General features: G+C 35.9%; 1 protein-coding gene and 1 pseudogene across 5 annotated transcripts; one reads left to right on the top strand and one right to left on the bottom strand.

Annotated features, from left to right (window-relative positions):
* Positions 1–395: 395 nt before the first annotated feature.
* On the bottom strand, positions 396–2,385 carry LOC118843184 (annotated as a pseudogene).
* Positions 432–56,305, top strand: CSNK1A1 (casein kinase 1 alpha 1). 5 transcript variants are annotated; one of them, XM_036750666.1, is made up of 11 exons: positions 3,087–3,722; positions 4,461–4,567; positions 22,520–22,646; positions 25,806–25,904; positions 28,288–28,371; positions 33,437–33,576; positions 37,120–37,198; positions 39,327–39,401; positions 40,889–40,995; positions 43,819–43,931; positions 53,758–56,305. In XM_036750666.1, the coding sequence occupies exons 1-11, from the start codon at positions 3,600–3,602 to the stop codon at positions 53,763–53,765; spliced, it is 1,062 nt and encodes a 353-aa protein (XP_036606561.1). In that variant the 5' UTR covers positions 3,087–3,599; the 3' UTR covers positions 53,766–56,305. The 5 variants fall into 5 exon arrangements, with proteins under 5 accessions (XP_036606562.1, XP_036606563.1, XP_036606561.1 ...); XM_036750664.1 differs by having other exon boundaries at positions 3,088–3,722; positions 43,819–43,967; XM_036750667.1 differs by lacking the exon at positions 28,288–28,371 and having other exon boundaries at positions 432–3,722; positions 43,819–43,967.
* The last annotated feature ends 4,643 nt before the right edge of the window (positions 56,306–60,948 follow it).

Here is a 60,948-nt window from a genome sequence, read left to right as displayed (position 1 = left end):
TGAGGTGACAGTTAAAGTCATGAGAATGTGTCTACTCTGGAGAGAATATAAGGAAAGAAGGGTAGAAGAGTCACCATGGCATCTTAGAAAGGATGTTGAAGTCAAGAAGACCTAGGTTCAAATCTGCCTCTGGCATTGACAAGGTGTGTGACTTTGGACAAATCATTTAACCCCATGAAGCTTCAGTTGCTTCCCATGTAAAAAGAGGAAGTTGGATTAGACTGCTTTAAAGGTACCTTCTGGCTCTAATCTAAGATTTGGGATCCTTGGGGAGTACCTTGTTAGGATTTGGAAGAGCCATTAATGAGATACAAAGAACCAGGACACTTCCATGTTCTAGAAATTAAAGGGAGACTTTTTTTTTCTTAGTCCAATAAATTTATTTTTGAAAATGTACACAAAAATGTTGAACCATTTTATGCATCTTCCGCAGCTGGAGCATCTCCACCCTTGGTGTTCCTGGTATATATCACTTGTGCTCTGTGTTTGGAAACCAGCTTAATCAGACCCTTACTAAGCAGTTCCTGGAGGGCTGCTCAGGCTAGAGAACCCCGGATCTTCAGTCCCTCTGAGACTACTGCAGGAGTGATAAGTTTATAGTTGGGGACCTCCTTGCAGAGTTTGTTGTAGGTTGCTTTGTCAAACAGAACCAGATTGTTGAGCTTGTCTCGAACTTTACCCTTGGACCACTTCTTCTTCTCAGCTTTGCCCCCAGACTTGTTCACGGGATCTTTGTCCTTCTTGGCCGACTTGCCTGCATCTTTCTTCTTCTTATCATCCCTGGGCAGCATGATGAGGCTTCAGGAACTCCTGGTGCTGCCGCCTCCAAGCTAAGATGTCCAACAGAAAGGAAATGGGTGGTAAGGGTGATGGCTGAAACTTCGTCTCTAAAGGGAGACTTTCAAGATGAAGGTGAATAACGTAGCCTTGGGAAACTTTATTTTCTGAGGAAGGGACCATTATCATTAACAGGTTGGCATGGATGGATTTCTGCTCTACTTTGCTATTCATTGTAATATCTTGCATTTATATAACACCTTACAGCTTATTCAAGAGCACATTTTTCACAATAGTTCTGTTGGAAGTAGGATATTATTTATTTTAAAGATGAGAAATCTGAGGTTAAGTAATTTTTTCATACTTTGTGTGTGTTAGAGATTTAAACTAAGATGTGTGCTCTTTTTCATTGCTTGGTTAAGTACCATACAGTAGCGTGTTGGTACCTTGCTAGACTTTTTTTTTAAACACAAAAAATACCTCTGAAGCAGAACAGGTATCAAATTAAAATGTTTATTGGCTTTGTTATATCCTTATAACATCTTTGATTCTATCTCTTCAGAGCTACTTTGGAAGAAATGTATTGTGAAAATACACTTAGATTTGAACAGATTAAAATTCTAGTTCTGTCACTCTTCAGATCCTATAATAGCTAGCATTTACATAGTACTTTGCATAAAGTGCTTTATATCGAATTAACTCATGTAATTCTTAAAACCCTTCTGTGAGGTAGGTGCTATTAAAGATTAGGAAACAGAAATCACAAAGCTAATAAATGTGTGAGCCAGGATTCCTGAAGCCAAAGGCCAGTACTAGATCCACTGAGCCACTGTGTGAGCAGGGGACAATCTCTCTAAGACACTTGTTTCCTCAACTGTAAAAAGCGATTGTCTATCTCACAGATTTGTTGCAGGGAGATTGCTTTGTAAAATTCAAAGTGTCATATAAATGAGTTTTTATTTCAAGTAATGTTATGCGTTCTATCAATTCTTTGAATTTTCAGTTAGGCTTTCAAATTGCCTTTCCCTATCTTCCCATCACTCGGCCCATATGTTTTTTATCCTAAAGAGTTGTACCACTTCCCTAGCAGAATCATTTATTTTCTAAAATGTTTACATTTCTAAAAATTTTACATTTCTTTTGCTGTTAAGGGCAAGTAGGAAGATAAAACCCTTGTAACCCAGAACTACGCCTGGCTGTAACTTGATGTGGTGAGGCCACAAACACTGCAGAAAGGTCATTTTGGATAGTCAATAGGCCATTGATGTGGGAACAATGAACACAGCCAGGTTGTGAAGCAGAGAGCCAAGCAATGATCAAAGGGATAACCTTTGTAAAGCGCTTACAAAGCACTGTACAAAGCAAGGCATTGTTGGTATTATCAGGCTGGAGGCAAAACCTGGGCAGGAACAAAGGATTATAAAGAGAGTCAGAGAGAGGCTTGGGCTGGGCTTTACGGCCCCGAAGGTAGCTCCCTGGGAAAGGCCACTACAGTCTACACTTCATCAGCTAGTTTCTTTCCCGAACGTATTGGAGATCCACAAAAAGCCGCGTGGCTCCAGGGGCAGCTGTCACTGACTCACTGTTCGACCTTGGGAAAGTCAGTTGCTCTCTGAGGGCCTCAGTTTCCCCATTTGGAAAATGAGAGGGCTGGGGCTCAATGACGTAGGCCAAGGTCCTTTCCAGCTCGCAGGACTAACTCTATGATTCACCGCCTCCTCCTCGCAGCTCCCCACCCAGACCGAGCGCCCGGCGGACAGCTTTCTCCCCATCTCCGCCCCGAGTCGGCGTCGCTTTACCCCCGGGGTGGGGCGGGGCGGGGCTCTAGGGAGACCGCAGACCGAGGGGTCCCCACGGCCGGGCCAGGCCAGGCCAGGCCTGGGGTCCGAGATCCTCGCCAGCCTCACAAGGCGCTGTGGGCCTTCTACTAGTCGCTACTAAGGAAGCCTGTGTGGGCCATGCCCATCCTTTGGGGCTCGAGCCTAGGAAAAGCAGGCTGCCGAGAAAGGGAAGCAGGGAGGCCGGTCCGGGCCCGTTGATGATTAACGCCACAAACCCTCCCTGGCGGCGGCGGTGGTAGCCGCTGCAGCAACTACAACTCCCTAGGCCGGGGGCAAACGCCCAAGCACTAGCCGAGGACGCAGCGCGCATGCGCCCTCAGCTTTCTCCGGCCCCTCCCCTCTGCCTGAGTAACGCCCATGCGCAAAACCCTCTGGCGACGGGCTGACGCTACCAGCGTGAGACGAAGCTCACACCAATCTAGTTCCTTCCTCTCATCACCCACGGTGTCTCGCGCCTGACGATCCCTTTCCCAGGGTCCTTTGCGCCGTGAAGAAGCGGCTTCTGTGGGCTGGGGGCATTTTGTGTCGGCTGTATCCAAAGGAACAAGATGGCGGCCTTGGCCGAGTGACCGTGGTCCTAGCGGGCGGGACCCGGCGGCGGCGCTGGCAGAAGGTGGGCTACGCCCACTTACTGCGCCTTTTTCTGATCAGGACGTCGCCCTGAACCCGCAGGGGACCTTCTAACGGGGGGTGGGGGGACACCCAGGAGAAGCTGCCCGGCCTGGAACCACGACCCTCCCGGGAGCCTGAGGAGGGAGAAGCCGGAGTTCCGCGCAGCGGCGGCAGCAGCGACAAGGCTCCCTAGGGACGCCTCAGCGTCGTCTTAATCCGGGGAAGCAACCTCTTTTCTTTACTTATTGGGGAAAAAAATTTATTGAGTGCCACCATCTTCGGTCCCTGGAAACTTGCGCCTGGTGGGTGAGACCCGCCTGGTCCCCGTCCCTTTCCCCTAGGTCTCCGTCTCTTCACCGCGCTGCCAGGATGGCGAGCAGCAGCGGCTCCAAGGCCGAATTTATCGTCGGAGGGAAATATAAACTTGTGCGGAAGATCGGGTCCGGCTCCTTTGGGGACATCTATCTGGCCATTAATATCACCAACGGAGAGGTAACCAACTGAGGCTAGCGGCGGGGGTCGGCCGCCTTCGGCCCGGGGCGGGGCGGGGGGGGGGGGGGAACGGGGACGCTTCTCTACAGAACAATCCCTGCCTTTTTTCCCAGCTACGTGGGCGCCTCTTCCGAGTCCCTCGGGAGGAGGCTAGGCCCGGGCTAAGTTTTCGCTTTGCCTTGTGAACCTTTCCGTAAAAGGGTTAAAAAAAAAAAGAAAAAGAAGAAACGCTTGCGTTGGAGCTGGGGGACAACTACGACGGTTAAGTTGCCCAGCCTTTTAAAATCTCTTCAACCTTTTAAAAAATACGCACCGAAAAAAAATTACACATTAATGTATAACCCAGGGTTTTTGGCTTCAAGGTAGTCATTCTCCGGAAACTTTCCCCCTTCTCCCTCTTTTCTGAATGGGGTCGCTTTCGGGCTCCCCTCCCCCCATTAGGTCATTTTATTATGTAGGCTCCAGTGCGTTCAGGCGAAAACATTTTCCGTGTTTGCCTCCTTGTTGTTATTATTTTATCATGCATCCGAGGACGATTTTGTTAGCTGCCTGAGGAGGCTCTATTGAGGCCAGTTGCCTCGTTTTACGGATGCAAGAAAAGATGTTTTTTTCCCCAAATCCCCCATCTCCCTCGATAGTTCTAATCGGAAGTTACCGCGTTGTCCCTCTGAGGCCCTGACCGCCCCCTCCCCGACTTGCACCGTTGGGGTGTTGATGCCGACCCCTCTCTTCCCACAGGAAGTGGCGGTGAAGCTAGAGTCCCAGAAGGCCAGGCATCCCCAGCTGCTGTACGAGAGCAAGCTCTATAAGATCCTCCAAGGTGGGGTCGGCATTCCCCACATACGGTAAGAACCGGGACTCGGATGAGCCGCCGAGGGGAAGGTGTGGGCAAGTGGGCAGGCGGATCTAACGGGAACACCCGAACCGGGCTCCTTTCAGGGACCCTCTGAGTCATAGCCTCTAAGCGTCTCTGTGTCTGCGCACTCCGGTTACATACTGTGAGGAGTTTCCTTTGATTCCCCATTCGGCCCCGTGAGAAAACAACGTTCGGTGTGTGAATTTAAGGCTCCCTGCGCTCCTTCGGCTTCTGACAGCCTTCCTGAGGCGTTTTTGGTGCTGTTTATAAGGAGCAATGGCTTTGATTCCTGTTTTTGTGAGCTGTGCCCTCTTTTCTTAGAACCTTGGCCTGCGCGGTGAATGGGAAGGTTCAGGGACCAGGCTCATCCGGTCAGGGTTGCTATTGGATCTGGATTGGGAAATGGCTGCTCTTTTGTTGTGTTTTTGTTCCAACATGTCTTCCTCCTCCGCTTAGAAAATGGCGGATCTACGTGACTCACCCCCACTTTCCTGCCCTTTTCTCTTACTGGGTTAACAAGTTTACCTCCTTCATCTCTTTGAAGTGGATGGTACCTGTGAAAGGAGGAGGACAGAGCCTTGGAGGCCCAGGGGTGACAGAAGGTAGTCTCTGAACTAGATGCGGTGTGAAATTGTCACGTTGGACCATGGCTGCTATGGCCACATTGAATTAATAGTTTTCATTTCATCAGTTAACTGGAAAATGTCTGTTAGGGTTGGAAAGATTATCGTTTTTCTCTCTGATGAAATGCAAATTGGACATCTGCAGCTGAGTTTACTTCCATTTCCTGAAGAGAAAAACGTAATCATCATTCTACACCTTGATAAATTAACCTGTTGAATTATCTTTATGGTAAAACTACAAGTCAGGGAAAATTAAGGTCAGCTCCAGATGGGAATGCTTGTAAAACAGATGTGATTATTAGTCATTTGTTAAACTTGATGGATTTTACAAAATTTGGATTTGGAGTTCATCAGATGATCCTTTTGACCATGATCCAAAGAATGAAATGACAACTGTCACATGCAGGTTTTGTTAGTCATGATTGAGAGTCCCTAGATTTCTCACCCAAAATATGTTGCAGAATTTCCACATTGGGCACAAAATTAAAACACTCTTGGTTTGCTTTTTGCTTTCCTTTGTCAATTGATTTAAAACTTAAAACTTCTCTCTACCTCTTGCCTCTCCTCCCCTAAAAACAACCCCAAAACATCAAAACTCTGTGCTCTCATATTTTTCTTGTTTCCCTCAAGGATGAGAAATGGCAAAACATTTTTCAAACAATTGTTGAAGTTCTCCAGGGGATGCCCCCAGTATTAAGGGGACCTTCTTTATTTTCTCCTGAAGTCGACCCGGTATTGTGGGGTATTGGACAAGCATTGGACCTGGAATTACATTTTAGTTCATTACCTAGCTTTGCTTTTCTCAGATGATGAGATTCTTGAAATTGGATGTATTATCCTAGATCGGTTTTATCTTAATGAATTGAATTTTGGGGATATGACATTGTTTCAGAGAGGCCTAGGATGAAGGAAATAGGACAATACTATCTGTCCTATCTGTTTTATCTTAATATAAGTTTCAGAGGTTATGGGCTAATAGCTAACTGATTTAAATATCTGTAAATGGTTTATTTCGTGATTTCAAGATTAATAATCTCAAGTTAAAATACACTTGTAAAGTTCATGGGATCATAGATTTCGAGTCAAGTTCCTTCATTTTACTGAGGTTAGCAGTATGTGGTTGTTACTTGCCAAAGTTCACACATTGTAATGTTAGTAGATCTGGATTCAAACTCAGGCCTTCCAACAGACTAAATGCTTTGCTCTTTTTACAGTGCTATGCTGCTTCAACTGAACTTTTGGTGTCAGTTTTAAAAAACATTTAAGTGGTCTGTTAGTGGTATACAGACTTTGAGCCATCTATGGTCCTTGCCATCTAGTTTCTGTTAAGGTACTAAACTAGTAATTGAGTAAGGTGGAGTCATGGCAGTTAAGTTGGGTGGGGCTTGGGGAAATTACCTCCTGGGATTCTTAGGTAAGGAAAGCTTTATGGTTTTTAGGAACTGTTTAGGAGGGAGAAATATTTCTGGCTCCAAGAGATAGACAGTCCTGAGACTATAACAGATAGGAATCCAAGAGAAGAAGAAATGGGGCTTAGTAAAACAAAATCGTAGTGTAATGGTTATGAAATAAAAATATTTGCGGTTCAGTGGAAGGTTTTACAAGAAAGGTTGGTCTTAATCTTGATGTATTGTGTTGGAACACCTTTTCCTTTCTGTGGTTCTGAGATACTTTGTTTTTTACAACTGCCCAGGTTGTGCCCAATTTAAAAAGATAGTGAATTCCAAATTTTTGAAAGGTTTAACACTTCGTTTTATTAGTGTTTTATGCTGTCCCCTCCCTCAAAAGCACAAAAGTCATGAGTGTTGTGTATTTTATAAATTAATTTAACTTTAAAAATTTCTAGCATCCCTTAGGAGACAATTTGAGCTGGCCTTGAGTGACCTAAACATTGGCTGTAAGTCACTGACCTACATTACACTCTGCTCTGTTAGAGTCATTATTGTGTAATTTGAGGGAACCGTTTATAGAATCAAAAACATACTTCCATTTTAGAGAGCAGAAGCAAGATGCTATCTCTTGAGATTTTGGGGGCACTAACAATCTGTAGGCTTCCTCACTTGAAATTTGGTATTGATCAAGTATTGATCTGGCACTGTCAAGCTTTCAAATTTGGGGGAAGGGAAGCTGTAATAAAATTAAGACTGAAAGTTCCTTTATCTATAATGTTCTGTTTCTACTTACAGTCCTATAGGAACAAAATCTAATAATCCATCTGTAGTTAGATGAATCTCAAACTGGCTAGAGGGAAATTGAAATGTTTAATGATGTCTTCAATGGAAATTAATAGAAGGTATCTAGGTTAGTGCAGTGAAAAGAGCACTGGACCTGGGGTCAGGAAGATTTAAAGCTCAAATATGTCATATTACCTAGTATGAGGCAGGGTGAGTCACTTAACCTTCCTTAGCTTCAGTTTCCTCATCTGTAAAATGGGGATAATGACAGCACCCATCTCCCTGGATTGTTGTGAGGATGAAATGAGATGTTTGTAAAGTGCTTTGGAAACCTTAAAACACCATGTAAATGATAACTATCATTATTTTTATTAGCTGCTATTAACAGATTGAATTTTGAGGATATGACATTATTTGAGAGGCCAACGATGAAGGAAGTAGTACAATACTGTAGTCCTAGCTGTTTTATCTTAATCTACGTTTCAGAGGTTATGACCTAATAGCTAACTGATTTAAATGTCTGTAAAGTACTTGTTACTCTTTGATGAAACCTGATATGAGGAATAATTCATTTTTTAAAAAATTTCAAATTCCTTTTGCACTCCAGATACATAATTTAGAAACCTTTTGTGAGAATTTAGAAGTCTAAAGTACTTTGAGAATTTTGAATTCAAAGTCTTCCCCTTGAAAGTTTAAACCAATTTTTGTTAAAATGTTATATTCTGTGACAGAAAAATTGTCAATCTAACGAGTAGATAATTCCATAATCCCCCTTACACTTGCATGGTGACACTCATTATGGTGGTCCCTGTTAACAGGAAATCACATAGAGAACTAGATGCCTTATGGTGAATTTCCACTTGTGGATTAGAATGGAATGATTTAATTATAAAAATAAAGAATTTTAGGGCTGGAAAGGAGATAATGTAGTCAAATCCTTTAGAGATGTAAAAAATCCTGGGTCCCGGAAGGACTGATTAGTGAGCCAGTGACTATAGAGACCCCCAGATCACTCACTTTGTTCCCACTACCACTTGCTATCAGTCAAATTATGAATGGCCAAGATGGAATAATTTCTGCTTTTAAACCCTGCTTTTGCATTTCATTCTTAAACTCTTATTTGGTGTATAGGCTAAAGCTTTGGCCTACCTCATTTTATGAGGGTTGAGAATGGGAAGTTAAGTTCAAATAGGATTGGATTTGTTTAATTTGGGGTCTAAATTGAAAGGAAGTATTGTGAGCCATTGTAAAGTGAATGGAAGAGCCTCCTTATACTAAATGGCTTTTTTTGCTTCTTTGTGTAGAGGTGACCCTGGATTGTTGATTGCTGTGCCTTTGGAGCATGAGCTCTGGTAAACTGGATGAAGAAGTTTCCAGTGTGGCTTGGTGATGGACTATGTATGTCTCTCTGAGGACCAGCTTAGCTAGGTTTAGAGTAGTTAGTTCTCTTCCATCTCGGCTTAAGGAGGAATTTTTTGGCCACAGCAGTTACTAAAGACCACGTACTAAATTGTAGTGTGGTTATAATCTATATTGATGGGAGGTAGTAACCATGCTGATGAAATCTTGGGTCATTTCAGTATAGATTAATTGTACAATATGATTTATGTGTAAGTTTTCATTTTCTCTCAAAGTTTTAGTATGAATTTGGACATTGAGTTATGGAAGAATGATTTGACTTCTGAATAGGAAACTTAGAAGGGGAGGCAAGTCCACCCTTAGTGGAAAGAGCATTAGGTTTTGAGTTGGAGGACCTGGATTCTGGTTTTGGCTCTGCTACTTAGTTGCTTATGTGACTGTATGCAACTACTTAACCCTCTAGGCCATACTTATACTAATCTGTAAAATGAAGGGTTGCAGCTCAAACCAATGCTCTATGTGTATGAACTATATGAACTAATTCATGAACTAAATAATTAGTAAGATTGTAAAAGGTTCTGAGACCAAAATGTTTGAGAACTGTTAGGACTAGAATCAGGGTTGGGCAACCTGGGGCCTCAAGGCCACATGTTGGCCTTGAGGCTGCAGGTTCCTCACCCCTGGACAGGTGATCCTTAAGCCCCCTTTTGCAGTTCTTTGAAAAAAAAAATTATTGATCCTCAAATCAGGTTATGTGAAAGGTTGTGCATCATTGGGCTTTAATGGCTCGAAATTTGAACTTTCCTCTTCTACAGACTCTAATCACCTTTGACCTATACTATTCTTTATAACCTCCTACTTGGTTTCCCCTACTATAATCATTTCCCTCTCCAAATCCCTACAGCTGCCAAATTGATGTTTCTAAGGCATAGCTCCCTCAGATAAAAACCTTATGCCCTCTAGGATAAAACACAAAGACCTCAGCCTGACATTTAAAGCTTTCGACATACTTTTCTAGTCTTATTTAATATAACTTTCTATCATGTACTCCCCATTCCATTCTAACTGGCATATACATTTTATGTCTTGTGTCTGGAATTCTCTCATTCCTTAGAGAATCCTGAACTCAACCTTCAAAGACTATTTTGCATGCTACTGCTTACACACTTCCTGAGTCATCTCCAGGCCTCATCACTTATATTAGCACTTTACTGTGTTGGTTACTTTATATTTATTGTGTCCATACTATATTTCCCTCAGTAGAATGTAGGTTCCTTGAGGGCAGAGACTAGTTTCTGTATCCATAGCTTTTTCCACATAGTGACTGAAAATGATATGTGCTTTATGAAGACTTTATTTGAAGCTTGTACAATATTACTAAGTGATTACCTAAATAAAGGTGATACAGGTTATTTCAAAACTTATTGCAGTTTTAAGCTTTAAAAATTTATGCTTTTAAAAATTTTTTGAAAATCTTAATTATTTAAATTTCTTTCATATTTATGTGAATTTTGAATAAAATTTTTTAAAATACTATTTTTTTAAAGTTTTGGGTTACACATCTCTACTTCCCTCTTGCTCCTCCCCTACCCAGTAAGACAAGCAATATATCAGTTACACATGTGAAATCATTAAAACATATTTTTATATTAGCTATATCTTGTTTTATAAAAATGAAAAAGTGAGAAAAGTATACTTCAATTTGCATTCACAGTTCATCAGTTCTTTCTCTGGAGATGGATGGCATTGTTAGAATTTTCTTGGATTATTGTGTTGATCAGAGAGTAACTGAGTCTTTCACAGTTAATCATCATTGCAATATTGCTGTTATTGTGTACAATGATCTGGTTCTGCTCATTTCACTCTGTATCAGTTCATATAGGTCTTCCCATGTTTTTCTGAAACCTTCCCTGTCATCATTTTTTAATAGCACATTAGTACTACTCATAATCATATGCCACAACTTGTTCAGCTATTCCCTAATTGATGGGCATTCCCTCATTTTTTAATTCTTTGCCACCACAAAAAGAGCTGCTATAGATATTTTTGTACATAAGGGGCCTTTTCCTTTTCCCTTTTTTAAAAAAAATTTCTTTGGGACACAGACCCAGAAGTGGTATTGCTAGATCAAAGGTTATTCACACAGTTTTATAGCTCTTTGGGAATAGTTTTCAGCTGATTTTGTTTTTTGAGGTGTTATTTTCTTCAGTATTTTTTGGTACCTCTTTTACCAAGCTGTTAATTCTGTTTTCATAATTTTCTTGTATGACTCATTTCCCAAATTTTCTGCCACCACTTTTAGCTCTTTATTTTACTTTTCAAAAAATTCTCATTGGGCTTGGGTCCAACTAGCATATTTGAGGCTTTGCTTGTAGCTGTTTTCATATTGTTGTCATCTGAGTTTTTGGCTCGGTGTTCCCTGCAATGTAGTAGCTTTTTATGATCATGTTCTTTTTTTTTTTTTGTTTACTCATTTTTCTAGCCTGTATTTTGACTTTGAACTTATGTTGGCCTCTGCTCTCCTGGGGTGAGGAGGCAGTGTCCCAGGCTTCGAGCTTTTTTATGCTGCAGTTTTGCATTGCCGTTTTGGGGGCCTGCGAGTTTTCAGTGCTTACAAGGTGGTGTGGTCACTGCTTTCCTTATTTGTGCTTTGTACTTAATTGAGGGAGGGAGGGCCCTTTCTCCCCTGCATCCAAAAGTTCTAGAGCTCCTTTGGCCTCTGGAACTGACCAGAGCCCCTGATTTTTTGTGACTGACCATAAGCATTCCTCTCCAGCTGTGAATTGTGATCCAGAACCGAGGATGGTAAATAGAGTTGGTATCTGCTCACAGTGCCAGCAGTGGGTCAGGTGTCATCTCTTCCTCATCAGTTGACAGACTCCTTTGCCATCTTTGGGCCGAGAGCTTCTAAAGCTGCTGCTGCTTGTTGCAGTTACCTCCAGAGCCTGTACCAGCTGCATTGAATGTGCTATTGGCTAGTGCCCATTCCAGTGTCCCAGACCTTCTGCTGTCTTACTTAGTCTGGTGAAATGTCTTATCCTGACCTTTTGTTGGTTCTGCTGCTCCAAAATTCAATTTGAGGCTTTATTGTAAAGTTGTTAGGAGAAGAATGTTACCCTGGCTCCCCTACCCCCCAGTCAACCTTAATAAAGTTTTAATTCAGTTTTCTATATGATGCTTTCTTAGATGCATCAGTAGAGGGGATCCTCTTGCTTGGTCACCTTGGTTATGTGATCTCTATTAGATTTTCTGTGGGATTATGTCAAAATTGTGTACTGCATCCAACCTTTGGTTGATGTTAAGGCAGGGATTACAAATGAAATCTTTTCGGTTACTGAGGAGTAGCTGATGAAAGTAATAGCTTGGTTAGTTGAATTTTAATAAGGAACATATCAGTACTTTAAAATTTTAAATAATTAACCTTCTAATGTTATTTTTGCATATTTATATAAAGCATTTATACTTTTGAAGTTATTAAAGTTTAAAACTGCACTAAGACATTTCAGATACCTTGTATTTGCTTGTTGTGTGCCGGTGAATAGCACTATGAAAGGGCCGTATAATGGAATGGAACAAATGTTTGGAAGTCAAAAACAAGTTGTGATTTATGATTGTGATGGAATATTACTGTGCTATGAGAAATGATGAGCTGATTAATTTTAGGAGAACAAGGAAAGACTTGCATGAAATTATGAAGAGTGAAATGAGCAGAAAGAACCAAGAGAATGGTATATACAGTAACAACAATAATGTTCTAAGAACAACTTTGAATGACTAAGTTATTTTGAGTACTGTAAATACTCAGCTTACAAAGGACTGATGAAGGAAGATCCTATCCACACCCAGAGAAAATAGAAGAATGTGTAGTGTGGTTTTACATACAAATATATATGCGTATATTTATATAGCCTTCTTAGAGCTGGGTAGGGAGGGAGAGAGAAAAAAATAAAAGATGCACATCAGAGAACAAAAGAAAACTTAGAAGGAAGCACAGAAAAGCAGGGCAGCTTTGAAAATAATGTGTAGTTTTCAAAAAAAAAGTAAAGAGTGAAATGGAAATTCATGGTTTTATATTGAATCCTCTTGTGTTGTGCTGTTGTACGTGGAAATGTTCTTTGATTTTGTTTGGTCTTTGTATTTGTGTTCTAAATGAATAAGAAAAATAAGGTGCAAAAAAAAAAAGGAAATCAGAAAATTTCTTCCTTGACTCTATCCTTGTTGTTAAACTTTGGATGATATCCCTGGTATTTGTGCTGCCTGTTCTGTAGTAGATTATGGGTCATTTACCTCAGAGGAGGGACATACTAAAAGATTGAATGGCAAGATATTTTGTTGAACATAAACATTCATTGAATACATAAATAGGACCATAGGATTTTCAACTCTTATAACTTAGGGACACATTGGGGTAATCATTTCATATGAGTTGGGGACTGAAACCTTACTCAAAGAACAGGATTTTCTGCCGTTCATCTCCAGAGAATTTATGATAGAGCCTGAATGTATGGAGTGAAGCATATTTTTTTCTTTACTTTCTTTTTCTTGTGTTTTTTTTTTGTCTGTGTTTTCTTCCAGATGTCTAACATGGAAATGTGTTTTGCATGACTGCTCATGTATAACCTATGTCAAATTACTTGCTTTCTCAATGGGAGGGGGAGTGGAGGGAGGGAGAGAATTTGGAACTCAAATTTTTCAAAATTAATGTTAAAAATAGTTTTCACATGTAATTGGGGAAAAGTATTAAATTAAAAATTGTAAATAAAGTGGAAAAAAAAGGAATAGCATTTTACCATAGGTAGAGGTACTGTGTTCCTGACTCAGTTGTGAAGGAGGGGATGAAGTTCCTGAGTACTTCTTCCTGGAAGAACCACAGGTTAAAATCCCAGATGAATTTAGGAATGCTACAACTGCCAACAGTTGTGTTAGAAAACTTGAATGTTTGCATTCTAGTACAGGTAGAACCTGCCTTACACATCCCTGAAATTTAAGGTGCAAACAAGCTATTTGTATATTAATCATAACTGTTAATTTTAATTGTGAAAAGAAAAAAACTTTATCCCATAATTGATAATATTTAAGAATCCTAGTTATTATTTAGGAAAGATCTTTTCATTCTCTTTTAATTTTGCCAGGGAACAGTTGGAAGAAAAGTTAATCAAATAATAGTTAATCTATATGATCTTTGAATGCCAATTAAAAGTACATTATAATTCAGTGGAATTGTGTGTTAAAAGTGTATATTCAATTTTTGCTTGCTTGGAGGAGTGAATACATGTGACTCCTGGGATTTAGGGTGATCATAAGTATTTTGCAGATAGAAAGGCCTTTCAATATTTGTCTAGCTCTGAGTCCCTCAACTCCTCCCCCTTTCCGTATTTGGAAGTTGAGGCCCAATGAGGATAACCAACTTGTCTAAGGTTACATTGGTTGTAAATAGAACAAGGGTTCAAAACTGCTTTTCTCCTACTCTTTCCTTGAAATCCATGTCTTCTGACTGGAATACCTGCCAAGATAATTTAGTTTAAACCCTTGGAATTTAGACTGCTCAGTTCTACAGTTTAAATTTTACAGTAAAATGTTGCTAATTAAAGGCTAATGTCCATTAATGTAATAAGGACTCAGTGGTGTTGACTGGCTGGGTTTCATGAGCAATATCTGTACCTTTATTAACAAAAGTACTTTTGACCCGAAGTTTGATTCTTACTTGGCAGAATTGGGGAATTAAGAGCTTCCTGATAATTTTGTAGTTTATTTGAAGGTGATTTTTTTGGATGTCTTTGTGGAGAATATTTCAGAAACTAAAATAGGCATAATTTAGACTAGACGTCAGCAAACTACAGCAAAGGACCAAATCCAGACAATAAAACTTCATTTTAAAAATGTAAAAACCATCATAGCTCATTCATTGGCTGTACAAAAAACAGGTGCTCTGTAGTTTTCTGGCTTTTAATTTTAGAGTGACCTTATATGTGTCTAATAACTGGTATTTATGAGGTTTGAGGTTTGTAAATCAAGTTTTTAAATTAATTTTCTCACAAGGCACTATCTAGTCCATTTTCCTCTTTGCAGATAGAATGTTACCAGAGATAGGCTTAATTGGAAAGGAAGCAAATATGACATTATTCTGTGCATGTACATTTTTTGCATGTCAGAAACCACTGGCTTTTATTTTTTGGAGAAGCCCGTATGATTCTGTCTTGAAGGTTTTTTGGTCATTTTTAAAAGTAGACAAAATAATTTTAGAAATAGTTGAAAAGGCTGAAAGTTACCTCCTTGTAATCTTGTAGTGTTTCCTGTTAGACGTTGAGGGGAGTACAGCTAAATCTTGTTGCTTGAGGTGGTATCTATCTGTGGTCACCTCCTAAATGATGAAGATAGTATAATTTTTCCTTTAACAATCTCAGAATATCTGTCTAGGTATTGAAAATAAGGCTTCAGTCATCTGAATTTTGCTTTGTGAAGGCTGGGTCTTGACATGAATATCACTGGATCTGTTTTAGTTTTTGTTGGTATTGGTCATTTGTGTGTATTTTAAATACTGTAGATCAGCTGTATCAAACTGGCAAGCCACAAAACTGAGGGGCTAAACCAGATTAAAATGTAATTGGAAGACATTTAACAAAATAGATAATAATACAATGAAACATAGATAATGTTTATTTGTAGCATTCTAAGTCAATATGCAGCTTGTGGAGATCTGTTTATATTTGAACTTGACATCACTGCTGTTGATGAAGGAGTGTTATTTCTTTTTTGTAAATATTTTATTTTTTTCAATTACATGTAAAGATAGTTTTCAGCATTCTTTTTTTATGAGATCTTGAGTTCCCCACCCTTCCCTCATTCCCCTCCTTCCTCACTAAGATTGCAAGCAATGTGATATGGTTATACACGTGCAATCATGTTAAATATATTTCCACATTAGTCATATTGTGAAAGAAGAAACAGGACTAAAGAAAAAAACCATGGGGGGAAAAAAAACCAAAGAAAGTGAAAATAGTATGCTTTGATCTGCATTCAGACTCCAATTCTTTCTCTGAAGTTGGATAGCATTTTCCTTCATGAATCTTTTGGAATTGTCTTGGATCACCGTTTTTGCTGAGAAGAGCTAAGTCTGTCGTAGTTGATCATCACACAATGTTGCCTGTTGGTGTGTACAATGTTCTTCTGTTTCTGCTCAAAGAAGTGTTATTTCTCTAGTTTTCAGTATTTACAAAATTGTTGGTCTTTTTAGTACTGTTTACATTATGGTATATATACCCTAGCCACCTTTATCCTTACCCCCTCAGCCAAATGCCAGGATCTCTTTGTAGATGTTGAAAGGATTGTTTCTGTTTGGGGTTAACACAGAGTACTCTAGACTTTACCCAGTATTTCTTTCTTGGAGCATTTATTTGCCTTTGCCCAATTAAAAAAAGTTGCCAAACAAATTAATAGTAAAAATGAGATTGAAAGAAGAAGGGGTGGTATTATAAATATTTGACCTACCTGGAAGGATTTATACTCTTGATAGGGATGTATGTACATTATAAACTGTGCTAACTATAAATAATCTTTACCTGAACATAAGAATTGCCATTGGTGCTAGTTTTTTAAAAAATTACTATAGGATTCAGAATAATTTTTCCAGTTCAACGATCTGTTTTACTGTAGGAGATACCTATAGACGTTTGGAGGACTGTTTGATTATCCACGAAGTCATTCTTAAAAGACTGGGGATAGGTGGGCTAACTCAGGTTTTAGTAGTTTTCCTTAGTAAGACTGTTACAATATGTCGAATATTGATTACTCAGTCCAAACCCTTCTTGGGCTTATTTATATTTTCAATATGCAAATGTCTTTCGGGATAGTAATGAGCTGCAGAAATTTATTATCTATTTTTTAAAGTACTTTATTATGCATGCTAGAAAATAAAACAGCATTTATGGGATATTATTCAAACCAGTTTTCCACTTAACATTTAGTTCATACCAATGAAGTTTTTACTGTGTTTATGTTATGTGTATCACATGCCAATCTTCTACCTGTTTGCTTTTTATTTAAAATTCTGTACTTAAATATGAAATATTTGTATTTCATATATCACTTCAGTATATCACTTTTGTATACATTAGTATAGAAAAAGAGGATTGTACTGAAATTGTAGCTCTGATATGTACCAGCTTACTTATTTTTTAAGTATGTAAATATTCAGCCTGTAGATTGCAGAGCTGTCTTGTCTGTGCTTCTTTTTGTTCTCTGCATTAAAACAAAAACAAACCAGCTCTCCCCCCCCCCCACCCCCAACCACGTGGAGGGGCTAAAAAAGAAAAATGAAGCTAACCAGGCCCTCTTTGGGATAATCCAATTTTATCATTTGAAATAACACAAAAATATTCCATTATGATTGTGACATAATATCTTCAGCCAGTCCCTATCAGATGGACACTCTCTTAGTTTCTGGATCTTTGCTACTATAAAAGAGTTGCTTTTTAATTTTAGGGCGTTTATCCCTTTCTTTGGTCTCCTCGGCCTGGTAGGGGCATTGATAGATCAATGGGTATTTCTACATGCAGAATATTGTGTTCCTTGGCTGGTAAAAGAAAGGAAAAGTAAAAGACAGGTAGAAGTAGCTTTTCTGGCTCCTTTTTCTTATGGAAAAAAGTTGGGAATTTTTTTGTTAAATTTCACACCTTGATTGGTGAGAAATTTGGCCACTAACCAGCTTTTTCAGTTTTGTACAAGCAAGCACACTTCCTTGTAAATTGTTAATTTTTTCATCATCATATAGAAACAATTAAAAAGAGTTGTTCATTTTGGGGAAAGGATACCTTGGCCAATCTGTCAGCGTTTTAGAGCTTTTTGTCAGCTCTGTCGTAAGTGGCAGTCACAGATAAAAAGAAATGGAAGATGTGGCTCCTGTTACTGTCTAATAATAGCATTTACATAGCTCTTGACAAATATGTCATTTGATCTTAACAATTCTGGAAGATAGATACTATTATTATCCCTATTTTGAAGAGTAGTAAACTGAGTCAGATTAAGTAACTTGTCCAAACACACACAGGTTTTCTTGACTCCACATCTTGCACTTTATCCACCTAGCTGCCTCTGTCTAGTTGTAGATATAACACATACATTCAAAAATTACTAAGGACTTCTTTGTAAGGAATTAAAAAATCTGTGGTCCACACTCTAAATATTAATTTTATAAATAAGGCTGTGATGCAGAGTATTGTGACTATTTTTTATAGATGAAATAGAAATTGAGAAATACATCTTAAAGGCAATATAGGAATTGCATTAGTAAGAAAGGAAGGGAAAAGTTATCATTATAATACCTTACAGATCATCCAATCTAAACCCCTTTATTTTACTAGAAGGAAACTGTCAAGAAATTAGTGCAATGCCTAGAACATAAATGCTTGCATGTTTGACAGTGCAGTGATCCTTTTGTTATAAGGTCAGAAGGGTCAATGACTGGATCACTATCTTGGAATCTTAGATGTAGGACTTCGAAGGGACTATAGGCATCTAATACAACTCCCTAATTTTTACATATAAGTAGTAAGTGGCTTCGGAATGAGTTTTGTGGGTAAAAGGAACAGAAGAGAGACCATCATCATTAAAGTTGAAAGTTTCTGTGTTTGGGCATTGTGGAGAAATAAAGATGGATAGATTAGACTAATGTAGTCATAGTAGGAAAATTACTTGATAACATCCGTTTCAGGAAGGTTAAGGTGGGCTTTAGTGGGGTCCTGTGGACTAATCTAAATCTGGGAAATTCCAAGGAAGAATTGAAAACAATAACTGCATATGGGAGAAATAGGTTGCTGAAATGTTTGGAATTAGGGTAACTACAGCAGAGGTACTGAAATCCCTAAGACAAAAAAATTGGGTTACCTAAACCTCTTATGACAATAGTTTGATTATAACTTTGAATTAAAAAGTTTCAACAATAAAAATTACCTTTTTCCAATCATCAGTACTTTGTACTTTCTTGTCTGTGACAAATATTTCTTCATAGCAGCGGTTACCTGTTTTTTTAAATACGTCTTTTAAAAACTCAGTGCTATTCCATAGAGGAATCAGTAACAATCTCTGTCAAGTCCCTCTTGAAAGTTGTGACTTGCTTTCTGAGGAATTAGGATGTTTTGTAGCAATAGCTTATCAGATTTGGTGGGGGGTTTTTCTTTTGTTTTTTTAACCATGATTTCCTTTGCTCTTCTGATTTGGCCAAACCTGTTTTATCTTTGCATGTTCCTCAAAATAAATGACTTTTCTACACCAGCAGTTGCTGCAGTATCACTAATGGTCACAGAAATGAGCTCTTATGTGCTCTTTTGGAGCTGCAGCTTTAAAAGTTAATTTTTATTTTTAGATAATAAGTAGTTTAGGAATTCTTCTGTCCTCCCTTACTCTCCCTTTTGAGCAAATGTAAAAGAAAAAAATAAGCAAAAAAACAAAGCCTTCAATACTTAACAGCATAGTCAAGCAAAACAAGTTTTCGCATTGGCCATATCTGAAAATGTATGTCTTTTTGCCTTTTAAATTCATCACTTCTCTATTTCCTTTACATTCTTAAGGACTGATGGTTTATTAAAGTGCCCATCAGAATCCTAAAGTATTTCAAAGTTGCTCTTCTACGATGTTTTTGTATAAATCGTTCTCCTAGTTTTTGCTCACTTCACTTGACATCTGTTCACAAAGTTTCCTCTGAAGTTGTCGCCTCCATAATTTCTTACTGTACAATAATACTCCATTACGTTCATATACCACAATTGTTTAGCTGTTGCTCAATTGAAGGTTCCCCTTTTACTTTCCAGTTTGGGGCTACCATGAGAAGAGATTTTTTTTTTTTACACATATACCTTTTCTTCTTTATTTGGTACATAGGCCTAGTTGAAATGTAGCTAGATCAAAGCATATGCAGTTTGGTAACTTTCTAGGCGTACTTCCAAATTGTTTCTTAGAATGGCTGGACCACAGCACAGCCCTACCAACAATGCACTAATTACCTGTGAAGTAGAAGCTTGTGGTTACTTTAATTTTTAGAACATTTTTTGATTTGGCTATTGGTAGCTTGGATTTCTTTTGAAAAGTGCCTGTTCTTATCCAGTAACTCTTTACTTCCTGGTAAATGAAAGAGCTTCTATTTTTGTACGTTTTCCTTGAGTAAGAAGGGCAGCAAAAGAGAGCAGTGAAAATGGTATGGCATGGAAATCTAGTTTGATACAGTTTTATCTGGTCAAGGTTAAAACTGATTCTACTTTCTGTCAGAAGCAACACAACATGACCATTGTCACAAAATCAAACCCTGTCAAAATTACTTCTTGTCCCAAGTAATTTGCATACTACCGTAAATAACAAGCAAAAAGTCACAATATGATTAATACCAAATAATTGTGCAAATACTTTAAATACTATCCCACCAATGGAAGGATCATCTGTTGTTCATTGAAGTGATGAGGGAAAACTTCATCTCTTAATTTTTAAGTGCCTTTTATGCCAAGCACTGACTGTACTAAGTGCTGGAGATAAAAATATAGAATCCTGTACTTAAGGCACGTTGTGATTCGTCCCCTCTCAGGTAAAAAGTGGCAGATATTTGAATCCAGATCCAGCCCTCTTAGTATTCTACTATATTGATACATCACAGTTGTTCTACCATTTCAATGTCAAGTTTCTTTTTGTTTGTTTTTTGCCGTTACCAAAAGTGCTGCTGTGGATATTTTGTCGCTTACCTTAGATTAGACCTTTCTGCCTTCCATGGGCCTGTAATAATGCCTATAATAATGTTGAGTCAAAGAATAAGTGATAGTCTTTATTTCTTTTCTCTTTATGTTTCTCTCCACTACAAAGTAAATGCCTCACGTTATATAGACAGTGAGCCTGCTGTGTTCTTTTGGTTGCCTTGACTAGTTATTTTCAAATGTTGAGGATTAACTCCTAGGTGATTCTATGATATAGGAGTAAAATTGGGATCCTTTTACATTCTTTCTCGCCTTAATTGGGATCAACCTGTATCTAGAGTCCACTTGATTAAGATACTGAAGAGTCAACAGTGGTTTTGGGATACTGATACAGTGTATGGTTTTAGGCGGTGTAGGGAAGTATCAGAAACTGGCCTTGCTTACATGGCACTTAGTTCTAGCCTTGGGAGGACATGCATGGAGTCATGAAAAACAACTCTTAAGTATCTCCAGCTTCTAAATAGATTGTACACTAAAATTGTAAATTTCAGCCAAGTCAGTAAGCTCTTATTTAGTGCCTACTATGTGCTAGGCACTGGAGATTACAAAGAAAGGCAGAAACAGTCTCCTTCCCTTCAAGGAATTAGCTCACAATCAAATTGGGGAGGTAACTATGTTCAAATAAGTTATATACAGAACAAATTGGAGATAATCTCAGAGGGAAGGCATTAAGGAGGATCAGGAAAATCTTTTTTTTTTTCAGGAACTTTTGAATAGAAATTACCTTATAAAGGTGTTTTCGAATGATAGGTTCCTAAGATTAGCCTGCAGAAATGTAATTGAAATTCTGTACTTTTGAAGCAAAAAGGGCATAATGCCATTAAATACTTAAGCACAACATAAAAACAAGGAAGTTAAAATACAGTGGGTTAAAAGATTAGGAACGCTACTATTGGCAGATTTATGTGATTTAGAAAGAGATGAGGAGATAACTGAGACTTACTAAAAATTTTGAAGGATACTTTTGAGGAACTTTAGTAAACCCCTTTGCTTAGCAATATTCATCAGTTGGTACCCTACTTCCAACAACAAGAAGTGTTACTTAGAGGTACTTCCTTCTGTCTTTGACTTCATCAGAATACACCTAGTGAGGTATATCTCTGGTATATTTCAGTTTGTATGTACACCAAACATTTATTGAGCAATTGTTTTGTGCCAGACAAACTGATCTTAATATATAAAATTAACAACAAGTATGAAATGACAAGTGTATGAAATTGACTTGTTAAAAAGCAGGTATAGAAATTTCATTAAATTTTAATTTCACTAATGGCATAGAGACCTATTGACTTTAGAAACATCATTTTTGCAGGAGAATATCTTTAACATGTTTCATCCATCTTCTTGGCAGTGCATTTCTGTTTGATCTTGCCTGAACTTGATACTTGTTTGGAATAATTCATCTAATTTGATATACACTAGTTAATAATATAATGGTAATATTGATATATTATGGTAATAGTATTATGAGCTATAACTTTCACGTGATTTTCATAGCATTTTTTTTTAAGAAATACTACTTGAACAAAGATACTAATTAAGAATTGGTTAGTTGTATCTTAACTAAAAACCTTGGGTTTAGATTCAATCAAATAGAATAGTAGCTTAAGATTTGTTAACATTTCCCTGAGTATTTTTCATTTTATAAATAATAGTGGAAGAAATACTTCACTTGAAATAAGAAGATTGGGGATCAAATCCTGCCTCAGACACTTAATTGCTAATGTGACTGGGCAAATAACCCTTCAGAGTCTGTTTCCTCATGTGTAAATTGGGATGATAATACTTGCATTATTTTTGCCTTACATAGTGGTTTTGAGGAAAGTGCTTTGCAAACACTATCATGCTGTATAAATGTGAGTAGTTGGTGGAAGAGAAGCCCAGGTCTCTGTTCTTTATATCTTGCTACTTCTTTAATCATATGAGGCATTTTTTAAAGGAAAATTTATTTTATTCCTGAGATTCTATAAGTTAGCTTACATCTCTACGATTAGTTAATGGAAAATTTTAGATAATCTTCCATACTAAACTTTTTTATATCTTTATTTTGCAGGTGGTATGGTCAAGAAAAAGACTATAATGTTCTAGTCATGGATCTTCTTGGACCGAGTCTTGAAGACCTCTTCAATTTCTGTTCCCGCAGGTTCACAATGAAAACAGTACTTATGTTAGCTGACCAGGTATGTAAATTCTATAAAGAAAAGCTATAATTAAAACTGACATAATAGAATGGCATTTAGCATAATTCTGAAATTTCAGTAATTTGTAACATGATCCTGGTTGACCATATAGAAAGCAATTAGTCTAGGAATCATGTAGGATGTCCCAAAAGTCGTGGTACAGTTTTAAGCAATTCTGTCAAATTTTGCCAGAGCTTGAAAAAAGAAACTGATAGTTTTCACCCAACAAATAATTTCTTTTGTTGATGCTTGACAAACTCTGGCTGAAAGGAACAGACACTGACTTGTATCCTTAGCTATTATTTTCTATTATTCCTTCTTAGACTGGAATCAAGAAAAAGGGTCCTTCGTTTAAAGCAGACTCTATATTGCTGTCATAGTTCTGCAGCTTTTTGTCAGCTTGGTGAATTAGAAAAGAAGACAACATGATGTTACATAGAGAACACTGGGGTAGGGAGTGAAAATTTGTGTTCTTCCAGGGATCTGTCAGTGACTCAAGAGATATTTGAACTTGGACCAGTTAGTTTCTGGGCCTGAGTCACTCATCTATAAATTAAGGAGTTTGGACTAGATGTAAGATCTCTTCTGTCTTTAACATTATATGATTCTCTGAGACAGATCTTTACCTGAGCTTCTTTCTTGATTGTTTTTACAAGGTCTTAAACTAAGGTGTCTCTAAGGATGTTCGTCTGAGAGAGGCCCTAAGTGGGAGTGGCCCCTCCTTCCATCTAAAACCAAAGCTTACAGGAATTAATGTGGGTATATGCAGAGTAAGGCAATTTTTCATATTTAGGATGGGGAGCACACAAAGTTTAGATAACTTTTTGTCAGGCTTCTATGAGACAGTTTTTCAGGTTCTTTCACTGACAGGTATACTGCATTTGCGAAGTAAAGAATAGGAAAAGGGAACATAATAGTTGACAGAATTAGAGGAAGTGTAAGAAGGAAGGGAAAGTGCTTGAAAAAAATCTGTTAATCAGACATTTATGGTAAATTATAGATAGCTAGAAGAGATAAATTGGCACTTGAACGTAAAATCAAAGACAGGAAAATATATTGGAAATATTCAGGGATAGTTTGGTGTATTCTGGGAACTATAGTGGGTGAGAAGATATGTTTTGACTGTCAGTGAGATCTCAGCCCAGAGTAAAATGAGAGGGACAGTAAAAACTTTTGGTAGAACTTTGAAAAAATTTATGTAAAGGCTAGGGGGGAGGGGGCAGGAAAGAAACAAATTTCCTTAAATCAATAATTATTTGTCTCCAATTTTTTTTAATCTTAAAGGCTCAAGTCTGTTTTACAGATTAAGTTTTTGTAGTAGTAGTTTTCAGATTAAACCTGTGAAATTTAGTGATCGCTTAATGTTTATAAAGCACTTTATAGGTAGACAACCTTTTTATATCCATTATTCTCATTTGACCTTCACAACAATCTTGTGAGAATGGAATACAAATTACAGACACATAAATACAAAATTAAACAGACTTGGAAAATAATGTAGCAATTCAAGTGACATCTCCATTTTACAGATGAGGAAATGGAAGTGCAGAGAGATTTAAACTTGCCCAGTCACAAAGCTAATAAAAGGGGGAAGGGAAGAGAACAAGTATTTATTAAATGCCAATATGCACTTTACAAATATTATCTCATTTGATCAAAGCTAATATGTGGCAAAAGACCCATGTCTTCTGATCCCAAATTAAGTACCTTTTCTAATATACCAATTACCTTTCAGAGTTCTTATTAAGAACCTCTTAGAAAATCAAAAATATTTTTACATTCAGTCATTAAACTTTGTGAGAAGTCAGGAGTATTATTTGTATTTTAGAAACAGTCCTAAGTAAAATCATTATGATTATTGATACTCCCTTATTGAAGATAAAAACCATCATTTCAACTTATAGATAAATTATCTATAATTATAATTTGTCTACCAGTTGACTGATATGCTGAAAATCGGAGTTTTTAATCAACTGAACTTGATAGCATTTTTCCTCTGGAAAGGAAAAGCCAGAGCAAAGGAATGATATTACTCACATACTATATATAATTCCTAGCTTATTTTGCTCAATAAGTATTCATTAAAGAGTTTCCCATATTTTTAGTCCTAATTTCAGAGGGATATCTATGTCAAAATTTGGGGATGAGATTATGAGAGATATATACCTATAGTTAAAAAAAACAGCCTTTAGCGAAAAATATGCAAATGAAAAATAGAAGCTGAAGATATCCTGGTTACTGAAGACCAAAAATATCCAGATAGTGAAATGAAGTACCTGTTTTGTAATTCAACTCAGTAAGCATTTATTGAAGTACTTACTACGTGTCAAACTGTTTGGTCTTTGGGATATAAAGATAGAAATAAAAGCCCCAGCATTCAGTGAGCTTACCTTGTACTAGAGAACACAACACATACAAATAAGAGCAAAGAGTATACAAAGGAACTTCAAGATGGAGAGAGCAATAATAACTATGAAGCCCAGGAAAGGCCTTTGGTATGAGCTGGAACTGGAACTGTGCTTTGAAGGAAGTCCTGGTAAGCTGAGGCAAAAGTGGGAGGGAGTGTAGTTCGGATATGGCTGGCTACTTGGGCAATGGCATGGAAATGGGAGATGGAATGTCATAATACTGGGAATAGCCAGCAGAATGTTTTGAAGGGGATAGGTGTGCACATTAATTGAAGTATTATGAAACAAGGCAGAAAACTACCATATATTCCTATGAACCACCAACTGTCTTTTTTTCCTCCAAGTATTTGCTTTTCCCCCTCCCTCCCTCCTCCTCACTTACTGCATTAAAAAAAAATCTCATGAGAATTAAAGGGATATAAATGTCATTTTTATGATGTAGTAGCTGTGTGTATATTCATTATACCACAAAGAAATCCTTTGATATTCTTACGAATTGTTAATAGAAAAAGAGACTAGCCATTGGTTCTATGGGAACTCTTGGACCAATGTCAAATGGTGACTTTTTTCAAGAATGTTTTTGGTTCCTTAATCTGTATAATTTTATAAAATGCTGCTCTCATGACCCAAAAAGGATTGGTGAAGGGGACAGGGGAACACCTTATAGTACTTATGAAATTTTTGGTCAAATGAAATTGTTTATAAACTAGTCTGTTCTTTCTATTTTAACTCAGTTTTTTTTTTTTTCCAGATGATCAGTAGAATTGAATTTGTGCATACAAAGAATTTTATACACAGAGACATAAAACCAGATAATTTCCTAATGGGTATTGGGCGTCACTGTAATAAGGTTAGTCCAGTGTTCTTTGCATGAAAGAACAAACTATATCTCTCTAATCTCTGATGAAATTTCAGCTTAAAAAATTTCTTAGTACTTAAATTAGTTGTTTGTAATTGCTTATGAAGATTGTTCCACAAAGACCAAATCACCTAACTCTCCTAACTTGTTAATTTTGGGTTGTTTTCCAACTCCTTCAGCTATAAGGTTAGTTAGATCTCTATATGGAAGTGTTTAACCTAAAAGTCCAAATGTTCTATAAAGAAACCTAATTGCTTATGTTGTTTCAGTTTTGAAGTGCTGTGTCCACCATTCACGTATTATAATAGTGGAAGTCCCCATATATTTTTGTAAATGTTAAAATTTGATATTAACTTTGTGGCTCTCAGTTTTGGGTTTCCTGATATATGTGTTTGTGCCAGCATTGGAGCTACTGACCCACCTGTCACCAAGGCATTAAAGTTTGCTGACTGAGCACGGTTGGTAATCAGAATTCTTTAGCCCCTGAATCTGTGGCTATGAGAGTGCCACCCTTGAACCTATTTCAGAAGTAATTGACAATTTTATCTATATGTTACACTTGCCCAGATGCTAAGTTGGGAGGGCTTTTTTTTTTAAAGAAACAATTTAGAAAAGTGAAATTATGTCATAAAACCACTTTAATACTTTGGAATTTCTGAGAGCTTGTTGAACTTATGTGGTGAGTGGGTCTTGGTGATGCATGATTGCAGTCAGAAACCATATAATCGTATAGAAATTTTCTCTTCAATGATTAGTTTTGTTGAGTGAATTGCTTAATTTACCGATTCAATGTTCAGCTCGGGCAGACAGGCAGCATTGGCAATGCACTAAGCATGCTGTGTTCTGATAGAAATTCTCAACTGCAGGACAACTGTACTTTTTTTAAATTGGAAGCAAGATTCCCATTGTTTTGTTAAGCCATCACAATGTTTGGTATTTTTAAGCTCTAGCTGCAAATGTTTACCTTTGTTTGCCTGTATGAATGCCAACTTGGAGCATTAGACGTGGAATTGGTTGCTAACGTGTGAGATGTTAGTGTCAATCTGACTTAATTTTATACAATGAAATTTTTTTGGTTGAGAAACTCAGTTTTTTAATAGTATTCAACAATCTCCATGTAACTTGTTAAATCTTGCCCATTCCCAAGTTACATATTTTTTGACTTGTTATTTCTTTACTACAAATTAGCCAGGGTCTTAAATATCCTGGAAAAAAAATTTGATAGTAATTCAGTTGGAGGAAAAACAAACTATTTGTTTTAATTTTTTGGCAGTTTTGTCAATTTCCCAATCTTTCCCCATATTTGGCCATTTCCTGACCCCTTTCCCTTCATTTCCCTATCTCCATTAACTTGGCTTCTACCCCTCTTAATACCCACTGTCTGCATAGTCATGCTGGGTTGACATTGCAGTACCAATTGGAGTAACGGCCCAGAAAATATTGCTTTGCATGTTAAGAAGTAGTTTGTTAGTCACATAGATGTAATAGGAAGCCCAGATCACTCCCATGATGTTTTAAAAGTCGTATGTCCTCTCATTTTGGAGTGACAGCCATAAAAATGACAGGAATTTGTCTCATACAATTTTAGAGACTCTGGTATAGATCTGCATTATTTTCCTTATCTAGGAATCAAGCAACAGATAATGCTCTTAAATTTTAGATTAAGAAATGATACATTTTGACAACTTCCCAATATAAAGTAATATTTTCTCTGTAGATGATTTTTAGTGTTTTCTATACTATAATTAGTAATACCAGCTGACTAAAGACTGGATTCTGTGGTAATCTTGTTCCAGTAGTTTTTATTAATAGGAAAATTCTTTTTTTTTTTTTTAATAAATGATTTTTAACCAAATTTATTATTTAGAAAATTGTTCTGAATGGATATTAAGGAGTGACTGCTCCTGTCTTTAAAAGGTGGATTTGTTCACCTCTGACAATAATCAGCCCTGCATGCTTATGAAAATAAACTTTTAAGGTGACTAAATGCCTTCTACCTCTTCCTTACTGAAGATTTTTTCCCCTATATACTTTTTTTTGGGGGAAGGGCAGTTTGTGGTACAAAAGATTGCAAAGACTTAAATTCCTTTTTAAAAATAGAGCCAAATGTCACCATTGCTATCCCTGTTTACAGCAGTGGCACTATATACAGTGACACTTAAAATTAAGTTTTTTCTAGGATTCAAATTTTCTTGAGCATGTGATTCTTCTCAATATTTGGAAAACTGAGAAGCTCCAGTGCTTGGTGGAAGAAGGATGGCATTTGGCTACCCTTTTCTTTCTCTGATGCCTCGGTGTTGCCTGTCTGCGCCGGCCATTGTTGCAATGTAAGCAATCCTGTTTGATGCACTGCCACCCTCTATTGTCTGTTTAGTGTTTAGAATCTCCAGTGGGGAAGAGGAAAAGAAGCATGACTGTTAGTACTTCTCAGGACCCATCTTTCTCAGGATTAAACCAGGTCTGAAACTGTCTCCTATTCCAACCTCAACCCCAAATTCATGTGCTTTTTTTGGTTTTATTTTTTGTTTTGTTTGATTTCTGGAGAATGTAGACCTTGCTCAAGCACCTCTTACGTTGGCATTATTCAGACATACTTGGCAAACATGTAACGTTACTAAGATGTTTCCTTGTGGCTGTTGCTTAAACTATAAAGTTTAGAGAAAAGTATGTGTAAATAGGATTAATTTTAGATATCTAACATCTACGTGAGAAAATGCTATGTAGTTCTGGTATCAAAAATTATTTAGAATATCATTTGGGTTGAAGTTTCAGGGAATAGCCTTGTTTATTTTATTAAAATGGCACTTGGAATAGTAGATCTTAATGCATGGGGGAACATAGCTAACCTTAGCTGCATCTGAATACTCTGTATGTGAAATTACTTCTGGAAACCCCCTTGTGTCCCTTTTTTCTGACCTTAATGAATTTCAGGTAAGTAAATTTAAGTTTCAGATCTTGGGCATTTGGTAAAAACGATTGATCCTAGTTCTATATTCCTTTCTCTCTACTTAGGAACTAAATGGCTGTTCAGTACACTAAATGTTTTGGAACCAGAAACCTTGGTAAAAAGTCATCCTACATTAGTATCTCAGTGATCGAAGTAACTGAACTTTATTTAATACTTTATAGCTACAAAATGTTTCATACCTTTAACTTACTTGCTCCTTACAACAGCCCCTCTGTGGTACAATTATTGCCCTTATTTTACAGGTGAGGAGCTGAGATTCAGAGATGTGAAGTTGATTTGCTTGAGAAGGGTCAGATAGCTAGTAAAAATAGTGGAGCCAGGGACTTAGATCTGGGTCTTTTGATTCGAAGTCCAGTGCTCTTTCTATCATACTGTACTGTCTCACATCTCAGTAGTAGAACATTCCTAATCCTGTTAAATATGAGATGCTAAATTTGATCAAGATAAATCAAAAGATGGATAACTGTATAACTGATAAAATGCTAGGAAATAGGAGCCATAGGCTTTCTTGCATGCACTACAAAATATCTTGTTTATTAAAGTAATGAGAATAAGGTGCTTTTCCATCACTATATTCACCCACCCCCAGAAAAAAAGAACAAATAACTAAAGGTTGAATGGCTTTCATATGTCATATGATCATGCATGTACTTTTAAAAGGCTGCTTGAGAGACTAAATACAGTCAACTCTTTTTTAGCTGTGCTGATGAAGAACACTGGTCTTAGAATATGTTCCCCTTTATCCTCTCCCCTTCCAAATTCTTCCAGCCTTAAGAATGAATGTTAGTAACCTTGCAATTAAGACTAAATTATAGACTAAAATTTTAATCCCAAACTGAACTTTTTATGTTGCCCCCAAATACTTTCAGTCCAACCTTTCCTTTGCATTCCTTTGTTGCAAAATGTTCAAGAAATAAAAATTAATTTTAATTATAACAAAGCAAAACCATAAGAAAAGTACATTTACTTGGTAAAAAACCACAAAGTAGATTACTAGACTTTTTTCCCCCAAATATTTGTTATACACATATTCCCCATTCACGAGCATAGATAATCAAGAGTTGACTTAAATTTTACAGATTTTGCAGCATTTTTGCTTTTTAGTTAATTTGAAAATGTGCTTATATTTCCAGCTGGGATGGGGAAGAGAGTTGAAATTTAGGAATAGCGGAAGATGAGTTAAAGTAAACACAGATGAAAAAAAGTGGTACAGATAATTGAGTTGACCATGTTATTTTCTTCTATTTATTGAAGTTGGACAAGATCTTGAAGAGAGTAGTGCCTTTATTGAATGGAAAATTCATCTCACTGAATATTGTCCTTTCTTTACCTTCTTTATCAGGGACAGCTTTTTGGAATAATGAGATTGTTCAGAGCATGTGTATATTTTTCCTTTAAATGGGCAGTTAGTAGAAATGGGCAGCTTTCATTACCAAATTAATATAATTTTGCATATGTAGTTTTATCAAAAGGTCTCTTAAGACCTACCATTAGGTGACCTGCCTACCTGATTTATCTGTTAATGTCTTAATTTTATTGAAACTCAAGACTCCTGGTCCTACCTAATTATTTAGTGTTTCAGAACAATGGTATGTTCTAGCATAACCACATTTGGTCATTTGTTTCTTGGAAACAGTACGTTAGGTGAAATAGCATTGTCTGAAACGTTTTGTTATTTATTGTCTCATGTAGTTAGAGTTATGTTTCTGGGTGAAGGAGGGCAGGGTTTGATGAGGTGAGAAGGGTTGGAGAACTGGATAGACCAGAGATGATTAGATTTGCTGAAGCGGTGGGTTTAGGGCCAGGGTTGGATAGATTGGTCTTTTGTGTTTGTGTGGATGTCAGTTTAATTGGGGTTTTGTGACCTTAAGGTGGGCTTTGTTATTTTATTGAAGATATTATTTCAAAGTAGTGTTAGAGTAATTATATGTGTCATACGTCTACATGCAGTTGTTTTGAAGCATTAAATTATATTGCATATGATCTCTTTAGAGTGTTATATATTTACATAAGCTTTCAGTTTGTCACTAGTGAGGGAGAGTATGGACTTGGTTCTCAAAGAAAAATAAAGTTTAGAGACATGTCATAATTTATTTTTTGGCCTCTTTTACTGGTTTACCTTTTCTTCACTTAAGATAATTTATCTTATTCTATCTAATTGTTTTCCTGGCACATATTTAGTAGTCAAATAAAATCATAGGAGGGCTTAAATTTTTCTTTACTTTTTGCTAGTGAAGTTGAAATTCAGTTATCCTAACCTGACGGTGGAGTGAGGATAACTTACTTATATGTTTAGGAAGACACATACTTAATTGAGAATGTTTTCATGATAAGTACAGTTTTCCATTGAAGCTTATGAAAAGATGTCCAGTCCTGGTTTTTAATAAAGCTGTCAGTCTGAAAGTATCTTTGTAATTTTTTCACAATATATACAACTATTGTACTTACCTTAGCTATATATGAAATGCACACATATGTGTATGTATGTATGTATGTATGTAACTCAGCTATAAAGTTGAATTGCTCCTTTCATGCTTTCACTTTTGGAGGAAGGGAATTCTGACCCATGCAGTGGAACAGCACTATAATCTGTTAGAGGCATGACTTGAACACTGTGGAATCTTCCTGATTCTAGGGCAGGGCTGGCCCTTTAGCTACTAGTCTGTGCTGCTTCTTGCTTGAATACACTAAAGTATCAAAGGGAGCAGCTATTTAAAATATTTTAACTCTGCAGTCTTGTTTTACTTTTAAGTTTCCTCATTTCCTCATATGTTTTTCAGTATTGCTCTTATTGGGGGAGGATTTAAATTTTAATAACTAGATTGTACATATATGTATACATATATACACACACATATAGAGAGAGACTTGTGTCACATACAGTGTTAGATATAGAAAAGACTTTTAAAACAATCAAAAATTATCCATTCATTTTGTAAATAGAAGCCCAGAGAGGATGATAGTCTTTGATTCCTTTCCACATTGAACTTTATTTTGTGAACAGAACTTAGAAATTATAGTTGTCATTTTTACCTAGAAATTCATTTAAACTTGTTTAAATATTGAGTCTTGTCAGTTTTCTTAAAAAGAAAAATCTTTATGTTGGTGTCAACTTGATTTCTTAATATTTAATGCATTTATGATCCCTTACCACAAAGAAAGGGTAAATATAAAGTTTTTATCTTTTGAAAGTTTTAAATACTCAATTATATCTTAATAAGAATAACAATTGATTCATTTGTAGTAAAACAAAGGAAACATGTTACCAGCTCCATTTATTGGGAGTCAGACTTTTGCCATACTCAGCAATTCAAAACAGTCACATACAGGCCTCTTGGTGGTCAAAATAGCTACTAACCAATCTCACGTGCTGTATATGCCAAAGAAAAGAGAGCTCACATCCTGACTTAATAGATTCATAGAATTGTAACTGTTAACTTTATTTTGTATACTCCTTGTAGGTTTGATAAGCTACTTTTCAAGCCAACTGAAGATTAGAAATAGGGAGAAATTATAGCAAAGAGGCAGACAGGATAAAGACAAACTAAAGAGCTGATAGAAGAACTGTTTCTATAAAGAGAGTAATACGCCTACTTACCTCACTTGGCCCTAAAGATATTATTTTATTTCAAAACCATAAATAATGTTCCTCATGATCCTGAGTTATTAGGAAAAGATTTCATTATATTCAGAACACTGTATAAAAAGACAGTATATTTTAGATCATCCATATATAGGTCATCCAAAATAGTTTCTTTCTTCTAGATACTGTGTGAGTGAGGCAGCATTGTCTACCTGAGGTTCTGTAAGACCAATTAATGAGTTTTACTCCTCAGTTAAGTAGTGTATAAACCTTTTAGTTCATTTAGTCTCTTGGTTAATTTTAGCTTATTTCATTTTCAATGCTTAGCTAAATGCTTGTTAGAAATTAAGCCAATTTGAAATAAAGGCATTTAATTTTGTGATTAAATGCATAATGTCCCCTTGAATTAGTTGGTGTGATGCATGATTCTGTAGAAATGCTATAAATTTTGTTTGCAACTGTGTGTTACATTTATGAAAACTTTTAAATGTATAGTTATTTCAGTTCAGATTTTTGGCATGTTGAGCAGCATATAGCATTAATAGATAAAATGGGATTTTGTTGATTAAAAAATACCTTGTGAAGTAAGTGAGATTTTAAAAAATAATATTTTAGTTACAGTTTCATGGCATTGTGGGAAATAAGCACTTCGATGATATATATATTTTTATTTATAAAGAAGAGACTATGTGTCTATCTAGCAAAGCAACTAAATACATTTTTGGTGAATAAACTTGGCATGCTGAATAGTGCAAATGACAAAATGCTTGAGCTAGTTGTGTTTTTATCTATTGGTTTATTGGTCAAGGCTAGTAAAAAATCTTACTGTTATAAGTCTCTTTAACTGTCCTTCAGATACTTTATTTTGAAATGTTTGCATCAAAATAAGGATAACCATATTTGAGGAATGAGAAGAAAGGATTTGAAGTAAAGTGTTTGTAACCCTAACCTATCTCCATTTCTTTTTTAAAGTTATTCCTTATTGACTTTGGTTTGGCCAAAAAGTACAGAGACAACAGAACAAGACAACATATACCATACAGAGAAGATAAAAATCTCACTGGCACTGCCCGTTATGCCAGCATCAATGCACACCTTGGCATCGAGCAGAGGTAACTGTTTTTAAAGTTGACTATGCTTCCCAGAGACTGTACATAGGAGCTATTCTGAAGTTTTTAGGATTTTAATTACTCTTGTCATTTGAGGATGTCCTTTGGCAGAGGATTTGAAGGATGCTTATAAGTCTTGTGCCTGCTATTTTACACAGAATAGAAAGCTAATTAAATGAAGGCTTTTGTTTTAATTGTTGCTTTTTTGTGTGTTGAGAGTGTCTTGGCAGCATTTTATGCTAGATAGAAAGTCTTAGATGCACAAATGCACTTTGATTTTAATTTGATTGTAAGTTATATGAAGCATTTGCCTCTTATGGGGACTAATATTTTCATTTAAAAAATTTCCTTACAATTGCAGTCAGTCTTTAGGATCCTTGAATATTTGAACCCAAATAAGGAACTATAGGTATAATCATATATACTCGAGGAAACCAAGGTCTAGGAAGGAGATATAGTGTCTTTTTCCAAGGTTACACAGGTTGATGTAGTGCCAGAGGCTCTGATGAGAAACCATATCTTTTTACTAGTAGTCATTCCACTGCTACTTCAACTACTCTATGCTCTCTCTTAGATTTATTTTGCTTTCTTTGCTTTGTGAATAATTTTTAGGCTTTTCATTTAACCTTGCATCTATTTGGTTTGTTTTCTGTGGAATTTTTGAATAGCAATCATTTGTGGCTCTCTTCTGTCATTAGTAATTGAGATATAGCATGAATCAATGCAAAAGATGCTGAATTTAGAGTCTTGAGGGCTTGGGTTTAAATCTTGTCTTTACCACTTTATTATTTGACTTTTGAAGCCCCATCCCATCCTAAAACTGTGATACTATGAACTCTTAAAACATTTTTTTCTGCTGTTCTACCTGTATTTGTTTTAATGTGTTAATTTATATGTCTTATAATTTGAAAGGAAGTATCTTCTTTATAAATGTAATGCCATCTAAAGTAGTTGTTTAGGGAGTAGTGGGAGGCAGTGTACAAACGACACTTAGAGCATTTGACACTGGAAGCTGAGTAGAGGCAATGTTTATATGGAGAGGAATTGACATTTGAAATATTTATGCTTGTAGGTCTATATAACACCTTTCTTTGTAAAACTCTTCAAAGTTTTTACATGTCGTCATTAGAGCTTCACAACCTCCTGTGCTCTAACTCCCTTCTATTTTTTTCAACTGTAAAATTTGTTACATTTAATATGAAATAAAAATAATTATACCAGTTAATTAGTATCTAATTAGTAGTCTTTTTTCTATAATTCCATATAATTTCTATAATTCATTAAGATATGTTATTTAGAGATGCTGATATGACTGAAAATATTTAAGTAAGTGTGGTGTGGTGTAGTAGATTAAGCACTGATCTTGGAGTCCTGAAGACCTGAGTCTAAATTATATCTTAAATATTTATGAACCTAGGGAAGTCACTTAATTTTTCTTTGCCTCAGTTTCCTTATCTGTAAAATGACTCCTTTATGGTCCTTTCCAGCTTAACTCTAATCATTCTGTGATTCCGAGTAATTTATTAAAAATTCAAAGGTTAAGTCATGCAGTAGTCTAGTCTTAAGTATTATAATTTAGGGTATGACAGAATCTCACTTGTCTGGGACCTATCTTAATTCATAACTGAACAAGAATACTTTCTAGAACATAATTCAGAACTCAAGTGAGAAAGAGAATACCTCCTAAGACAGCTTATTCTACTTTTAGATAGCTTTAATTATAAGGAAGTTCTGCTTTAGACTAAATAGAATAAAAGTCTGTTCCCCTTGCCATATGATAGTCCTTAAAATACTTAAAGATAGCTGTCATATACTCTTTTCATAACTGAACACCTCCAGTCCCTTTAACCTCTTCCTCTTGTGATCTCATTTTAAGACCCTTTATTGACCTAGTTTTTCTGTGGATATTCATCAGAAGCCTGTCAGCATCCTTTTTTAAAATATGCCTAGAACTAAACACAATTCTCCTATTGTGGTCTGAACAGGACAGAATAAAGAATAGGATTACCATTTGCCTAGTTCTAGGCATTATTACTCTTACTGTGACCCTGTAGATTTTATTAACTTAGCTACCCATCATTGTTGATCACTGAGTTTATTGTCCATCAAAACTCCAAAGATTTTTTCATTCTGGCTACTGTCTAGACACAGTTCCTTTATGTGGTATTTTTAAAGTAGTGTGTGTGTTTTTTGTTTTGTTTTTTGTAAACCAGGTGCAAGATTTTATATATGCCTTTTAAATCTCATCTTAATAGATTCTGCCTAATATTTTATCTAGCCTATTATCTTTTTAGATCTTGATTCTTTTATTCAGTGTGTTAGCTCTTCTTTCCTCCTTTTATCTACAGATTTAATAATTACGTTATATGTGCCTTATTGGTTATTTTTTTGGAGGGGGGTGGGGCTGACCAGTAACTTATGTAGAGATGGAGAGGACTTCACAAGGAAACTGCGGTTTGGATCTTGCTCTGCAATTTATGGAGAGCTACTGGGGCATTGAAAGAAAAGTGACACTTGCCCAGTGGCAGACAGCTACTCTCTCTGAAGCTAAACTTGATTCTAGATTTTTCTAATTCTGAAGTAGATTCTTAGCTACTACCCTGTGCTGCCTCTCCTTGGGCCTTTGGGACTTTTCCCATCAATTAAAATGTTAAGCAGCACAAAGCCAAATACATATCACTGGGGCATGAGACTTGAAATTAACTTCAAATTGACATTGAAATGAATTTTTGAGTCTGGCCATTCAACTAATTCCATTCCACTGAGTTTACTATTATTTAGTATTTATTTATTAATATTTATTATTATCTTACTATTTCCCCACACAACAGAATGAGAAATTTTGTCAGATGCTTTGTTAAATCTATTATATTGTGCAATAATATTTTTGTCTAAATCAAATAATTTTTAAAATACTGGCTCTTTGTCCTTTTAGTTGTATACATAAAAGGTATGTTAAATATTTTTATTTTTTTAATCTATATATGTAAACTTGAAGCATTTGAAGATTTTTTTTTTTGCTTGTTGTGAGGTTGTTTTCAGTTGGCAACAATCATACTTCAAAATCCAAATACCCTAAACATAATTTTCTTATATTGTGGTTACTTAGGAAAGTTTTAGAAGCATTCTCATTTATACTTTAGGTACTGTTAGTTTTAAAAACTTAATTCATGCTTTTTATCCTGCTCTGCTATTGAGTACATCTTAGTTTAAATTTTACTGTGTTCCTCTTGTCTAAATTGTTTTATTCTTCTTAAAGTCAAGTTGTCAAGCAAGCATTGTGAAAAAGTTAGTTGGTTCATTGACTAATAATTCTTAGCATTTCCTCCATTTATAATCTAGACATTTATTTAAAAAACAACCTGGTACTAACTTTTCCTTTCATGTTTATGAATTTCTTAGTTTATCATGCCAATTCACAAAGGTATTCTTTTTAAAATAGTATGTGTGTGTATACACACACACACACACACACACACACACACATATAAACACACACACACACACAATTCACAATTCCTAAAATTCTTTTCCCTTCTTCTTTAGTCGTCGTGATGATATGGAGTCTCTAGGATATGTGTTGATGTATTTTAATAGGACCAGCCTGCCCTGGCAAGGATTAAAGGTAGGTCATATGCCTGCGAGGCAAAGACTCTTAACTTGAGGTCTGTGAACTTGCTTTTTAATTATTGAACATCACAACAACTGCATTTTAATATAATTGATTTCCTTTGCAATATTTTATACTTTATTTTATGCATTTTAAAACATTTTGATGAGTCCATAGGTTTCACCAGACTGTCAATGGGGGTCCATGACATAAAAAAAGGTTAAGAACTTCTGTACTTATTTAGGACTTATTTTTTTTTAATAGCATAGGAAAATAGATGAATCTGTCTTATATGACTTATTGGGGGGAAAATGTAAAGAATTCTGGAGGGTTGGTGAAGTGGGGAGTCTCAGGACTTTGGGGCTTACTTGTCCTTTAGTGGCAATTGCTGTTGGTGGTAGCAAGGTTGGAAGGATTTTACTTCATAACAGTCCTTTTCTGATATCCGAGGGAATTCAGATTCATTGTTCTAGGCTCACTCCACCAGCATCTGAAGGGATATAGTAGCAGAGATTTTAGCTACCACATCTTGTGCTGTACTTTACCACCTCAGTAAATGAGTGCACTTGCTCGGGTGGTGCTCTTGCCTGCTGGAGATGGCCCTCACGCTTTCCCCAAGTTACCTTGAACTGTGAGTGAGTGGGACTGGGCTGGAAGTGGAGCTCGTGGTTTGAGATGTGCTGCTGTTTTCAGCGATGTTGGGCTCTTCCTCCACAAATAGGGCTCCCCCAACTCCTCCCTTCCCACCTCCCACACTCACTTTTATCAGGGACCTAGCTAGAAGCTTATGACTTTTTTCTTATTGGCAGACAACACCCTGTCACTGTCATTTCATTTGGGTGGGAGTATGAGCTGAGCTCCCTAGTACATCACAATTTGCAAACTGCATTTTATATTTATATATATTTTTTATATTTATTTATTATCATTATTACATTTAATTCTCACAGTAACCCTTTGAAGTAGATGTTATTTTATGGATGAAGAAATTCAACCCCAGCCCAAATAGCTTTGTGCACATTCACATATGTAGTAAGTGATAGTGCTTGGAACCTGACCTCATGTGTTTTATAGACTACAAGCATAGCATTCTTTTCACTCTGCCATTCTGCCTGTTTTAAAATGTTGATCTGTTGTGCTGTGAAGAATAAGCATACTTTTTGTGTAAAGAAAAGTTGAAAGCATTTCTTTGAGAGTATTTGTATTTTCTAGTAGGTAAAATCTTGCTATTAGACTTTTTTTTTAAATGAATTAAAAACACTGTCATAAATGTTTGATTTACTTTAAGTACAAGTGGTAAGCTTTCATCTAGTTTTGATTTTTCTATTATTTTTGTATTGGACAAAAGCATTTTGTTTCATGAGAGAAAAGCATTAGACAATATTAAATTACACTAGATTAGGAGAGTTTTTTTGTTACCCTTCTGCCCCTCCCAAGGTGTTTTTTGGGGATACATCTATAAAAACTGAATTCATTGGTGTGTGAAAAAGAGTGAGGAAGCACCTTGTACTAATGTACATTGTCAATTCTTTTGTAACTTTCCTGTCTGAGAGAGTTGCATGGGATGTTGAGGAATTGAGGGATTTGCCAAGGATCAAATAGCCAATATCTGTCTGAAACAAGACTCAACCCCAAGTCTTCCCAACCCTCTATCCACTGTGTCTCCTACTTAATCTAGTAGGGGAGAGAAGGAAGTTACCATGATCAGGAAGATTGTTTCCCCATGGTATGAGGTTCAGCTTTTGCACAGGGACTGTGCTGACCCATGAGATTTCCCCATGGGAAACTTAACTGTACAACTTGCAGTGTCACTGGCATAGTTATATTAAAAGATTTTTGTTGGTAATTCTTCTGACTGGGCCAGGCAGGCTTCCTCTATTCTTCCTCTTCACAGTTTAGATAACTGGCGCAAGTACATTCCTGAAAACTTTGAGCTTTGTATGACCAGCCAAGAGTAGAGGGCCTTTTGTGTACCCTTTTGAGAACTAAAAATTGATAAAAGTTTCAAAACAGAATATAGGACATTAGGCTAAAATATTCTGAACTTTACATTTAATTTATTTGCTTTTAAAAAAAAAATCCCTGTAACTGTGCCCCCTTGATAATCTGTTATTGACCATGTTGTGTTCCTTATGTTCCATAGGCTGCAACGAAGAAACAAAAGTATGAAAAGATTAGTGAAAAGAAGATGTCCACTCCTGTTGAAGTTTTATGTAAGGTGAGATGCATTTAATTGATTATCAATCTCAGAAAAGCAATTTGCGACAAGCATTAAAACTTAAATGTGCTGTCAGGGTGGTCAGTTACCTTTTGAATTTGCTTTAACAGCAAATTGGCTATAAGTGGGTAATATATAAGATAGCCCATGATGCCAACATATTTTAGTCTGTTTTTAGTATGATAGGGACATAGATTTTGGTAGAGAAAAATTCATATTAAAGATGGACATTGAGAAAAAGGTACAGGACATAAGCTCTTCTGATAGGATTCTCCAAAGCAATGTATAATTTGACTTAAGAAAAAGAAGAATGAAAGAAATAAAAGAAAATAACAGAAGTTTATGTTGGCAGGTAGAGTCATCAGGTAGACATAGTAAAGAATAAAAGCACAGGAGTAGACAGAAAGACTTATTGATTTCTGCATATTTTTGAAGGAATTAAAACTCATTTTATCTGAAGGGAGTGAGATTAGAAAAAAAAAACCTTAAATATGTTATCATCACACTTTTTATATAGTATGCTTATAGAATTACTATATAGTTTGTATATCATCCTGAAATACTAACAAGTTTTGTGTAACTACTGTATACCTTTGATTCAGGGGAGTGTAAGGTTTGTTGTATGTTTTAAAGGAACTCTTTATTTTGTTAGGGACACAGACCTAATACATGTTTGTGGTGTGCATGTATTTCTGGAGATATATTGTGCATATGTATTCTTGGGTTCCTAAATGAGCAAGTTGACTTTGGAAATTAAGTGTATTAAAGAAATAAAATTATTTTGCATATCTCCACTTTTCCTTCCCTAAATGGGGGAAGGACAAATGATAAGGTTTGTACCACATGTTGTGTGCTTCTAAATATCCAGAAATTTTCTCTTAATGGAAAATATTAAGGGAAGACTTTGGAGGTAGAGAAACAATTGAACAGGAAGGTAAAGAGGTAAGAATGGATTAGGACAGAGGACAAGTATCTACTATGTGCCCATTTCCTATCTCACTTGGCTCCTGTAACATCAGAAAGCACTTCAGTACTTTGTGGTATTTATGGCACTGTGCTGGGAAAGACAATTACAATTATGCATTCCATTTCTTTTGGGTCTTAAAAGAAAACACTTTTAGTTAGAAGGTGGGGGGATATATTCATCAAATATTAGAAACATTACCCTATAGCTAATTTGCCTTACAACTATGTCTATAACTACATTTTAGCAGTGTGGTTACTATCCATGGGGATGGAAAGTTTGATTCCTGAGGGGCCTCTTCCCCACCATGCCAATTGCTGCTGTTGAGAAATTAGTATTAGGCAGTGAAGAAGGAAACATGATACTGGTTACACAGTGCAGGCAAACCAAATTTTAGAGTAGTTAGTTTTTAAATAGTAAATGTAGCATCCCGCTTAATTATTGTTTAGTCACACTTACTAATGTGTGTTTTCTGTTAGGCATTCAGTATGTTGATATACTTTTTTCATTCTTGATCCTACAGGGGTTTCCAGCAGAATTTGCCATGTATCTAAACTATTGTCGTGGACTCCGCTTTGAAGAAGCACCAGATTATATGTATCTGAGGCAACTATTTCGTATTCTTTTCAGGTCAGTTTTGAAATTGTTGAGGATAAAGCATCCTACCCAAATTGCATCATAATATTAATGCAGCCATTCCTTTTACTTATACTGTACTATGGCAGCATGAGCTAAAAGTTATCTAAGCCTTTACTTGTCTGTAAAATGAATATGTTAACATCTATAGTGGTTGTCTCAGAAGGTGATGATGAGGATCAAGTGTAAAGAACTTTGTAAACCTAGGACTATTTAAATGATGATAATGATGCTTGCCCAAGGTTCCAGGGGAAACATTTTGAGAAAATACAGATTCCGTAGGATATAGAACAGTATTGCATAGGATTGGCACATAGGAATCTTGATTTATAATCCTGACTGTTTACTAGTTGTTGACTTTGGGCAAATTATCTTCTTAAATATCTGCTCCCACTTATCTCATTAGGTTACTGACATGATCATATGGCATTATTATGAAAATGCGTTATTAACCATAAAGCTTTTTTATTAATGTAATGATTGCAAATGGTAATGACATTTTTTTAATGCTCATGGAGTAAAACTTTAGATTACGTCTTTTGCTTGGGTATAGTAGTTGTGGGGTGGGGCAGGTCAGATTTTTTTTATTTAAGCACTGAATTTTAAACCTAGTTATGTTTTAAGATCCTTACTAGCATCATTTGTTAGGTTAGAGGGAAGACTACTACTACCATCGTTATGAAGTGCTTAGCACAGTGCCTGGCACATCATCAGGGCTATAAATATTAGCTGTTGTTATTATTGTTACTGTTGATTCCTGAGCCACCAGGAAAGAGCATTTGAAATTATCAACTATAGGGCCACACTAAAGTTTTCTAGATGTTTACTTGGATTTTATTGGCTTTTTCTACTTTTTCTCAAGGCTATGAGACTTGATGGTGGAAATAAGCTACAAATTTGCAACAGATGTACTCTGCTCTCAAAGACAAACTATTCATGGAGTTAAAGTAACCAGAATGCCTTGCCGTTTTTCTTCCCTGTCTAGGATTTCCCCATAGTCTTTAGGTCTTTAGTGAAGTGTTGATTATAACCGTGTTCTCACTACTCCTTCCTTTATACACTTTATCATGCTACTTGATTTCCCATCTTGAAATGAAGAGGGGTGTGAGCGGGAGTGTGTGTGCACACGTGTGCATATGCTGTCTAACTTGACAAAAGTAAGACCATGAGCATGTGAATGATCATATATGAGATCTATTTCATGACAAAAATTAGGCTTAACTGGTATACGTGGCTTTATCTCAGTGTGAGTTTCCGTTTTGAGGTTTAACCTATGGTTTTTTTATTCTTGTTTTTTAATGTTTGAAGGTTATATAAATATACTATGGAAAGATATCTTTGGAGTGGTTTTTACACACACACACATACACACACACACACATTTTTTTTATTCCTCTATTTTCATGTCTTAAGGCATAGGAATGGAATATGGTGCCAGTGATCGTCTCTTAATCAAAGAGAAAATGTTCTTGTGGCTGACATAGCTTGTTTCTCTAATAAACCTCTGAATCCATGCTGGCATGTCCCCAGGCAATACAGATATCTTCCTCATAGGCTTCTTGTTCTATAAATATAATTTATAATCCCAGTTTGTGGGATATAGCTGTGGTGTAATCCCTGCATTTGCCGAGTTTAAAAAGTCCTACTCTGCAATTCACTAGCTTTTGTGACAAATTAAAATTACTTAAAGCCTCCTTTTACTCATGAATACATGCACTACCTACCTCACTCACAGGTTTCTTCCGATTACAAGAGATGTACTAAGCACTTCATGAATTATAAAGTGAAAACACAGATGCCAGCTGTTATTACTACTTTGCTTTCTTTAAAAGCCGGATCTTTCTGATCTATCAGCCTTATAGTTGAAAGTGCTCATTTTTCGATGTTGCTTTTAACTGCTACTGTAGTCACTACTTCCTCCCACCCCTCAGTATTTCAGTATTAAGTGATATTTCATCTGGGGTCATTGGAGTCCTATATATTGTTATCAACTTTGATCCTACACTGGTGTGGGTGTATGTGTACGCATATGAATATATACACATACAAATTTGTACACATGTATACATTTATATACATTCAGAAATAACAATTTGAGGGCTTTGGGAGTTTTGTTACTTGAGGTTTTTTTGAGGAGGAAAGAAGTAAATGAAGTTAATCTCTGAACTTTTGCAAGACTTGAACAATAAAACACTTGTAATAATACTTTGACACCACCCATCCTATATCCAGTGCTGGGATTCAGCCGGTTTGCACAGATTTGGTAGAACCAGTACCTAATCTTAGGCTGACTTCCAGTCAGCAGCAGGGCAGTACCTCAGCTCAGAGAACCAGTTGTTAATTCATTTGAATCCCACCACTGCCTATATCTAAGGAGAGGATGAGATTACCAGACTAGTTTTGAACTAATTTATAGGAAGAAAAAAATAACATTAAGATGAATTTTATTTTTATTTCATTAAAAAATTTTTTATTTTCAGTTCCTACTTTTCTCCCTCCTTCCTTCAAAACCCCCCACTGTCCCCACCTCCCCCATGGAGAAGGCAAGAAATATGTTTCTTATACATAAGAAGTCATGCTAAACATTTTTAAATTAGTCATGTTGGAAGGAGGGAAGTCAAGAAAAAGAAAAGGAAAAAAATATGCTTCAGTATGCTCTCTGAGACCATCAGTTATTTATATGGCGATGTATAGCATAAAAATAAATTTTATCAGCCCTTAAAAAGACATAAATTGTTACATGAATTGTCTGTCCTTGGTATTTGAGTGTAACAGTTACTAAGAATTGGTATAAAGGAAATTATTTTTCCCCCCTAGGACTCTGAATCACCAGTATGACTACACATTTGATTGGACAATGTTAAAGCAGAAAGCGGCCCAGCAGGCAGCCTCTTCCAGTGGGCAGGGTCAGCAGGCCCAAACCCCCACAGGCAAGCAAACTGACAAAACCAAGAGTAACATGAAAGGTTAGTAGCCAAGAACCAAGTGACGTTACAGGGAAAAAATTTGAACACACAATTTGGGTCAGTCAGTAATTTGTAACAGTGTTAGATCAAGGAGGTGGTTTAAAATACACACACACATTTGGCTCTTGATTTTAAAAAATCAGACGTCCTTGGAAAATTTGACTACTAACTTTAAACCCAAAATGTCCTTGTTCATATATATATATATGTATATATATATGTGTGTATGTGTATCCATATATATATATGTATATATATATTTTCATATATATGTGTGTATATTTATATCATTTCTCTTGGGATGTTGGGTCATTTTTAACAACTGCATCTTTTTACTCATGCATTAACCCCCTTTCCAAACAAGAACCATGACTTGGTGTTGGGAATGTGATCGATGAATTATTCAGTCCAAAATCCTAGACCTAACACTTGTTGATTTTTTTTCCCCCTTTTAGGGAATGGATTTGTTTAGCCATGGTATTTTCAAACTAACAGTGTTAAGATTTTTCTTTGCATGATAATTTGGCAGTAAATGTGGAATATTGTGGGCATGATTTTCTTTCCCTAGGGGAAAAGGTGGCATTACTGTAAATGCTTATAGTCATGAGTATGCCTCGTAGTTGCAAAGAATTTTGATGAATTAGGTATTAAAATAATGGAGGAATTGAATAAATATTTACACATAACTATCTCAGTTCTTTCTTAATTCCAAATATTTGAGGAATATCAACTTAAGGATTTTCAAGAAAATATGCAAGTTACTTGGGTTATATTTTAGAGTTTCTTTATATTAAGAGTGTGCAACTTGAAGGTGTCTATTTCCATGGGGCAGGGGCTGCTGTATTACTGGTGTCTTCCTCTCTTTGCTTACTACTTTATTTTTAGGAGTGGAGGTTTTATGGCAATTTGCACTCATGTCACAACTGCCTTGAGACCCCACTTCCTTTATGCATTCTTTTTCCTTGGGAGCCTATGGGAAATTTTGCTTGACAATCCTGGAAATGGTGATGGGATTTGATTTTTTTTTTTTTGTGATATCTTCATTGCTGTATGAATGTTCTAGTTTGAATATAGTCTTCAGTTTGCCCTTGGTCTGTAGTCTGATTACAGCTTTTTATAATAACCAGTTTTCAAGTCAAAAGGTAAAAGATCTTAATTCTAAGTTAGTTTCAGAAGCCATAGTTTACTGATGTCATCCTCATCAGTGGCTAGTCTTCGATGTACATGGTAAACTCATAGTGAAGCTATCAAAGAAAAAAATGAGGGGAGGGCAAACCAAAGTTTAGTTCACAATTAAAAACAAAGAGCAAAATGTAAGCAGCATACAAAGGAGAATTTGTTTCACCTATGTGCTAGATTTGAAATGGTCTTTCTGTGGCATAAAAAATGACTGCTGAATTTGGGTTTTGTTTGTAGTTGGACAGTGACCAAAGGAGAGCTGCCAGGATTAATTGAAGGAACTAGGGATATTTAACCAAGAAAAGATACAAGAAAGGGAACATTAATCTGTGCCTTCAAATACCTGAAGGGCTGACATGTGGCAGAAATACTAGACTTAATTCTGTATAGCTCCAATAATTCTGCTTGAAAATTAAAATGCCTTGTCTTCTGAACTTTTGAGTTTCCTATCACTGGAAGTATACAAGCAGACTTGATTGCTTGTCAGCGTGTTGTATAGGGTTGTGATTCTTGGATTTATTGAGAGGTTGTACTAGATTACCTCTGAGGTTCCTTTCTCATTTGAGATTATTGAAATTTATGCATTTATCTTCCATATGTGTCTCTACGAATAGAGTGAAGAAATAATTGATGACTTGATTTAAATGGAAAGAGTGGCAAGTATTGCCTGCTTGATCAGTGCCCTGCTAATAGATTGCATTTAGGGCTTATTGATCCTCTTATGCATGCCATTTATTAGTAATTGTAACAGTACTATTAAAGGAAATAACTGAGTTATAAGTCATTATTAGGGTGGGAAGCTCTGGTGTAATTTTCCTTACAAATGAAGTTTGTTACTGAAGTAAACTGAAAGAAATTTCCAAAAGCTAGCAAAGATCCATTTTGGAAACTAAACAGATTCCAAATTATATTGAAATATCAATTGACCTAGAGCATTTTAATTCAGGTATTAGGTAACTTTCAGAAAGAATTAGTAGAGCATTAGTTTTGAAAGCTAGAGATTTTTTTTTTTATTATAGAAATCACCTAGTATAATGACTACTTAGAGGTTGAGTGTCCTTAAATATTTCTGGTAAGTAAACAATGTTACACCATTGCTCTTCTAGTGACAGGGAACTTAAATGCAAGTCCATTCCACTTTTGGACAACTCTTAACTGTTGGGGTATCAGTTCTGCCTCTTTCAGGCTATAAGTCTAATGTCCTTTCTATGTTAAATCCAGTATGAGTTTCTTCACCACTTAACAAGCACAAGCAAGGCCTTTTATTTCCAAATCTCAAAGAAAAGATTCTGGGCATATTGAATTCATATTTTTTCGCAAAAATTATTTTTAAAAATTTCTATGTAATGGGAATTTTTCTCATAAGCAGCTTTAATTTTTGCAAAATAATCATAATATTAGTGCGTTAATTTTCTGACAAATGTTGTATCCTTAAAAAAATATGGCCGTAGAGATTTGTTTATAAAGTAAGAGTTTTTGTATCTTTTTAAACTGAAGTTCACATTTCATTGACTGCCCTTTCAGAGAGATAGTCCAAGGGAAAAATATTTGGCCCTTATTGTAAAATACTGCTTGTGATCAAATGCCCCCACATCCCAAATGACCAACAGCTGTTACTTGAGATCCCTTGCATGTCAGGTGCTGACATGTTTCTGTGGGTTGGCAACTAGGGAAGTCTTTTCATTGGCATTACAAGACCTTTTCCCTTTGTAGTTAGTTATAGTTACTTTTATTGTTTAAGATAGCCTTTTCTCTACAATATCTTCCTAGGATTTTTAAGACTTTGTAAATTGAGGAAATTAGTCACTTGCCTATATGTTTGGCAGTTGGTAACATTTTTGATTGATTTCAAAATTCTTTGTTTCACATTCTCTAAAATGAAGTTGAATTGTTTTAAATCAAAACTCTCATGCAAGATAGCTAAAGAAAATTCAAAGCCCCAGATTGTTCTTGCAGTAATGGCTTTTATGTAGTGAATATTATTTACTTCCTAGCTACTGAACTTTGCTTGACTTTTCAGAAGGTTGTTAAGTTATGCTTTTACAAAACCTATCAATCTTCAAAATTGATCTTTAAAAGTTAAGTAACTAATATTTTTTTTGTTTGGATCCTACAAAACCCAAGCATCAAAGAAATCCTAATTTCCTATATATTCATTTTTCTTCATTCCCTCATTTCTAGGAAAAAAAAGTTTTCTCTTAGTAGTCTCCTCTTGCACATTCTTTTTTCCTACTTTGAAACCTTAACCAGCACGACAGAGCCTTCCAAGTGAACAGACCTTTTCTTTAACAAGTATTTTGACAAGTGACTAAATTAAACAAGCTTTCCATTACCTGAAAGTGGCTAGTCATTCACTCTTCAGTCAGCTGTCAAAACCCTTCCTTTCCCTCCTTAGTTCCTTAGCCATCATTCCTCCTTCACTTCTTCCCTGAGATAGGAGTGCTGGGTTGTCGTATTCTTAATACTTTGTCTAAATAGTGAAGTGAAACTGCCGATGGGCCCTACACCCGATAAAGACACTAAAGAAATAGAAACACACGTATTTTAGTCAGTTACATACTAATTTTTCTCTTAGAACATCTATTTCACTATCAGTGAATTACTTTTTGACAACTTGAGTTTTCCTAAAGGAAGGGAAAAATTTAGGAGATCAGTTACAGTTAACCTGAATAAATAAGGGTGTAACTCTTAGAAGTAATGAAGTTTACCAAGGGTGGCACAGGATAAAACTGGTCACTTAATTCTAAGGTCCCAAAGAACTCATTTACCCCTTTATAAACTGGAAGAGGGAAATTCAGGGAGTAAATGCATTAGAAATAAATACAAGTTTTTTCTTTATGGTGGAGTATGCTGTTTTAGTTTTGCCAATCCAAAAGCATTTGTGTCTACCAGGGCTTTTGATCTGTAAGAGCTGTATGAGGGTTAACATTAATTTTGAAGGACATTAACTTTTTTTTTTTTTTTTTTTTTTTTTTTTTTTGCTTTTTGGCAGGGCAATTGGGGTTAAGTGACTTGCCCAAGGTCCCACAGCTAGTACATGTGTCAAGTGTCTGAGGCTAGATTTGAACTCATGTCCTCCTGACTCCAGGGCTGGTGCTCTACTCACTGCGCCACCTAGCTGCCCCAGGACATTAACTTTTAATAATGGGTGCCTAAATAAATATACAAAATGGTGTTATCAAGAGCACTTAATGCTAATTTTTAGAAAGAAAACCTGAGTAGAATTATTAGCAAATTAGACACCTGTGACATTAAAAAAGATATACAAGGGTGTTCCAGAAGTTTACCAAAGCTTAAACTTTTTGGGACACCCTTTAATTTGGTGTGCATGTCACAGGTAGGACCTGTGTTCAACATTTTTATCAACAACTTAGATGAAGATATTGATGAAACACACTCATTAAGTTTGCAGTTTAAAATCTAGAAGGAACAGGTAATATGCTGGATAACAGAGTCTGGATTCAAAAATATCTCAGCAGGCTTGAATGAAGGGTGGAAACTGGCAACATGAAATTTAATGGGTGTAAATGTAAGATTGAAATTTAGGTTAAAAGTCCATCACACAGATACAGGATAGAAAAATTTGGCTTAAAAGCCATTAATATGAAATTGAATTTAGAATTTGTTATCTGCAAGCTTAGTTTAAGTTTAGCTGTGCATTGTAGCTACCAAAAATGAGAATACACTTTTCAACTAAATTAATAGACGTTTGTGTTCAGAATTTAGTGAGGTAATAGATTTTTACTGTCTGATCAGCCTGATGCTACAGTATTATTTTTTCAAGAAGGACATAGACAAGATATGTCCAGAGGAGGGTAACCAGTATGCTTATAGGTCTTTTGGCTATGTCATATGAATTTCTTTTTAAGGAATCTGGAGGTGTTTTGGTCTAGAAAAGAGCACAGGGGATGGAAGTGTGGGCGAGAGAATGAATATAACTTAAACTGTGTGAAAAATTGTTATATGAAAGAGAAAGTAAACTGTTTACGTTCCAGAGAACAGAATTGAACTTATAGATAGAAGTTAAAAGGGAGGCAGATTTCAGGCATTAACTGTAAGGGAGAACTTAAAGATAAATCAGCTGTTAAAAATGGAATGTGCTTGAGGTAATGAAGTATCATCACAAGTTGTGATGATAAAGAAAATCTGTTGCAGTGGTTGAAAAGTTCAACTAGATGGCTTGTTAAGTTATATTTCAGCTGGATTCTAGAATGAAGCATGAGGGAATATAATTCGTTTGATGAGTCTTCATTGTGTCATAAAATAATATCACCAGTATCTTTTGATAGAAAGAAAAGGCAAAAATATGTTCTAAGTAATGTTGCAAGTTTGAAAAAATTATACCTATGAAGTATGTTTGTTATCTCCCAGATTTCCCAGTCTAATGTTTAAATATGCTTAGCATTTATCCTAAATAGTACTGTAGTCTAGATAGCAAAGCCAGTATGTAATATAGTTTGTTGGCTTGAGATGATCTTTCTCTGCATTGGGAGATTGTTGGCATTCAAAGCAAATGGAGTGATGCTATTTCATCATGCCTACCTTACCAGTTTCTTTTCTTACCTTCTGCTGTTACTGGACTTCAGCTTCAGTTTTTGTCTAGCATGACTTAGAAAGACTTCACCAATTACTGCTGGGAACATGTCTGGTTGCTTAGCAGCGTAGTACAAATCACAGGCGAAGATTATGAACCGTGTCTGGAAATATTAATCTACTCAGGAAAAAAATCTTTTGAATCTCATGAGGTACCAGAAGAACTGTTATTGCCTACTGGAATCTGGAAAAATTGAACAATAACGCTGGATTGTAAAGACCTAAAAATAAACCAACAAGAAAGAAGACAAATGTCAAAGAATCTATTGTGATTTGAACTCCATATTTTCCAAAAACTCACTGAATCTTTCATACTCTTGGCATTGCTATATTTCTGAGTAGCTCTATAACAAGTGAGAAGGCGTTGTGAATAGCTAACTGGAGTACGATGTTGCTGTAACACAGTGATGTGGAATGGCTTCCAATTGGGAGAGGAATCAGTTCCAACGATCTATAATGCAGAGTCTTCCAATTGGGAGAGGAGTCAATATAACAGGTATTACTTTCAAATCAAACAACTTCACAAATCTCTAAAATGGTGACCTTTGTTACAGTAAAGCTTTGAAAGCATTTAAGTTCATTAAGTTTTATTGTGGTCATCTTTGAGCTAAGTGAAATAAATGTTGTACCTGCTGTGTTTAATCCTTACTTGTCCTTGTTGTAAAGATAAGAATAAGGCTGTTTCCTTTATCTCTTCCCACCTACTGGCTATTTTTTAAAGTTTCTGTGGGAAGGCAGCATTGCTGTTATTAATTCAACTTTGTATGCTGCTATCTTATAGTTCAAATTCTAGAATTTTCATAGTGTGATTTAATTAAAATTTGAGTTATTAAAAGCTGTCTGAAATATAGTATAATAATGAAGAGTGGAAAACTCCCCATTTGTGTTTTTAAGGTGTTGCTAGTTTTTTGTTTTTTTTTTTTCATCATTGGGATCCTAAACTCCTAAGACCTTCTTGCTTTCTGTACTAGATAAATAAGGATAAATAAGGAAACGAATTTTTGGTTATTGTTCTAATTTGATCTAAGTGGGAAAGGTGGAAATTTATAGTGTAGGAACATCTGCAAAGACTGCACATACATAGGCTAATAATATATATTTAAATTTATGGGCCCTACTGACTTATATAAAATGACAATTTTTTTTTTCTTTTTAATATTTACAGGTTTGGGAGAAACTTCCAAGTAGAGAATTAGCCAGATGCATACCACTGACTTCTGGACTATCACCTTATCTTCAAGCTCTGGTTTTACTGTTTCCAGGAGGAAAAGGATTTAGCCCTTAGTTTAGCTGAAGTTTCCATGAAGATGGCATCTTTAAGCGACCTTTATCTTTTGGAAGCCAGGAGGTTCCTGGCTTCATCTGGACTGAAAGATAAAAGCCAAGGAATAAAGGATTATGCTAACTGGAAAAAGAATTCAAGAGAGTATTTAATGCTTGAAGATGAAATGCAAAGCCCAAATGTTATATATATGGTGGATATGCATATTGGTTCTCCTTTCCACCCCTATCTCTTCCCCCCCAAATAAATGTTTATTGAATTCCACTGAAATCCTAGGACAATTTACTGGAAGAATGACCATCCTTGGGTGGAGTATCCTACTGTTGACCCTTTTGGAGATTTGAATTTGAAATTAATAACCACTAATTCCAACAACACTGACCCAGTGGTCCCTTCTTAAACATTTATCTTTAAAAGAAAGTGGTCTAGTCGGCACAGAATAATTTTCAAAATAGGTCAGATTAAATGGAACAGAAGTCTTGTATAATTACAGCTTGCATGCTTTTAAAAAAGGGAAGCAAGGCTGACTTCGCTCTTTTTCTCTCCTCTTTCAAAAAAATGGACTAATAGTAGAACCTTTAATTACATTGCAAATTTGAGTCAGCAAAAGAAGTTATGGCCACCATTTCTAGTTTAATGTTAGATTCTGGTTATATGATAACTATAAAGATTTCTTCATATTTTCACAAGGCCCCTTTTAAAAAAAGATTTATTTTTAGGTTATAACAGCAAAATTTTCAAGAATGTGACTGCAGTTCTTTACTATTTAAAAAAACAAAAAAAACCCTGCCATTTCCAGTTAATTAACTTGCAGTTTGGGGGCTGGCCATGAAAGAATTGGGTTCACCTTGAATTGTACAGTTTAATGTAATTCTTTTAAATTAGGTTATTGAGCATGGCCATTTTTAATGTATAGTTGATTCCAGGAATTGATCTACAGGCTTTATTTTTAAAAAATACATGCCTAAGTTATCCCAGGTAAATTTTTGGTTTGAACAACAGCAAGCCTTTGTATGTAGCAGTCAATACGTACTCATCAACTAGTATAGCAGATACTACTTCTTCCTTCATTGAATGTGAGAATCACATAAAATTTTGAAAATATAAAGAGATAGTGGTAATTTAATGTATTCAAGAGATGTCACATAGAAGTACATGATTTTGTAGCAAGTAAGTAATGAGATTACTACAATATAGAGGAGGAATCATCAGATCTGATTGGATAGAGTGTCTGAGGAAGGCTTCATGGAAGAGTCTGAGGAAGAGGCTTCATGCACAACGGTTACAGTTAAGCAAAGTGTTTACTTCAAGTGTGAAGAAAGGAATAAGGGCAGGAGTTGATGGTATATTTTTCATGGTAGGTAGCAGTAAGGGCCTATTCTGTGAAGTTGTACACGTTGAACAACAGGAAACATTTCTTGGTTTCCTTCCTTTACATTTCCTAACAGTTCTGGTTTTATTATTTCCTGGAGGAAATTTAAAGTGCTCTCCATCTTTATCCTAATTCAAAGTGTTCAAATGCTGGTGTCAGGAAGAGTGCCAGATCCCTTTTTCCCATCACTTCTTCCTAATAGCAGCTTTTTTTTTTTTTTTTATGTGGAGCAAAATAACCCCTTAAATGGTATGATCTTATTGAAATTTCCCAGACCTTGCCTCACAACCTCTCCTAGCATAAATAAAAATACTTTTCAATGATGGAAGTTTTCAGTATTACCATGTATGGTGGTTTTGGAAAGTGCAGGTGTTTCTTTATGGAAATAATGGACATAAAGCTTAGGTTTGCCAGATGGATTTTTGAGTGCAGCAGTAAGAGTTGATCCAGCTTCTTTCAGTGGTTGCTTTTAAGGGCAAGTGAGACATTTTCACAAGAATGGTTGAATTTAATGCCTCTAAAGTGGAATCTTAATTTGACATATATAAAAAAAGGAATCTAAAGATGGAAGTATAAAACATTTTAATCAAGAAGTAAGACCAGGAATGAAAAAAGTAGCTACAGTTCAGTCAAAGCAACAGCCTATTTATCTGGCTTGGCTACTAGAACTAGGAACAGTTTTGCTGAACGTCGAATGAAAATACAGCGACATCATAGATATAAAAATCTGATACTTTGGTCATTGTAAGATTGGGGAAATTATATAGATAACTAGCTAAATTTAAGCAACATGTACCTATCAGTTTTTGAAATGAACTAAACTCTAAACCCTAAAGGATTTAGTAAAAAAAACAAAGACATTTTGGAAGCCTGTATTGTCCAGCAGTCTTCAAGGATGCAACCCAAACTTTCTTGTTCAGATCCCTTGGACCAAATTCAGTGGAATAAAAACAAATTACAAATAATGAAATTTGTTGCTTATTAAAACTAATTTATTCCAGTTTAATGAACATTAGCTAATTTATAGTTGTTAAAGTAATCCACTACTTAGGCTAACCCTAATCAAATATCTTGTTCATTTGAGAATCGGCCACCACTACTACACAGTTGTGTTTTGACCTAAGAGTAACTAAAGTATATTTGCCTGGCAATAGAGCCACAATATTCATATTCAAATGAGAAAACAGTCCTCCAATTAGGAAAGGGTGTTCCTAACTTTCAGAATACAGATCCAAAGGCTCACAGGAGAGACTCCATTTCTCAGATAATTCTTAACTTTGTTCAGTTCCCCTGCTCTGGATATAGTTTCTCTTTTTCAATTTGAATTAACTCTTGTTTCTCTTTTCTCTGTCTCTTTTGGGCAGGTTTCTAAACATGAAGAGGAACAGATGAAGCAGAGCAGATGATCAGAGCAGGACTTGTTACTCCCCAGATCTAGAAGTTTTAGTTCATATGTACACATGCCAGTGGTTGTGGGCAACCATTTACTTGGTGTAAAAGAACTTAATTTCAGTATAAACCGCCTCTGGTCAGCGTTGGTGATGCTGCATCCTGAGTTGTAGCTGCTGTAATTGTGAATATTAACAGATAGTGAAACATGGTGTCCAGTTTTCTATTGCATTTTTTCAAGTGGAAAAGTTAACTAAATGGTTGACACACGAGTGGTGGAGAAATTGTGCATATGCCAATTTTTGTTACCTTTAATTTTGAACTACACTGCTTTGAGATTTCATTTAAGAAGAATGGCATGAACAGTTTTCAGCCACAGTTGTGATAATTGTAAATGTTCACAATTGTGCACTTTTAGATTTTTTTCCCCCTTCCTAGGGTTTGAAAGTTGTAAACTTACACATTCTTAAAATTGTTGGCTTCTGTGTGCAAGTCAGCTGACATGGTAGCAACCAAAGATTCCAGTTTTTAAGCATATGAAAGACTCTGCCTGCTTACTGTGCTAGAATTAACAGCATCTAAAAGTGAAGACTTAAGAAAAACTTAGTGACTACTAGATTATCTTTAGGACTCTGCATTAACTCTATAATGTTCTTGGTATAAAAAAGAAAAACAACATATTCGTCACAGAAATTTAGTTAACATCTTACAACTAAACCTGTATGTAAGTTGCTTAGATCAATGTAATCACTGTAAACATCTATATGACCTGGGATTTTGTTTTTATTTTGAAATGGGAGCTTTTTTTGTTTACAAGTTCATTAAAAACTAAAAAACTGTTTCTGTAAAAAAATTTTTTTTAAAAGAAATGCCTTGCTAATTCATTGATAGAATCAACATCTCCCCAATTTTTTTAATAGACTACTTGATGGCCATTGTTAAATAAGTCATATTCCTTTGCAAATCATTTTAGATTTAGTGTTGTACCTCTTTTTTTTTTTAATAAATTTTATATTTTTTTTCCTCAAGGGAGAAGACATTCTTGATTTTTTTTTTTTAAAGTTCTTGCATCAATGCCTAGTAGTGCAACTGCAGGACTGGTGTTGGTAGCTCTAGTGTTGCCATTGACTAAACAGCTGGACTGATTTGTGTTGTTCCTTTTGAAAATAAGAATGGAAGTGTTAAAGGGTTTTGCAAACGAAGGATATTTTCTTTCAAATTCTTGTGAAGTGGCTATGACCATATTGTTTCTTGTTCTTAGATTGCCTCACACTGTGGTGTTGTCATGATTAATATCCCCAGCCCTCCAATGCGCAAGCTGTGTGAGTGCTTTTTCCGGCTTATTTGCGCGTTTTCTTTTTCTCTTTATCTCGGACCCAGCGGAAAGAAAAAAAAGTACTATGATTGCTGGTAATCCTTTAAACAGTGTAATTTATTCATTTATAGCATGTCAGAATAAATTAAAAAAACATTGTCTGAAAATGCTACCAGATGCCTATGTGTAAATGTGGTGTTTTGTACATTAACTTTGTTAAGACTGTAAATTTACACACGTTAAGGTTTAGTTTTGTGCCCTTTAATTCCAGTTTAGTTTTTTTTTTAATTTGAAAACTGCCTTAGCAATAATTTCATGATTGCCACATTCAGCCATTAAGAACTTCAATACTGCAAGCATCTTAATAAATGAGCTCTTGGGGGTAGTCAGCTTATTGTAATGATTGCTTTTTTTTCTCTTAGCCTTTCTAGTTGTTTATGGTGTTAGTTGCTTTATTAATAAACCCTTTCTTTGGTACTTTAGCTAAAAATCACTCTCATAAAGCTATTTTTAAGTATGGTTTGTGTAAATGAAAAGGAAAGAAAAAAGTTTGGCTTGGTTAAAGGTTTTACCAAGCTGAGCTTCCTCTGGCAAATATTTTCCAGTGCTTTCATTTACTATGCACTTAGACTATGCACTTTTTCTGAAATATTTTTGTAACACTTAAACCTTTTTGTATTTTTGCCATTTGAAAAGGTTGTGGTGTAGTCCGTTTGTAATTAAGTTACAGATTTAAGACTGTTTAGCTTTGTAAATCAAAATGTAGGTATTTGTCCTGAGTGTATTGTCACTCCATCTGCAGCTGGAGCTGGAATCCCATTCATCTTCTAGCTACCATTCCTTTTCTTCACAGTTTGGCAAAAGAAGAACATGAAATTCAGTGAATGCACTAACAAATCCTGACTGGAGAGAAATCTCACGTGAACAAAATACAAATTACGCTTTTCTACTAAAAATGATGGTACAAGTTGAAGACAAGACACACTCAGAAATTGGACAACCTGACCACTTATGGCTCCACGGTGGCTTACTCAACTGAACTCTAGGTTATTCCTACTTTGTTCACCCATTGGAGGTGGTGTTTAAAAAATGTTGGGAGATGGCCATTCTAACTATTGTTTGAATGTCTCTGTTTGGGAAGAAATAACAAGCAAATAAAAGTGGAGGGAGAGTCTGGTTATCTCTTCCCCATATTACTGTGGATATGATCTCATGGCCTACAAATGCCTTTTTAAAGGGGTTGCTTTTACTGTGAATTTACTGTTGGTAAGCTTTTACAAGTTAAGGTTCTGTTATTCTTATTCTGACTTTAGTTATACTGTCCCATTTTAACAATGCTCTAGTCAAGTCTATTCCCCCTAAATTCTTAAATGCTAATTTCTTGCGATAAAAGAGGTTTAAATTGTTGTTCATGTTAACAGGGTGAACCTCAAGGAGGCAAGGAAACTGGAACCTGCTTGATGGTCTTAATTTTTGAAAGAAACTTAAACAGTTAAGTTCAGTTATTTTCCCTCACTAGGGCATTGAATAACTAACTGGTTCACATGTTGCAGTGCCCTGAGTTTCTTAAATAACCAGTTCTGATTTGAATTATCCAACTTGCTTGTACATTTTCCAAAGTAAATATTTATATGTATAATTAAATGAAAGGTAATTTTAAAAAATTAATTTATGTTACTATATGGCAAATTAAAACACCCTTTTCTACGAACTGGAACACAAGATTTTTTAGCATATTTTTGTGCTCCAAGTGGCAAGAGGTTATTCATTCATAAATCTGTGGATTAGTCATGTGCCTTGAGATAGAGCTTTTTAGAGTTATATTGAACTTTATAAATTTGTCTTAAGTTTCATGTTTGCTAGTGAAATGAAATGGATACTGTGCCTGCATAGGGAGTCATACCCTTCCTCATGCCACCTCATCACGTTGTTTTTGTTGAAGTGTACCTCCACATGACTGCTTTTCTGGTCACCATTCACATGTTTAAAAATAGTCCAAAATATTATTTGTGTTCCCCATGAGCTCACACAGAATGCCGCTGTATTTTTTGTGTGCCCAAACATAATTCTTATGAAACAGCCCTGTGCTCTCTGGGCTTTTTTGTTTTTGTGGTGGGGAGAGGGGGGTTCTAGAACCAGTTAGGCAGGTTATGTCTTATATGGAGCTAGCAAAGATGAACAGTTTAGTGTGGACATGTTTTAGCTTGCTAGTGCTTAATGTTATTAATGTTATTTTTTGTCAGAAGTTAAAAGTACTTTATTGTTATGCAGCATTTTCTATTTTAGACTAAATGTGGGAGGCAGGTATATACCTCTAAGCAAAAGTCAAATATCCATTTACTTATATAATTTAAATGACTGTAATAACTAGTTTACCAACTACCAATTTAAAATAGAAAACTTCTCCTTAAATCTTTGAAATAAAGTAATATTTGAATTTCCTTTTAAGAATTAACAGTAAGCCAAGTCAGTTCCCATAGTTAATTTCACATTTGTTCTGTTGGCATCCCTGTATGTCTGCTTGGAGATTTTAGGGGGGCACTTGGATCCATATAAATCTATGAATCTAGAAATTAGTATCTGGGATAAAGTAGACAGTAGGACTCTAATAAAGACAGCTAATTACAAGCACTTTTAAACTTCAGGGATATCTAATTTTTGTTGTAAAGGGTAGGACAAATGCTTTCCTTCATTGTATGGATTAGGACTACCATTTTAAAAAGCAGATATGAATGCTCAGGTAAAAAGACCATAAGATTTCATTGGTATGGGGAACACTCCCAATGCAGAAGTACTCCCCTTTGATTATGACAGTCACTTAAGTACTGAGGTCAAGTAAGTGACTGTACCAGGTTTGCTCAAGTTATGTTAGAGGTGAGACTTGAACCCACTTAGATGGTTTAGAGGCCAGCTCTTAAATATACCAAGCTGCCTCATGTAAAAATGCATTCTTTAAAGTTTTAAGGAGAAATTAAAGGAAAATAGAAATAAAGTTTATTTTAGGATTTCGTTATTTTGCTCTCCTTTAACATCTGAAATTTAATAAATTGCCACTCACTGTCCCGTTGCTATCTTTAGTCTGTAGTTTGCAGCGAAATTTTAGGTGCTTCCATTTTATTACAGAAGCTTGGATTTTTATTGAAGCAGGGCAATTAAAGTGTATAATTTTTCTTCAAACCCCCCACCTTCAGATCTAAGTATAAAAGCCTTGCTTTGGAGTGTGCTGTTACTAGCTTAAACTAGTGCAAAGTTTTATATGTGGTACAGTGTCAGAAGTAGATTATGTATTTATAGGTGGGGCTTGTCCAGGAGCATGGTTTTAAAACTGTTTTAAAACTGCTTTTTAAGCAGTTCAGAAAAAAAAATTTATACATCTCTAATACTTGGAGAACAAGCTAGTGTGAGTTTTAATTTGATCAAGTACGGTTCTACTTGCCATTTTCTAGGTAAGCCAGTCATTTGCAATTAGACTAATCTTGGCTTGAATCTTAGGGTGCATATATGCCTGATAATTTAAAATAGTTCTGAGCCAAATCAGAACTTGGTGAGTAATCACTAAATGTATTCTCAAAAATTGTACAGTAATTTTCTATCAGGGAAAGCAAAAAAATAAGGCAATCCACGTTAATTTTTAAGCATAAACAGTAAAGTACAGAGTGGCGTTTGGTTTTAAATAAGAAATATTAATGAATTTGCCTTTTAAGTTTTTTAGGTTAGATATAATTAGTTATAACAGGGAGGGCCGTAATACTTAAAATTTCATGTAAATATATCAAGAGTAATCCTATGGAAGGAAGAAATACTTTAGGCCCTGCTGAGGTACATTTTTAATGCCACAAAAACAGTGTTTTATGTCTTGAGTTACACTAATGTTTATTAAAATTGGAGTTGTCAACCGACCATTTCCAGTTTTTCTCTTTGAGCTTTTACCAACCTCTGAGAAGAGCTAGCAAGACCTAGCTTACATTTCTGTGCTCTGTGGGAGGTAAATGCAGGAATTTTATAAGGGAGGAAAAGGCTCAAAGATAGGGTTTGCCTGATGTAAGTAAGTGGGCAAGCCATCTGTTCCCAAGTCACATTAAGACAGGCACACAACTGAGTAGAGAATGAAGAATGAAGCTAAATGATTTTCTGTTGTAATTTGTTGAAAAAGTGACTACTGGCTAGCCCAGTCATTTTGTTTTCCTGCTTGACAACTAAAATCCCTATTAGCACATTCACAATTCCAAAGTGAAGAACGTGTGGGATTTTAAAAATCTGGGTCTAAAGTAGTACTTTATGCTTTTGCCACATGAAGTAAAATTTAGCTATCCCTAAAAAATTGTGGTAGAGAAAGCAATGAAATGCTGGGTGTCTGAGATCACCTGGGCTTGAATCTTAGCTTTGCTGCTTACTTTCTTTTACGACCTTGGGCAGGTCACTTTACCTCTGTGGGCTTCAGGCTCTTGATCTATAAGGAGTTTTGATTTAGATGATCTTAAGATCATTTTCATGTTGAGTATCTGTGACCTCAAGCAGTACAATCAATTCTACTTAAATTTATCACCTCTCATTTCCCCCCATAAACTTTTTGGCTGCTTTGATGAATAGAAAGGTAGGAAAGCAAGAGTGCTTTTGATTAAGATATAAAGAATATAAAAATGTCAAAGGAAGTTTATGAGAATCCTCCCAACAGAAACAAAGATGAATTTAAGTAAGACATGAAGTCCAACTCTTCAATTTTATGGATAATGCAACCGGCCTAAAGATGTTAAGTGGCTTGTCCAACCGAGGTCACATAAGCTGACTAGTGGCAGAATTTGAACCAGCATCTGGCTTCCACCTCCCAGTCTCTATTGATTGTACTATTATGCCTAAACTAGTTGGATCAAGGGGAGCTGAGGGCTGATTGAGAAGTCACCTTGCTGAAAGTTGTGACTGCATGGGCTAATTCTAGTTTAGTGTTTATCAGGATATTTTTTAATTTTTGTGTGATTCAAACATAGCTTCATAGATTATGTAGTTATGCCAAAGTAAGGACAAAGAGAAGAGTGAGTTTTGTTTCTTGAAAATTTTAGGGGAGTCAGCTGTTAAAGTCAGGTGGTTTTATGGCCTATTTTCGTTGCACTTTTTCATAAGATTGCCATTTTTTCTTTGGAAAACAACTGGACCAAGTTGGGATTTACTTATGTCTGGATCATTTCAGTGTATCCAGAGTTGTTGGTGTTGATGTTTTCTCAGAGAAATTTCCAGTTTTGCTCTCCTTCCCTGCAAATAATCCTGGGCTTATGCTTTGAACATAATTGAGATAGCTATTGAATAGGTTTTTAAATGCCTTGTTTTGAGGGGAAAATGTCCCTAAACATTTTGTTACTGTATTGTGTATAATGCATACAAAAGTACAAGCTTTTCAGTTTTCCATTTATATGCAAACTTCACAGATTCCATAAAGTAAATTTGAGTCACTCGCTGTTGGAGTTAAATGCCTATTAGAAAGTGAAGTGTACCAATTGTGCTTTATATACAAGACTAGTTTGTGTTGCCTATTCTAGATCTTTCTGAAGGTGATAGGAAGTAGAGGCCGTTTTTTAAAAGCTCATTCTATGTGGAAAAAAATTAGTCTTTGAGTAGGAAACTCAAGGTCAGTTTGCAATGTGCTAACGTTTAATACTTAAGATATAAATGTGAACTATGGCTGTCTCTCTAGCGATGCAAATTACAACCCCTCTATAACTTTGTAAATGGTTTCAGAGTTGCTGTTAGAAAAATTTGCTCTGTGGCCAGTCTGGTGATGAGCATCTTTAAGCATGTCTAGGCCAGTGTTTATACAACTAGCATAATTAGATAGTTATCATTATGCACCAGACCCATA

Source organism: Trichosurus vulpecula, chromosome 3, assembly GCF_011100635.1.
Source record: "Trichosurus vulpecula isolate mTriVul1 chromosome 3, mTriVul1.pri, whole genome shotgun sequence".
NCBI lineage: Eukaryota > Metazoa > Chordata > Mammalia > Diprotodontia > Phalangeridae > Trichosurus > Trichosurus vulpecula.
This window is presented reverse-complemented; position numbering and strand designations above follow the sequence as displayed.

Bases quoted from the DNA above. Each gene is read 5' to 3' on its own strand.
- CSNK1A1 (XM_036750664.1), top strand. From the start codon at position 3,600: ATGGCGAGCAGCAGCGGCTCCAAGGCCGAATTTATCGTCGGAGGGAAA. The intron at 33,577-37,119 runs GTAACTGTTTTT...CTTCTTCTTTAG, and splicing joins CACCTTGGCATCGAGCAGAG to TCGTCGTGATGATATGGAGT. The intron at 37,199-39,326 runs GTAGGTCATATG...TATGTTCCATAG, and splicing joins TGCCCTGGCAAGGATTAAAG to GCTGCAACGAAGAAACAAAA.